Raw genomic sequence first — 72,089 nt, 5'->3', positions numbered from 1 at the left:
GAGGACTGTTTGGCTTCTGTGCCATGCAACCAGGATTGGAACGGTTACAAATCATCGTTAGTGAGGCTCTTTGCGTGTCATCAGGGTATAAGGGAATCGTGAAGAAACAGTCTTTCAAGTCTATCACAACAATTTGGCAGTTCTGAAGGATCATTGTAGCAGTTGGAAGACCAGGTTGCAATGTTCCCATCGCTAACATCTGATCATTAACCTTCCATAAATTATGTCCCAGTTACGTGCACCGAGATTATTAACCACTACTGGACAAGGTATACGAGCTTGGGACCTGCCAATCACCCTCCAAAATAGCATCACGAACACCACTGGACCAACGCTGTAGAATTGGATCTTTTCTCGAGTTCAGCATTGGAGGGGTAGTTGGGCTAACTGGAGGAACTACAGTATTGAAGTACTAGGCAGGTTCATTTCAACTCGCTTTTCCAGGTTTCTTAATTTATCTATTACCTCCTGTAAAGATTTCTCTGTATTGTTATCACAAAGCTTCTCCCCGCCTTCCCCTCAAATTCGTCTGATGATGTTTCAGGAAGAGGAGGATATGACGTCGGACGTCGGACGGCACTTTTGCCCCCCTTGATTTGATCTTCAAGCTGTAGCCACCCTCCTTTTTGGTCTTGCTCCACCCACAGCTCAAATTGGTGCAGCATGACTCATTGCTCCTCTTTTTGGGGAGGCTCAACAGCCTCTTCCGGTTTCGGCTCAGTTACAACAGACCCCCGAGGAGTAACTTTTGGTTTCTCTGCTGTCTTATCTAAAAACTCCTGTACTGTTGAACATGCAGAGGATGACATGCCCTTCATAGGACGAGTATGCCCAACTCTGAAAAATGTAGCCAAGGCTTAGGTGAATCACCCTTCTGCTCTATTGGCTTTTCTACCTCATCTCCTCCCAATGCTTCTATAGCTGCTGCCGCTACTTTTTTTTCCGCCTTCATAGTTTGCAGAGGGTTAATTATAGACCGCCACGTAGCTCCTAATGCTTTAGCTTCTTTTCCTTCTTTACCTCCCTCGATCGTAGCATCCCAGAGGCAATTTCCCACTTCATTCCGTAATACTAAACAATAATGTGGGCTCAGGAATCTTATTTTTTTTCGTGCCCAGCGAACTAAAGCCTCCACTTCTGTTTCTTTAATGCTCTCCCCTCTCTCTTAAGGAGGATGCTAGTTAATAGTTTAATTGCTGCGTCGAATTCCATCATGGTCTTCCTGAGTGCTCCCCCCTCTCTCAGAGAGGGTATCGGCAGAGAGCCCTGCCGCGTTTTATTCATTGCGGTCTTACCTCCGGCAGGGGTGCAATCTGCAGCTCTACACTGAACTCTGGACTCCTCTTTTCGCCTTCCAGGTTCTTCCCACCTCCGACCTCCAGCTACCAAATCAGACAACTTCCTTTTGGGTCCGATGCACAGAGACTTCCGCGTTTAAGCGAACAGCATTTAAGCAAACCGCATTTAAGTGAACCGCATTTAAGCAACTTAATGGGTCCCTGTTTGGGCACCAGACGAACTTCTGGTTCTTTCCAACTTCTTTCTTCCCTTACTCAGCCAATGCCCTAAATATTTCACTTCCTGTTCTATAAACTGTAATTTTGATCGAGACACCTTTAATCCCTTTTCTCCTAGAAAATTTAACAATTTAATAGTAGCTTCTCGGGTTCCTTCTTCAGTTTCTCCTGCTACTAATAGATCGTCCACATATTGCAATAATTTTACCTCCCTGGGTAATGTAAAATCTTGTAAGATTTTCTCTAAAGTTTGTCCAAATAAATTTGGTGACTCTGTAAACCCCTGTGGTAGTACAGTCCATCTTAATTGTTATTTTCGTCCCGTTTCAGGGTCCTCCCACTCAAAGGCAAAATAATGTCTCGATCCCTCATCCAGGGGGCAGGCCCAAAAGGCATCTTTCAAATCTATTACACTATACCTAGTATGTTTGGGAGATATATGACTCAGTAAAGTATAAGGATTTGCCACCACAGGGAATTTAGTGATTGTTCACTGATTTACAGCTCTCAGGTCCTGTACCATCCTGTATGACCCATCAGATTTCTTTACAGGGAGGATAGGTGTATTATGAGGTGACATACATGGTTCTAAAGTTCCTTTTTCCAGAAGCCTGTCAACTACAAGTTTTAATCCCTTTCGACCCTCCATTGGTATAGGGTATTGTTTGACTCTAATTGGACAATGCGGATCTATTATTTGAACTTTTATGGGGTCCATTTCTATCTTTCCAGTTTCCCCCTCCTTATACCATACTGAAGGGTTAATGGCTTCTTCATCCTCTTGTGTTAAAGTGTATTATTTAATCTGCAATTTGTCCCCTTGACTCTGAATGCTCAAGTTTAGTTTCAAAATCAAATCCCTTCCTAATAAGTTGTACTCCGCTTCAGGGAGCAAAAGTAAATCATTAAGACAAATTTTTTTCTCTGTTTCTACTTCTACATCTTTCAAGACAGGTACTTTAAAAGGCTCTCCTTTTGCCCCTACTACTGACATATAACTCTTCACTTTTTCTATTCCTTTTGGAAGTTTTCTAATAGTGGATTTTTCAGCCCCTGTGTCCACTAAGAATAAAACTTCCTCCTTATGGGGACCAATTAATAATTTTATCAAGGGCTCTGTTGATGTTGAATTCCCCAAAAGATATAGCCCCTGACACCTCTATTTTTCTTTGAAAATTTTCTCATCCTGTTCCCGCTTGTGACAGTTCTTCTGAATATGTCCCTTCTTATTGCAATAGTAACAAATGGGAATTGTGGATCTTTCTTGATAAGATTGTCCCCTGGGTGTTTTCTCTATTCCTTTTTCCCTTCTCTCTCCAGACGGGGTCTTATTTCTCTGGCTTTCTCTTACTGCTGCTACAAAGATTTTGGCTTTTGCTTTTTGTTTTTCCTCATCTCTCCTAACATATACTTTCTGTGCTTCCCTAAGTAACTCTTCTAATCCTCTCTCTTGCCAGTCTTCCAGCTTTTCTAATTTCCTTCTTATGTCCCCCCAGGATCTAGCCACAAATTGTGTTCTAAGGAGTGCGGTTCCGGCCACTGTATTCGGGTCAATTCCAGAATACATTTGCAGGCTTTTCCTTAATCTCTCCAACCATTCTGTTGGAGATTCATCTTTCCCTTGTTGTTCATTAAATGCTTTATTAATGTTTTGCCCTCGGGGAACCGCTTCCCTTATTCCCTGTATGATTAATGTTCTCAAGTCCCTCATATTCTGTCTTCCTTGGGGTTGTTGATGATCCCAGTGGGGATCCACATTTGGCCATTTTTGGTCTCCCGGGGGTCCTGCCTGATTCTGTCTTTCCCAAATTCTCATTCCAGCTTGCCTAATCATTCCCTTCTCCTCAGCAGTAAATAAGATCCCTAAAATGGACTGTATTTCTTCCCAAGTATAAGTATTGGGGCCTAGGAATTGGTCCAGTTTTTCAGCTACTCTGAAGGGATCATCTAATAGGGTCCCCATTTCTTTCTTGAAATTTCTTACATCTGTAGTATTTAATGGGACTGCCACAAACCCGATGCCTCCCTGATTGCCTCCGAGGGGTACCTCTCATAAGGGATATAAAGAAGCTCCCTCAGATACGGCAGTCCTACTTCTCGTACATGCAGCCGGAGGTCGATCTAATTCCGGTGCTGTTGGTGGTGGAGGCAGGGGCAACGGTGGTACTGGTGGAGATACCACAGCCACCGGAGGGGGAGCTGCCGCCGGGGGTGGATTGTTAAGATATGGAGGTGGTAGGTTATATAATGGCTCCCATTTATCATCTTTTTCTCTTTCCTGTTTTTCTTCTTCTGCTTTTACTGTAAGTATTAAGGCTGGAAAAGGACATGAAGTCCTGATCCATAATCCTGCATATAATCACTTTCCTCCTGACTAAAAGGTTCCTTGGAATTAACATGTATATTTAAGGCCTGACAAATCCAGTCTTCAAAGAAACCAAAACCAGGTCAAAAGACATGTGGTCTTATAGGCTCCTTCGGCCATTCTACCATACAATACTGGATCATTTTTAATTTAATTTTTCCTTTTCTGGGGCCCCTGTTGTTCCAATTTCTAATCATTATTCCTAATGGACTTTCTGGTGGTATGTCTGGTAATTTGCTCCCTTTCTCCTGGTCCCTGGTCTTCGATTTTGTCTGACCCATCTAGGAATTTTACTGTGGCAATTCCTACAGCCCTTGGTTACCTTAGTAGGAGTGTCTTGCAGGGGGTTTAGGAACCATCACCCACCCATGAATCCTATAGGAATTGCTTCGGTCCTTCACCGGCCAAGTTCCTCACGGGAGATTGGAACCGTGGTTAGAAGACCTCCACAATTGCTTCGGAACAAAGTTCCGTCTCAGTCACACTCTTACACACACAGGCAACTGAATCCCACCCAACCGAACGGTATACGCCTTAAATACTTACGACTCTGTCATCTTCGTTCAGATCTTCGCACGCAGAATTACGGGCAAAATATAGTGCTGCAGCCGGCAAGGGAGCTCATAAAAAAATCAAATTCTTTGCTTGCCTTTATTCAGGTTCAGGATGGCATTAGTCCCAACCTGACTCGAACAGGAGCCGCCAAATGGTGGGGTGCTCCTCCTTGATCAAGTCAGAATTCAGGAACCAAAGCCATCCCAGACGAGCCCCCAATTGTGATAAATAACTTAGTCCCAAAATAGGATTACAATCAAAGTTTGCAATTTATTAAGCAAATAGAGGCAAGAAAACAGCGCTGAGTGCGCTGGGAGTCTCCGCTCCACCAAGACGCACGCTGTACAAAATTTATTTTTGGTTTATATTTCCTAAACTAATACATATTCATAGCTATTTCTAAGAAAGGGTTGGTTTATGTAAATGGATCCTTGGAATAGGAGTGTACTTCATGGCGCATGCTCTTTCTATCTCCGAGGGTCTTCTTAACCCCTATCTGGTGGTCGATGGATGAAGTCAGCAGTCTTCCTCAGCTCACCCTTAGGATGACCCTAGATTTTACACGTGCCCTGTAAGCTTCTCTTACTTAACACTATTTGGTTAGCAGCTCAGCCTGCATATCAGGGTGTTTAACCAGATGTCCTTTGTAAGATACAGGAACTATATACATTGATCATTTTGTTTTTCTTAAGCATGTGGTTATACAAGGGTATGTAAGACAGAAGGTTACATTTCATCATGTGGTTCTAGCGTTGTTCTATATTGACACGAATCAAATGAACACGTCACAGGTATCGAGTATAAGTTGATGCAGTTGGAGAGATTTAGGGGATTTGGGGCATTGGGGAGTGGTGTCAGACAGGCACAGACTCTTCCTCTCCCCCACCCCCTCATCCTCTTGCCTGTATTCTGGAGGGGGATACAGGGGAGGTTTGAATGATACACCCCCACTCGCATCTTGCTGACTTTTTAAGCCCTTACTCGCATTTTGCTGATTTTGCAAGCCCCCACTCGCGTCTTGCTGACTTAGCAAGCTCCCACTCGCATTTTGCTGATTTTGCAAGCTCCCTACAGCATGTCTAAGCAGTCCCCATGTAAGTAAAAGCCCCAACGCCTCTTTATCCCTTTTCTCCAGAGCTTCTGACAATGCTGATCCTAAATTGTCCCAGGTCGATACACAATAACATATCTTTTAACTGGAGCCCATCTAAAGTAATTCCATGCTTTTCTAATACTAATTTCCACATTAATAGCGCCATGGTATCTTCTTTAGATAACTTACTCCCCATGTTCTCCCTGGTGGCTCACCTTACCGGTGTCAGTTCTCCCGGGATCTGGCAGCTGCTCACTGTGCTACTCCGCTTCACCAGGCTCCGCCTCCCCAGCAACCCGCTGGTCAGTCTCAGGATCTGCTCCTGACACCCCTTACCGGGGTCACATCGGCACAGTCTCAGGGTCTCTTTTTGGTACCCTTTACTGGGATCACATCGGCATGTCGGGGTCACCAAATGTGGTGATGCAGGTCGAGGCGGACTGAAAAAAACACTATGTCTGCATGGCCGGGTTCGGACAAAATGGCCTTTATTGTTTATACAAATTATTTATATATCTTAGACAATACATGTGTCAGACCCTGACAGGTTTTTGTGTTTTTATTCTTGCTTGCTATTTGCTGTTGCTGTAGGTACCCATATGCTGCGGTTCTAAGTTCCGGTTCTTCACATCCTGTTTACATACTTGACAATTTGTGGCTGTCTTAAAGGTACACGGCTAAGTCTTTGAGGTCAACTAACTTGTCTTCAGACCCGCTGCAGACCCCAACGGTACTTTAATCATTTGGCATTTTAGAGCTCAGGTCTCCAATAAGGCTGGTGTACTTCTGAAACAAAGGCTGGTAGCTGCAAAAATAGGATGTCTTTTCATCAGCATTTTTGGGTAAGTGCTGAGTGGCATAAGGCTTGGAATAAAATTAAGAGCTTGCAACACTGACTGCAGCTAGCGGAATCATGCTGGTGACTAGGGTAATAACCTTAGTTATACAAAGAAAAGATGAAAGAACTGTAGGCATTTTAAGAACATAATGTAAAAATGTAGGAAAATAGCTGTCACTTGCTGTTCAAGGATGTGCTTATGCAGATGTTCTACGTATTGTACTGTACAAGCTGTTAGCGTAAGTGCTTGCATTCATTGCTGTGTGGCTTCTTGGAGTATCTCTGACTTGTTCTTGTCTGTCTACTGGGTTAATGGGGAAACAGTTCTTGGCTGTGCAGTTACACACATGAGCAGAGGTACTTTTAAAAAGCTCTTGTTTAGTCTTTAGTTTCTTTAAAAGTCAGAGTAAAAATTCTTGTGCTCATAGCCCCTCTAAAAATCTTTAACATTTCAGAGAAGGCAAGTCCCATAATACTGTCATCCTCAAGCCAATTTCTGTAGAATCCTTAGAGGAAACCTTCCAGCAAAACTTGAGGTAGATAGCAATAAAAAAAGCAGAAGTCTACAATGTCTTCAAAAATGATAGTTTATCCTCCAGTTAGATTGAAAGTCTTTTCTTTTTTTATTGTATATCTTGTTCTCAGGGACAGCTAGTTAATAATTCACATGTACGACTGGCTGTCCTGGTTTCGGCTGAGACAGTTATTTTTCTTTCTAGTAGCTGGTACAGTGCTGTGTTTTCGATTTTGGTGGGCTTTTGGTAGAGCTGCCTTGAAGACGGAGTCCCCTACAACAAGTCGCAGAAACTGCTGAAGGAGAAGGTGAATCGAGTCAGTTTGCAGAGATGAAAGCTATCCAGCTGGCTTTTGACATTACTGAACAAGAAAAATGGCCAATACTTTACCTCTATATTGACTCATGGATGTTGGCAAACACCCTGTGGGGGTGGTTGCAGGAATGGAAGCAGAGCAACTGACAGCACAGAGGTAAACCCATCTGTGCTGCCACATTGTGGCAAGATATCGCTCCCCGGGTGGAGAACCTGGTTGTAAAGGTATGTCATGTAGATGCTCATGCCCCCAAGATTTGGGCTACTGAAGAATATCAAAACAACCAACAGGTATATCAGGCTGCTAAGATTAAAGTGGCTCAGGAGGATCTGGAATGGCAACATAGGGGTGAATTATTTATAGCTCAGTGGGCCCATGACACCTCCAGCAATCAAGGAAGAGATGCAACATATAGATGGGATCATAGCTGAGGGGTAGACTTGACCATGGACACTATAGCACAGGTTATCCATGAATGTGAAACATGCGCTGCAATTAAACAAGCCAAGCAGTTAAAGCCTCTCTGGTATGGAGGATGAGGATGATGGCTAAAATATAAATATGGGGAGGCCTGGCAGATTGACTATATCACACTCCCACAGACCCACCAAGGGAAGCACCATGTGCTTATAACGGTGGAAACAACCATTGGATGGCTGGAGATATACCCTGAGCCCCATTGCCACTGCCTGGAACACTATCCTGGGACTTGAAAGTTAAGTCTTATGGTAACATGACACCCCAGAAAGAACTGAGTCAGATAATCATACTCATTTCTGAAACAACCTCATAGACACTTGGGCCAAAGAGCATGTAATTGAGTGGGTATATCACATCCCCTATCATGCACCAGTCTCTGGGAAAAATCAAACTATACAATAGACTGTAAAAGACCACACTGAAAGCAATGGGTGGTGGGACTTTCAAACATTGGCATACTCATTTAGAAAAAGCCACCTGGTTAGTCAACACCAGGGGATCTGCCAATTGGGTGGCCGTGCACAATCAAAGCTTTTACATACTGTAGAAGGAGATAAAGTTCCTGTACTGCCCCTTAGAAATATGCTTGGGAAAACAGCCTGGATCATTCCTGCCTCAGGCAAGGGTAAACCCATTCGTGGGGTTGTTTTTGCTCAAGGACCTGAAAGAACTTGGTGGGTAATGCAGGAGGATGGGGAAGTTCAATGTGTGCCCCAAGGGGATTTGATTTTGGGTGAAAGTAGTCAATAAATCAAATTGTATGATGTTTATTGCTATACAACACACTATATTGTCACTTCCATGTGCCTATCATTGCACTGGGTGCCTTGTGGCACCTGTCTCTGTCACTTCATATTTGGAGAGCTGAATCTGACTCCCTTCCAATTACCAAATTAATGAAGAATGAAATTTGATGAAAGCAGACCCCTGAACAGGTGACAGAATCAGAACTGGCTTCAATATGCAACAGTCCAACACTTCACACCATATTTCCTGCCTTGAAAGACTGTTATGACAGACTGAGGCCAACGTCATGGACTAAATGAACTCAATGGAATTTTAGAAGGATGGTCAATAGACTAAGGGAATGACATCTGTGTGTTTATATCAAAGAACATGAAAGGTGATGATGTATTGGAAAGTGTGTCTTGATGTAAATAGTATGGAATAAGGGGTTGTCCTTGTTTCGGCTGGGATAGAATAAATGTTCTTCTTAGTATCTGGTACAGTGATGTGTTTTGAATCTAGTGTGAGAACAATGTTGATACCACACTGATGTTTTTAGTTGTTGTTAAGTAATATTTATACTACGTCAAGGACTTCTCAGCTTCTCAGGCCCTGCCAGTGAAAAGGCTGGAGGGGCACAAGGAACTGGGAGGGGACACTTCTAGGACAGCTGACCTGAACTAGCCAAAAAGGTTGACATACCACAGAATGTCATGCTGCTTATATAAACTGGAGGGAGTTGGCCGGGGTCTGCCAATCACCGCTCAGGGACTGACTAGGCATCGGTCAGCAGGTGGTGAGCAATTGCATTGTGCATCAGTTGTTTTGGTTGGGTTTTTTTCCCTTGAGTTTTATTTCTCTTTCTCTTTTTTTTTATTTCCCTTTCCATTACAATTAGTATTATAATTACTACTAGTAGTATATTTTACTTTATTTGAATTATTTTTTTTCTTATCTGAACCAAATGGTTTTACCTTTATTTTTTCTGATTCTTCTCCCCATCCCACCAGGGGAGGTAGGGATTGAGTGAGTGGCTGCGTGGTGCTTAGATGCTGGCTGAGATTAAACCACGACAACTGCAGTTACCAATTAAAGAACAATTCAATCTGAAATAGCAGTAGGTTCAATTAAATATATTTGGGAATCATTTATTTCTTCTTTTGCTCAGGAAGGGATTTTAAGTATTGGAAAAGTCCTTTGTTTATACATTTTTCTTTTACATGACAAAAAGTCCCAATGGCTAATTACCATTCCTGAGGAATTAAACATTTTCAAGCTCTAAAACCTGGGACTTCGAAACAAAAAGCAAGCCAATTCAAGATGAAATACATGTTATTTAGTTGGTTTGAGTGCATGCTTAAAGCTGATGAAAATCCTTACAAAAAAGCATTCAAACATTGTCAGAGGTAAAATCTTTAGCTTGAATATGCAGCATAGAATAGCATATTAGATTGTGTGTACAGAAAATTGAAGTAATGGGATATAAATGGAGAGAGTTGTACATTTTACTCATTTACAAAGAATGGAATGTGACTCTCATACTTCTAGAGTGCCTTGATTTTCCCACCCCACTCCAACCCCCCAGCAAGCACTCCTTACCAGTTAAACACGAAAAGTATGCATGAAGGTAAAAAAGGTCTTTAATGACATGGTATGTGTATTACTGGAGTTAATTTGTGTTACTTTTTTTTTTTTACTACTGATTCGTGTCCCATAATTGATTGCAGTAGTATGCCATATTAGTTATGTTATGGTTATTTACCATGGACTATAGGAAAAAAGATACTCTTTCTAAATGGAAACAGCAACAAACCCACAAAGTTGACTGTGTTAAAACAGCATAAGAAGAGATTGAAGTTAATCTATATCCATTCTTAGTGGGCTATAACAAGACTGAAATGATTATTGCTAGTTTTTTCTCCTAAGTTTGTCTTTCCTACTAGTAGGGACTTTTGAATTCTCCTTTCATGAATGCAGCTTGATGCCAGCCCCATCACAGGGTAACTTTTGTAGCAAGAACGATACTCTAGTGTTGCTGGTTGTACAGCAGCGCACAGAGTATAGCTGTCCAACAGCAGAAGTCTGCTTGTTAGTCATGGCTTCCTTTATTGAATAACCTTTGCTTCCAGTTGAATGTTTGCTAATTGATTCCATAGGTTGGTGAAAGCTTGAATAATTCTGCATGTATCTGGCATGTGCCCCTTTGCTATATTTGGACTATTCTGGTTTTCAATTAGCCTTTTGAACTCAAATACTATATGGCTATCTAAATGTCCTGTTAAGTTTCAGCTGGAAAGTAGCCTTCCCCTCCCATTCCCTTCCTCTCAGGTTATGGATGGTGTTAGTCTGACTCAGTATGATGTTCTATAGTATGGAATATCCCTTTGGATAGTTTGAATCGGCTGTCCTGGCTCTGCTCCCCTCCCAGCTTCTTGTGCACCTGCTCACTGGCAGAGCATGAGAAACTGAAAAGTCCTTGACTTAGGGTAATCACTACTTATTAACAACTAAAACATCAGTGTATTATCAACATTATTCTCATACTAAATCCAAAACACAACATTGTACCAGCTACTAGGAAGAAAATTAAGTCTGTCCCATCTGAAACGAGGACAATGTTCATATCCCCATGATAGCTGTCAAATTCTGTACTTCATTAAAAGCAAATGTCAGTTGAACCATGGTGTTGATTTGGGATCTCTCAACATAACTTTAAGTTTCAATTTTTGCACAATTTGTTAGAAGTTAGAGAACAGAAACTGTTCTTTTATTGTGAATATAGCTCAAGAGACCCAGGAAGCTGCATGTAATAAACTTGCATCATTTGTGTGACATTTTAATAGTAAATTCAAGGGGAAGTGTAGATTCTGCTACCCAAAGATGCAGATGAGCTGCATGGTATGTTAATGAAGTTACATGTATGCTTTATAGTGCACACAAGCTGAACTTTCGGTTGTTTAAAAAAAATAATCCATTTTAAGTTTCAATAACATGATACACTCTAAGTCTATTTTAGAATAAATTTACTTATAAAAATGCAACTGGCTTCAGATTCCTTTTATCACAGTAGATATTTTTTGGTTTAGTTGCAAACACATTATGCTTTCACCATGTGTTAGGTCTTGCTTTCTATCTTAGGTAACTTTGGTAACTAATATTGAATTTTTTTCTGGAGAAAATAGTTGTGTCTTCAAATAACTCAAATTAGCTATCATTAAACATGAAATATAATTGTCTATGCTTGCCTTCATGGAAAACTTTAAAAAATTGCATGAAAGTGTTACCAAAATCTCGGAATGAAGAACTTATCGACACTAATGTGATGTAGATAAGCAGACACTTCTTGATGGCCGGGTGCGAGAGTGAGTCCTCTCACGATCAATGCACACCAAGCTTCAAAATCATACACCATATATAGAACTTATTCATACATATTCATCAATTATTCATGCATAATCATAGTATTTCCCAAAATTCATTAACATACTCTCCTCCCATATCCGATTCTGCGCAGTAAAGTTTAGAAAGGTCCAGAAATGGGTCTGAGGTACAATTTGGGTAGGTGGTATATGAGTCGGTGGTCGCGATCTCCCCCTGCCGGAATTACCTTCTACTAAAGTTCATGGTTTCTTGGCAGGTAATTGCGAGTTGTTTCATTCGGTTGCTCCCAGTTCCCATTAATTCTACATTCTGACATCTCAATACACTTTCTACATACAGAAGACTAGTCAAATACAAATAAATCTGTAACTGACTATTATCTAAAATCTCAAATTTGTTACCCAAGTTCTAAACATTCCTATTCAATGATTCTAACCCATTCTTCTGGCCTTGGTACAGGGCTGTACAGAGGATTTCATAGCAGCTTTTACTGTGCATCTACAAGTTTCATTAAAATATATTTCTTATTCCAAATGATTTTATAAAATCAAATAAAGTCAATTAATTCTAACTTATTAGCAGATCTGTAACAAAAGGAGAAAAATGAAATTATTGAACATAGCTTATGTTGTCTTTGTACCAGCTTTGCTTACCTAGATACATTTTAGTGCTTTAGTGAGTAAAAGTCTTTTCCAAGTCCTAATGATCCAATTGATAAATGTGTTTTTCTCATCACTTATATTCTGTATCTGAGTGCTGTAAAATGAACAGGTTACCTAAGAGTATGCAGTGGGTCACTTCCTAACATCAAAAAGTATTGTTCCTTATTAAATTGAAGCAGCTTGTTTACAAGCAGTTGATATTTGAGTAAATAGTATGTAACCAAAGAGTTTTAAAAGCCTTTAGATGAAAGGTCATGGCAGTTTTTAGGGCCCTCTTTGATCAAACCAGGGTGGTTTTTCCTACTGACATGTTGACATTGTATGTTTTTTTATTCCCCTTCCTCCCCCTGTGCCCCCTTAAAAAAAAAAAAGGGGTGTGTGTGGGAGAAAAGCTGGGGTTATTGCGGGTACCACTTGGTTGACAGAAGCCTGCAGTGAGAGGTAAGTAACTTAAAGACATTGTCATATCCTTTTTAAAAGCCAACTTGGTAAGAAGTTAATAAATCAACAGTTATGAAGGAGGCGTGCTTTCAGTTTCTGACATGGCAAATGTTGACATTTTTAGTGGTTATTGCAGATTTATCATAGCTGTGTATTTAAAGAACTACTTCAAATTCTAAAACTGTCACCACAAAACAGTCAGAAATGGAGAGGCCTGCCTGAATATATGCTTGTCCATGGTGTCTCTTCTCAGCTAAGCTTCAAAACAAAATGTTTGTTACACCACAGTTTCATGGTCACCTGCATACTTTCCAGGATTTATTTGAACTTGGCCCAAGCTACTATCCTGAGCCAGGTTTCCTTAGGAAGTGTAGAATCAATGTTGATAACACACTGATGGTTTTAGTTGTTGTTAAGTAATATTTATAGTACGTCAAGGATTTTTCAGCTTCTCAAGCCCTGCCAGCGGAAAGGCTGGAGGGGCACAAGAAACTGGGAATGCTGCCAATGGCTGCTTGGGGACTGGCTGGGCATTGGTCAGCAAATTATGAGTAATTTTATTGTGCATCAGTTGTTTTTCTTTTTTCCTTTTGGATTTTATTCCTCTCTCCCTCTCATTACTATTGGCTTTGTTGTTGGTTTTTTTGTTGTTGTGTTATTATTATATTTATTTTTATTATTAAATTATTCTTATCTCAACCCAGGGGTTTTACTTTTTTCCGATTCTCCTCCCCATCCCACCAAGGCAGGGGGGGAGGAAGCAAGTGGTTGTGTGATATTCAGTTGCTAGCTGGGGTTAAACCATGACATGGGTAAATACAAGTCCAAGGTAACACTAGAGATGATTAACTTCAGTTTATTGAGCATTTGAAACAATTCTAGGAAAGATTTCTCTTTATCTGCAGCCATTTCTTATAAATAATTTTTTTGAAAAATCCTGAAAGAATACAAAGAACCCTCTGTCATCAGAATGACTTTGATTAATTTAATCAGTATTATGAAAGCTGTTAAGATATTTAAACTATTTTAAGATACTAAAGCCTTAGGGTATTCAGATTCATTTAAAGTGCATTAGGATTAAAGCAGTTTAACATCATTGCACACTTTATTCCCCAATCCTGACATGAAAACCTGCACAACATATTGCAAGCAGAAAAAAGCCATTTCCCTTTATAAAGGCCTCAAGAATAATTCAAGCATAGTGTGGGAAAATTAATTGGGGGGGGGGAGTAGAGAAAACTGGGACCTAATAGAAGCGTAGTATTACAGAAAACTTTGTAAGGTAAAATACAGCTATCACCTTCAGGATGGTTGGTATGCACGGAATCTACATCACCACAGCTCCCTAAGGGACATACCCTGCCATTCAGCACATGCTGATAGGAGTAACTGAGGGTGGAGCAGAATGGAGACACCATGGCCAGGTTCTGTTGTACTCCCTACAGGAAGGGGAGCCTGATGGTCTGATAAGCTGCATAGCAGTTGTCACATAAAGAATATACAAGATGATGTCTGCTGCTGAGCTGACCACTGTGGTGAAATTACTTTCCTCAGATGAAATAATCTCATTGTAATACTAACGCACACCTCCATCTCAAAGTTACCTTCCTCCAAGGTACTACTACACCTCACTGGGCACACAATACCAATCAGTAACAACAATATGTATGACTAGAGTCACTCAAGCTCCACCTAAATGTAAAGAAAATGGACTGGTCCTGGACTGAAATAAATCTAAAGAAGGGGGATTTATTGTCTAAAATCCTGACATACCACACTGATTTAGTGTCACAAAGTTAGATCAAGCTGACCCACCATCTAAAGTTGTAAGTTCTGGCTGACAAGCTGATAAGGTGTCACAACCCCCATACATCAATAGAAACTTAGTTGAAAGTAGGACAAAGGTAATTGTGGTAGTGGGAGATCACAACCTCCAACTCAAATAGCCCCCCTGAAAGAGGGAAAAAATCTGCTTGGTGAGCATGCATAGTTAGTGAAGAACTAGTGCTTATCTGAGGATGTATACTAATTTACATTAGAAGGGAGAAACTTGTAACCGATCCTGTGTATGATAATGAATATGCAATGTACTATGAAGTATAAAAAGTGGACAACTGAGGGGAGAAGTTAGGGAAGACTCCATCATAACTTCTGGGATCAGTTGACAGGCTGAACCTGTCTTCTCCCCCATAGAGACGCCTATTGGGTAAGAACTTTATTCTATGACTAATTCATGCTAGCTGTTATTGTGTTGTTTTAAGCTTGCTTTGCAGTCAGTGTATTATCACCAGGAATCTTCAAACCTTACTCTGTCACAAACTTGTATTTTGTATAATAAAAATCTTCAGCTGAAGTCCATTTCGTATAAGTCTCCAGAGATTTGAGTAGTTGTTATAAGGGATTTGACTCAGTGACGCTGTCAGCGGGGGTCCCTGAGTAGGTTTAATCAAATCACCCTCCGATACAGTGGGCTGTCAAAACGCAGGTAGCAGATAGGGTGGTCAGACACAAGGGTCTTGTCTTTCTTGGGAAACTGACAGGCTGATCAAATATAAAGGGTTTGAGGAAACTCCCCTTCTTAACGCGACACATAAAGACCAGAGGCTACATCAGTAGAGCACATTTGATTCATTTGGTTTTGATTAGTCTGCCTTCTCCCTCTTTATCTGGAGGGCTTATGTGGGGGAAAATTCAGTTTTTAAAGACCACCACTCTACTTGTAGGTGTTGTAGGTGATTTTAAGCTACTGGTTACAGACAAAGAGAAGTATTTCAATAGCTTCTTGGAGCTTCTTCCAGCATAAGGACAGGGAGAGGGCTGGGAAGGAAGTAAGAAAAACAAATACTTTAAAAACACTTCTCAGATGCTCATGGAGGAAGAGTCATCTCTATCTGCTGTGACACCTTTTTTCATCCCCGAGCAAAAAAACCCTGTGAACAATGTACAGATTTTAGAGAGAGAGGACAGTCCCATCTCAAGCAAACACCATTTCAGCTTTCTTTAACCTGATTTTCACCCGTCTAATTTTGATATCAATCAACACCACTTGAAGAAAAAAAACAAGATGTTGAGTCTGAAATGTATTGCTTCCAGTAAATTCACTGAAATCTATTGTCCCTCTCACCAAGTACTTAATATCCTGTTCTTCACAACAAATTGTTCAAACTTTTAGAAACTGTGCACTCCAGGAATGTATATAACTGCCAAGTTCTAGTGAATTTAAAAATTCTTTTACTTGAAATACACAAAGCGAGTGCCAGTTAACTTGTCCCAATATTTTCATTCATTTCACTCACACGCTCAAAACCAAGCACTCTTCAGTGACCACCACAGCCATACAGCTCCCAGGACACAATCACAATTTCAGCATTTGGCATCTTTCAAAGAAGCTATCAGGGCAGGGAAGGCCTGAGCCCTCCTCAAGAGTCCTGCTACCTTGGCATGGCCCCATAGAGGAGAAGTTGCAATCCACAGCCAGTGACTAGCTGGTAATGCCCCTCCTTCCCTGGGAGGACTCCATCAGGTAAATTAAGTCAAATTGTTTTTTCTTTAATGAAATCAAGTCTAAAGAGACCATCTGTGCACTTCATCTGCTTGAGGAAATAAGATGTGTGTAATCCCATGGATGAATGCATGCAAGCATGTCTCAAACAACCCTTAAGCTGCCAAACGAAGTCAGCCAGATAAATGCCATATTCCTGAAAATTTCAAGAAATAGGTCATTTTCAGACTGTGCTTGGCCACCTATCAGCACCTCATGGAGGGGGAGTCTCAAGTATGAGCTCACCCTGCTGACTACTGGGGAACCCACATGGAAGAGACTTTATGGAAACTCCAGGTGGAGCTCACACCTCCCCCAAAGAGTTCAACCACAAAGCAAACCTCAGAAGTCAAGGTGCCATCAGTTCCACAGCTGCTAAAACTTCAGGTGACATTACACACACACCAGTCATAGCTCCTCCAAGGCTTCCTCTTCTAAGCTGTCTCCCATCTTCACTCAGCTATCCCTTAAATTTAAAAGATTTTCCAGAGCCAGAAGAGACCTCAGAATTGCTGGATTCTCAATAAGGCATAGGTGGGGGAAACAGTATTGTGATCAAGCTGCAAAGAAACAGAGGAGGAAAAAAACCCAACAACTCCCCCCCAACCTTCCCCCCAACACTGCTGAAATGCTTACCTTCACTGAAAAAAAAAAAAAAAAAAGAAGTCTAGAGTGCCTTTGCCTAAAGATTATCAAAGGGTTTGGGAAAAAAAGAAAAAACGTTTACAAAGATCTTAAGGTAATTAAATTAAAAACTAAAACAAAAAAATTTGCAAGTGCCAGATGTGTGACTGACTGTAAGAAAGCCATCCCTTTCTCATACAGCTCACACTACCACCAACTACACTCTCACATGAGGAGCATTTTTCTCCAGTAGTCCCACCTCAAGGTACAAGAGATCTGATTTCAGTTTACCTGATCTTCCATAAAGCAGCCTTTCTGCAGTTGTGAACTATCTAACCTTGCAACTTATGCCATCTGCTCTTGCCAACTGTGGTGGTTTGACCTTGGCTGAAACCCAGGTGCCCACCAAAGCTGCTCTAGCATTCCCCTCCTCAACCAGACAGGGGGGAGAAAACTTAACGAAAAGCTCATGGGTCGAGCTAAGGACAGGGAGATCACTCAGCAATTACCGTCACAGGCAAAACGGGCTCAACTTGGGGAAATTAATTTAATTTATTATCATTCAAATCAGAGTAGGATAATGAGGACTAAAATAAAAACTTAAAAACACCATCCTCCTGTTACCGAAATCTTGGAATGAAGAACTTATCAACACCAATGTGATGCAGATAAGCAGACACTTCTTTATTAACAGCCGGGTGCAAGAGTGAGTCCTCTCATGATCAACGCACACCAAGTTTCAAAATCATACACCATATATAGAACTTATTCATACATATTCATTAAGTATTCATGCATAATCATAGTATTTCCCCAAAATCATTAACATACTCTCCTCCCATATCCGATTCTGTGCAGTAAAGGTTAGAAAGGTCTAGAAATGGGTCTGGGGTACGATTTGGGTAGGTGGTATATGAGTCGGTGGTCGCAATCTCCCCCTGCCGGAATTACCTTTTACTAAAGTTCACGGTTTCTTGGCAGGTAACTACAAGCTGTTCCAGTCGGCTCTCCCCAGTTCCCATTAATTCTATATTCTGACCTTTCAATACACTTTCTACATACAGAAGACTAGTCAAATGCAAAGAAATCCTCTCCCCAGTCTACCTGTAAATACTCTATCCAATTATCTTCAATCATCTTGAATCTTAAGTCTATTATCTAAGTTCTAATCATTCCTACTAGGTGATTCTGACCTATTCTTTTGGCCTTGCTACAGGGCTGTACAGAGGATTTCATAGCAGCTTTTGCTGTGCATCTACAAGTTTCATTAAAATATATTTCTTATTCCAAATGGTTTTATAAAATCAAATAAAGTAAATTAATTCTAATTTATTAGCAGATCTGTAACACTCCCACCCCCCGCTCTTCCCAGGCTCAACTTCACTCTCAAATTCTCTACCTCCTCCACCTGAGCAGTGCAGGGGGATGGGGAATGCGGATTGCGGTCAGTTCATCACACATTGTCTCTGCCACTTCTTCCTCCTCACACTCTTCCCCTGCTCCAGCATGGGGTCCCTCCCACAGGACACAGTTCTCCACAACCTTCTCCAACATGAGTCTTTCCCATGGGCTACAGTTCTTCACAAACTGCTGCAGCATGAGTCCTTTTCATGGGGTGCAGCCCTTCAGGAATGGACTGCTCCAGAGTGGGTCCTCTGCAGGGTCACAAGTTCTACCAGAAAACATGTTTCAGCGTGGGCTTCCCATGGGTCACAGCCTCCTTTGGGCATCCACTTGCTCCAGCATGGGGTCCTCCATGGGCTGCAGAAGGACAGTCTGCCTCACCATGGTCTTCACCACTGGCTGCAGGGGAATCTCTGCTCTGGTGCCTGGAGCAACTCCTCCCCCTCCTTCATTGACCTTGGTGTCTGCAGAGTTGTTGCTCTCACATAGTCTCGCTCCTCTCTCTTCCTGCTGCTGTTGTTGCCCAATTCCCCCCCCCCATCTTAAATATGTTATCACAAAGGTGCTACCATTGTCACTGATTAGCTCAGCCTTGGCCTGCGGTGGTTCTGTCTTGGAACCGGTTGGCATTGGTTACCTCAGACATAGGGGAAGCTTCTAGCATCCTCTCACAGAAGCCACCCCTATAGCCCTCCCCACTACCAAAACCACGACACAAACATTTTTCCTGGGAAATTTATCCCCAGCTTTATGTGAGCAGTCACTAGATTGCACTGTACTATCAACAACATGCAAACTACTAGGGAAACATGGAAAAAAAGATTTATCAATGCCAAATGCAAAAAAAAATATTTATTTTTAAATTATCTTGCTTATAAAACTGACATATATTTGCACTGACTTTGAAATGAGTGCAAATACAGATCCTCATTCTTCAAATTCTTTTTCTCTCATAATTCTTACACAACATTTCAGCCCTCTGGTTTAGATAATAAATTTAATGTCTCAATATTTGATTAAAATCACAAAAACAAAATAAAAAACAAGTGAGCAGATACAGGCAAAGTGAGATAGAGCAGGGATGGAAGTAAGCAAAGTAGAAATAATTTTACAAGCATCCTTCTCCTAAAACTGGTGCAGTCTCATGGTTTAACTATTTTGCAAACTACTCAAGAGTTTTTCTGTAACATTTAAAACCTTATTGTCCTGGTTTCAGCTGGGATAGAGTTAATTTTCTTCTTAGTAGCTGGTGCAGTGATGTGTTTTGGATTTGGTGTGAGAAAAATGTTGACAGCACACTGATGTTTTTAGTTGTTGCTGGGTAATGTTTATACTACGTCAAGGACTTTTTGGTTCCTTGGGCCCTGCCAGCCAGAGGGCTGGAAGGGCACAGGAAATGGAGAGAGGACACAGCCAGGGCAGGTGACCTAAACTAGCCAAAGGGATATTCTGTATCATATGATGTCATACTGAGTATATAAACTGGGGGAAGAAGAAGGAAGGGGGGAACATTCAGCATTATGGCGTTTGTGTTCCTGAGTAACCATTACATGTGATGGAGCCCTGCTTTCCTGGGGATGGCCAAACACCTGCCTGCCCATGGGAAGTGGTGAATGAATTCCTTGCTTTGCTTTGCTTGCATGGGCAGCTTTTTGCTTTACCTATTAAATTGTTCTTATCTCAACCCTTGATTTTTCTCACTTTTCTCTGTTCCAATCGTCTCGCCCATCCCACTGTGGGAGAAGTGAGTGAGCGGCTGTATGGTACTTAATTACCAGCTAGGTTTAAACCACAACACTTAGGAAAGCTTGTGTTTCCTTCTTGTTAGCTGGTGGAGACATAGTTGCTATCGTGTTGACATCCATAGGCACATGACTGCTGTGTCTGTGATTGTATTAATGCAATGTTGTATAACTTGTGTGACTGGCTTAGTAGCAAAATTACACGAAAGAACTTGGAAATAAGTTAGCTATTAAACTATTGCAGATATGCAATGACAAAAAAAAAGGAAGGAATTGTTAAAGAAAATGTATTTTCAATTAAGAAATTTAAAGTGCTGAAGCTTCTAAATGGCAGAACCAGGCCTCGGCCCTTGTACAGCCCTAATCCAAGGCTGGTTTAAAACCCAGTCAAGTTAATCAGTAGGAGAATAGATAAAAAATAGATGATCAATTTGTGTACACATCACTTAGCAATTATTGTCATGGGCAAAACAAACTCGACTTGGGGAATTATTTTAATTCATTACCAATCAAAAGTCAGAGTAGAATAATGAGCAATAAATCCAAATCTTAAAACACCTTCCCCCACCCCTTCCTTCTTCCAAAGCTCAACTTCAATCCCAGTTTCTCTACCTCCTCCTCCCCCCGAGCAACACAGGGGAACAGGGAATGGGGGTTGTGGTCAGTTCATCACATGTTGTTTCTGCTGCTCCTTCCTCCTCACACTCTTCTGTTCCAGCGTGGGGTCCTTCCCATGGGCTGCAGTCATCCAGGAACTGCTCCAGTATGGGTCCTGTCCATAGGGTGCAGTCCTTCAGGAACAGACTGTTCCAGCATGGGTCCCCCACAGGGTCACAGGTCCTGCCAGCAAACCTGCTCCAGTGTGGACTTTCCACAGGATCATAGCCTCCTTCAGGCACATGCACCTGCTCCAGCATGGGATCCTCCACAGACTGCAGGTGGATACCTGCTCCACCATGGACTTTCATGGGCTGCAGGGGTCAGCCTGCCTCACCATGGTCTTCACCACATGATGTAGGGGAATCTCTGCTCTGGTGCCTGGAGCACCTCCTCCCCCTCTTTTTTCACCGACCTTGGTGTCTACAGAGTTGTTTCACATAGTCTCACACCTCTCTCTCAGCTGCTGTTGTGCAGCAGCTTTTTATCTTTAAATATGTTATCACAGAGGTGCTACCACCATCACTGACTGGCTCAGCCTTGGCCAGCAGTGGCTCTGTCTTGGAGCTGACTGGTACTGGCTCTATCGGACATGGGGGCAGCTTCTCACAGAAATCACCCTAACAGCCCGCCCACTACCAAAACACAAACTCAATACAAAAGCATTTTCTGCTTCTCAAACTACCCTACCAGTGAGTAGACAGGGGGTCCACAAGAAGTTGAGAGGGGACACAGCAGGGTCAACTGACCCCAACTGATCAAAAGGATATCCCAGACCACATGACATCGTGTTCAGCAATAAAGGCTTAGTGAAGAAGAAGAAGAAAGGGGGAATATTCAGAGTTATGGGATTTGTCTTCGCAAGTAATCATTACATGTGATGGAACCCTGCTTTCCTGGAGATGACTGAACAACTTCCTGCCAATGGGAAGTAGAGAATGAATTCCTTGTTTTGCTTTGCTTGCACATGTAGCTTTTGCTTTACCTATTAAACTGTCTTTATCTCAAACCACAAGTTTTCTCACTTTTACCCTTCCAGTTCTCCTCCCATCCCATCCAGTGGGAGTGAGTGAGTAGCTCTGTGGTGCTTAGTTGCTGGCCAGGGTTAAACCATGAAAACCTGCATGAGTGACGCTATATCTATACACCCATCTAGGTAGTGAAAGACAGCCATTAATTCCTATCTCAGACTTCTTCGCAATGCTAAACAAACTGAGCTTGTCAGCTCTTCCCTGTACATCACAAACTCCAGTATCATTCTTCTACCAGTGGCCCAAATCTGGATGCAATAATTTAAATGTACATCTTAAGTGTCAAACAGAGGAGAATAATCACCTCCCTGTCTCATCCTGAAAGAAGTTGTTTAGAATGACCTCCCTGTTAAAGAAAACAATAGATGATCAATTTGCATACACAGGTGCTCTCAGAAATGCAGGTGTTTTTAGAAAAATTAGTATATGTGAATAGGAATTGCTTGTCCAAAGACTAAGTGGGTTTGAATGATTGTGTGAGTTAAAATAGGCAAGAAAGATGATCACGGTCTGAGGAGGACCTTGGAACCATGGCAGAGACTGGAACAGAATAGATGAATCAGCTGGGACAGGGTCAGGTGATGGATTTGCAGAACTGACAAGACCAAAGGAAACTTCTAAAAACCTCAGACATTGACTAATGATTTGATAAGTGTATATAAGCTGTGCTGTATCCCTTTGTTCTCTGCCACTCACTGAGGTGGTGGCCTAACTCTGAGTTGTGATTAAAGCAAGCCTAGTGGCACCCACATCTGTGTAATTTTTTTCCTTTAACACTCCCTGCCCTTGGGACCAATGACCAAGTTTGTGATACCCTTGGACTGAATTCAGGTGAAACACCACCAACCAAACAGTTTTATGTTTTATTAATGCAAAATACAAGACATGGTTAGATACGATAGCTCAATGGTGATTAACTGGATAAGGAAGTCCCATCCCACATGTTGTTACTTAGGTCTGGTCACTATTCATTAAAAAAGAAAGAGAGGACAGGAGAAGAGAGGGGAGGGGGAGAGAGAGATAAGAGATATCACCACCCATGGATCCAGCAGTGTCCCGCTGGTCCTCTTCACCCTAGGCATCTTGGTGGTGGGGGTCCCACCTGAGCTTTTGTTGATTTGGGTTTTATGCTCGAGAGGATGCCTCCTCATTTACATACAAAGTGAGGGTGGGCGTAGTCTGTGCAAGCTCAACATGTGAGGGGTGGTCGCAGGGTGTCCTCATCAGTGGTTGTGAGGGGTTTAGGCAACCCCTGCTGTGCACATAAGCAGTTGCCTTATGTTACCACAGCAGTTTTTTCCAGGAAGCGCTAGCTAGATCTTGTCTTTGCAAGACCTAAAGCCTTTACATCTTATACCACCTCATGGTTACCAAGTTAGGCAACAGCGGCTCACTGTGCAGCTACAGCTTATTTTAGTTCCTCTCCAGTTTGAGCAGAACAGCTTTTTTTTTTTTTTTTTTTCCAGCAACTCTGCTTAAATTTGTGGCCTAAGCAAGGTTTAAGGCAATTATCAATGTATCTGTTCCTTACACTACCTCAACCTACTGGCTAAGCTCTTTGATTTCATCTACTTTCTGCATGCACTCTGTTCACAGCAACAAATATATAAAGGTCATATATTCATAACTTCAGCAGCTGATTAGCACTAGTTAGGTATGCATACTAAACACTCCTGCTACTGCTTGTCACCGCTCATTCTGCTGTGAAATAGTCTCTTTCACCCCTTAAACATGACATGAGGCCAATCGGTACTGAATGGATGAAGCAAGTGCTGCTCCAATACCTGGAGGAAACAGAGTACTCTCTCAAGACATTTTTATTACTTCCGCTCTCAAATGTGGATATCAGTCTCTACTACTTCCCCAGATTGATCCAAACTTTTTGACAAAGACTGAAAACATGAGGTTTCACAGATGGGACTATCCTAGCAATCTAGAACCACCAACTATAGGTCCTAAAATTGAGATCCAAAGAGACAAATCTATAGAGAACAGGCTGATCATCACTGTTTGAGGCCCATCTTTCCCTGACTTGCACCAAATCAATGTAGGCTAGACACAAGCTCATAGTTGGTGGATGAGATCCACTGTGCAACAGTGAAAGTCACAGATGCACATGATCCCCATCTACAACATTACCACGATTGTTCTCAGGATACTTGCCCAAGGTTTCCCCAGCTGCAAAAAGGGTACTGAGGAATGAAAGACAGGATGTATTTCCCAAGGGCTTCTTCAGTTACATTAACTGGAGGGTTATTGTCATTCTATCGTTTCACAGAGAGCTGTTGGTCATCACAAAGAACACATGGACACTGAAGCTGACCATGCTAGCCAAGCTGACAGCACCATATCTTTATAACTCTACTATCTTTTTCCAGGACAGGCCAAGATCCTCTCCCCTCAGGAAACATTAGTCTCCACATCAGCAGTCAACACACCATGTCCCTTGTCGCTTTGGGATACCCAAATCACTAACCCAAAAATGCACGTCATCCAGGTCCAGGATGATCTGCAGAATGCATACTGAGATCTAGGTCAATCACCTGTAGTCAGCTGACCATAGGTGGAGGATCTTCTAGGCAAGTTGTACCTCAGTGTTCTCTGAATCACTGCAAATTGTTGAGCCACATACCGAATGCAGCAGCTTAACCAGTCACTACAGACAGAGAAGATAAAATGGGGTTAGGCTCTCCAGGTCACCTACAACCAGCCTGACGCTGCCACCATCAGTAAGCCCGGCTCCTGGAAAGGGGAAACAAATATCATACACCTTACACACATAGCTCAGAGCTGGCACTAAAACAAGTCTGAGCAGAACAGTAAGGCCTATGCTTTTGTCAGTACCCTCAAACATGCCCTTGTTGTCCTTGTCACAAATTATATTAGTAGCTATTCTTCAGCATAAAAAGCACTAGACATAAAACAATTCCTCCCCCAAACACAAACTGCTGCTGCTTTTATGAGAGACTACCTTGCTTCCAGGTCTCCCAAACACATTTCTCCCACACCCTTGAGGTTAGGAGCCAGATGCAAGAAAACCAGGGATCAGACATACAGAACAAAACACCCCTACAAGCCCACCAGCATGCACAAACACAGTATTCCTTTGCTGATCTTTGATGGCCTTTCCCCACCCCCAGTATCCCTGATGCAGGTGACAGTCGTGGAGTGGCTAGAAGATAATGGGCATATTATGAGCAATCCAGACCAAGTAACTTTGTTGTAATAGCAGGCCGAAGCTGTAACAACAGGCTGCAGCTGTTGTGAAGGACATATGCAAGGCCAAGAGAGACAAAGAAACTGTGTACTGACAAAGAGATAAGAAAGTTGGACTATTAAGGAACTGTACATGGGAAAGAGATGAAGGAGTTGGACTTGAAAAATAAGAAAATAGAACGTTGAAACAGCATGTAGGCAAGGAGCATGGATACCACGCCGTGACCAATCATAGAGTGCAGGAGAGTGAATAGACAAGCAGCTTTAGCCTATTAGCAATCTAGAAGCAATGTGTGTGCTTTGTGCTAGTGTATAAATTGCTGTGTATCCCTTAATAAAGGGGCACTAACTTGATCACATTGGTCGTATAAGTTGCGTCCGAACCTTCTGCATCAACAGACAGTCTCTGCAAGCTTTCAGCCTGGGCTTCCATAACATCCTGCCACATGGGCAAACAGCTGCTGCGCAGGAAAACAAAAGGAATAAAAGGGATCCTACCAGTCTTTACAGAACCAACAGACATCATACCATTTCAAAGTAATAAGTTTGCTTGGTTGGGGGGTGGTGGTGGTTTGGTTTTGTCATGTTGGGGTTTTTTTTTTGTTTTGTGGTTTGTTTTTTTTTTAACTAGAAAGAGATGAATCAACAAGCTTAATGAAAGGCATGTCAGTTTTGTTGACGGAAATTCACCATCTTCAGCCTAGAAGCAGCAAAGTAGCTTTTGCTTTAGAATGACAAGACCATGAGACTACTGGCTTCTGTGCATCTACCCGTATCACTAGAAGCAACTGGCAGCTCTTCCTGAGACAATAAATTCAGACTGGAGACTGTGATAAAACAAGCTACTGGGGAAGCTACCAGTCCTGTTGCCTTTCTACAGCTTCCTACTTCTGGAATTATCTGCAGAACTGACTCTCACCCCTGTCCTCCTAGTCTTGATCAGGAAAGCTTCCCTGGTCACCACATCCCCAAGAATAGGTCATCAGTGTCCTGCAGGCCTGAGTGTTGGAGTGGGCTGCCAAGAGGGCAAGAAGTACACAGAGTTAGCAGATTAAGTCTTTGGTAGGGCTTGGAGACAGGTTGCACTGCTGTTGCCTTTTGAGATGACTGGAGTCCAACTTTGACAGCTGGAGTCACAACTTGTTAGAGAATGTCATGGGCTTTCTTCATCAACTGCATTACAAATGGATTCCTTCACGTAGAGTGCTGGTCAGGCTGTCACAGCAACTATTGGTAGGGGTTCCTATTAGGAACAGGACAGGAAGAAGGAAGGGTGACAGGACTCCTACTGACTTGCAGCAGTCTGCAGGTGAGTCTCTAGTAAAACAGCAGTTCAGGGAGTGCAAGCAGGAGTACAAGGAAAAGACAGAGTTTGTCTCTCACAGGCTCTGTGCTAAGAGCACTTCCCTACTCTGCTTTCATAGTGATCTGAATGGCAAATATCAAGAATCTCACAGTGCCTGAAGTATGCCCTTGGAACATAGATGTACCTCTGAAGAACATAATATATTATCTTTGCTTGTTATGTAGCACCATGTGCCACACTGCTTCCCAACCAAATCTGTACACGAAGCATTACAACATACAGCTAGGACTGCTCAGATAACCTTGAGCTACTCCTCCCACCAGCACACAACTAGTTGTAGCACCTGCTGCAGGACAGGCTGGTCTTCACTCCTTGAGTAGTCTCAATCAATGAAATAGTAGTCCAGTACAGCCCCAACAGTTCTGAGCAAAGGTGTTGACTGCAGTCCTCACTGCTCTCATGTTCGCTTCCAGGGCCTGTCCCATGCAAAGCACCAAACTATGTCCCCCTTGTCCCAGAATCAGGAGCCAATATCCCTACTCCAAAACTTCCGGCTGAAGGGCAGCTGTTGAGCTGCCAAGGCCTATTCCAGATCTTAACTTCCATCAGCTGGGTCAGGTTGAGAGTGGTCTGATTGTGGGTGAACATTACATTCCTCAGACTTGAGACCTAGAGAAGTATGAGGCAAAAGCACAGAATCCCTTGCCCTTGAGTTTGATCCAGGCACAAAAGAAGAGAAAGGCATATAGGAGGGAGTGGGAAACATGCAGAAATTATTACCTCAAGTGTGAGAGACTGCACCGGTGAGGCCCACCATTACCACAGCAGATGTGTTGTCTCAACATTGCTAAACTCATGCCATCACCACAGTGAATACATTGTTAAGGCAAGAAGATAACACCACTGCCACCGCAGAGATTTATCTATACCTTGTTAAAGGAGGAAACCAACTGATGCCATGGAGCAATGGGGGAGGCTGATCCTGCAAAACTTAACTAAACCCCTGTGCATGCGCCCAGACTTGGGGTCAGGGGGTCAAGGTGCCTGGAGGCCCCTGAGGACCACGTTGGGCACACACACCATTGTTGGGTGGGGGGTGTGGTTAAGCAGAACAGCTTGTAACAACTCCATAAAAAACAGAACCAACTAACATGGGACAGACAGTTTTCCCCACCGGACTTGAAAACAAATGCTCTTACAACAAAGTTACTTGGTCTGGATTGCTCATAATATGTCCGTTGTCTTCCAGCCATTCCACAAATCCCCCTTTTTATTTTTGAGCGATCCAGACCCTATTTATCATTCGGTTCATAATTCTCATACAGCAATTCCACACACAGCCCAATATCATTAAGAAGATTACAATGGCAATTAATACCATTGTCCCGTGCAGAAAAAAAAATCTTTTTAACCATCCAGTAATTCCCAAACTCTGTAGCCAGTCCGTTAACCCGATCTCAATCTTTATGGCCTGTGCATGTTTTCTTTAACTCAGCAAGCTGCTTATGAATAGAGTTTGAGTGATCAGTCAAAATCAGACAACACTTTCCTTAGCACTGTTCATTATAGGCTACTCTTTACTGTTCATGCTGTTTCCTTATCTTCTAGAGGTGAGATCACATTCCTCCTTTGTTTCTTTCTCATCCTAGTTTCTTCTCATACTCCCTTAAAGTTATTTAACTCTTTGCTGCAGGATCTCAGCTGCACATCGTCAATGTCAAAACAACCCACTGTCTCTGTTCTGTACAATTCTACATTTACCCCTTTTTGTTTTTCAACAGCTAGTACCAGGTTTGCCATGTTCTGCAGGGCCCTTGCGAACATGACAGCAACCAAGGCAATAGCAAACAAACAATACTGCCAATTGAGTGAATGGATGCCAAAAAGACTGAAATTTTCTCAGATTTCGATAACATGTTGCTGCAATGGGGTGGCTAAAATCCATGCAGCACATACCATCAAAATCCTCACAGCCACGTCCTTGAGCCAACAACAAAAAGCCAATAGTTGCTCTGTTTTGTATGTAATAATGGCAAATTTGACTCACATTCTTAACTGCCTAACAAATAAGGTGATTTAACTCTTGAATGCTTTCCCTGCTGCTGCTCCGGATAAGAGAAGAACCACTGCAATACGTTCCCATCAGTTCCATAAATCAACTACATCATTACATGCTTCATCCAAAGTTATACTGCTTTTAAGCACATTATGTTTATCAACATGTTCACGTGTTGATTTATGCGGGTGTCATGGTCCCATCATAGCCTCCTACTACATTAGCATCTACATAAAGACAACTATCGACATTCAAAGTGCAAACAATATCAACTTCTTTTAGCTTAACATTATACAGAGGTAATCAATTATCCCAAATACCAAGACTTTCAGTAAGATTCTTCTTTCCCCACATACATTCACTTTTTTGCAACAATGTCTGCAAGTCAGCTTCAAGGAAGGGCACACCAAACAAGGACTGGTTCAGTAAGGAGACCCACACACCAGTTGTGGGGTTGAGTGGCAGCAACAGTGCTCCCACAGTCTGGCACGCTAAGCTCAGGCCGCACACAGCGAGCAGGTATCCTTCGCGGACCTTCATCTGTAGAAACACAAGCATAAGCTTTTCCCCAAGTTAACAATTCATGCGGTCCTGACCAATGCCTGGTACAAGGGTCTTTCAGGCATACTAAGACGCCTTCGTGCTTTTGCTGCTTGTCACCAATTGACACAAAATGCCGCACAATGGGAGGCACCGCATGGTCGGCAGAGCTTTTCAGAAAGTTCAAAACATAGCATGCTTTCTCTAATCGTGCCTTTGGGGTCATTCCCTTCATCCCCCCCCCCCCCCCCCCCCTTTATTTTTTATATGCAACCAGAGACACTTTATTGTACAGAGAAGCCCATATTTACATCTCTGAGCCCGGACACAAACCGCAGCTGCATGCGCCACCAGGCTCAGGGCAGAAATCATTCATGCAGTTACATAGCTACATATCACTACAAGCACACAGACACCTATTAAACACTAGATAACCATGTTCATCTTTCCTAGTCTCCTTCACAATACCCAGCTGTTCTCTCATCTCTTGTTAGGTCAAATATTCTCTATCTTCCTCTCCTATATCTCTCTTCAGACATTCTCTATCTCCCTCTTTTTTGCTTGTTAATTGCGATGAGGCAAAGGTGGTGTGTAGCTGGGTGACCATGACCTGATTTATGTTACAATCAGCTAAACGCTGAATACAGGATAAAAGGCATGGGAGATATGGCAAACATTAATAAGGTGGTTAAAGATAATTATAATAAACCCTATAATACTTTTGAGTCATGGCCAAAAGTTTCCCAGCCGTGAGAAGAGACCAAGGGCATCCCACCCCTGGCTCTGCTGCAGATTTTTTTTTAAGGCTTTTAAGTTTTGTATGCTTTTGTAAATTAATTCACAGTGGTCACTCAGATTCACGTAAGACTTTGATAGGATGTGTTCACACGCATGTCCCTGTGCTAATAATAAAAATCAATAGCAACTCGGATCTGTAGCAAGATATGACGGACACAATCAACATCTGTTAATAAGCCACAAAAAAAAAAAAGTATTTGTAGTATTATTTCCTTTAACAAGCTAGCAGCCTAATTTACTAAGTAAGTTAAGAGCGTGTACTATTCTTACAGAAAAGATTAGAGAAGCAAAAAAAATGTGTTATGCTGCATTCCAGAACTCAGCCTGAGAGTTACAGTCTGCTGTGAGTTCTGCGCTATAATCACTTGACATATGTTGAGGTTGTGATTGTGAAAGTTGCCCGTTTACAATTTTCATTGGCATTATCATAGCTAGTTGTTTTAAAAGCAACCCCTGAGCTTCCTCATACTTGACTTGTTGCAAAATATTCTGAAGCTGATCAATAAAATTAGTATATGACTCTTTAGGACCCCGCAAGACTGTGGCAAGACTCCCACATCCTGACTACCTTAAGAGCCATCTCTTTCATTTGCAAATAATTGTCCCTGGGACACCTTGCCTGAGTCACAGCATCAGCACAATTATTTTCTCCAGCCAACTGCTTATAGTTAACAGCAACTCCCCAATTAAGGTTTCCAATCGAGGCCCCTACACATAGCTCACAAAAATCAGATAACCACATCACATACTGTGTTGGAGTTAATACCATATCACAGCACAAACAAACTAGCTAGCTAGCTACAACAAAGTCTTTTACCATCTCATACCAGCATACTCTTCATGTCAGTCCCTCTACCACCCTCTTCTCATCAAAAGCATGTGTCCACTCTTCTCTGCTTCTTCCTCGGCTGCTCTCTCTTCATTGCCTGCCCAACCACTTAACAGAATCAGCCACAGCTGCACCTTGTCTACATTGGCCAACCCACCACCCCTGAAGCTAACCCACAGCTGTCTGCTATCAATGCTAATTAACTCAACTTTAATCTTTTACAGTGCCATACAAAGTAATGACTTCCAATCATGCAGTGTGAGTGTATAAGGCTCTACCATCACTTCAAGAAGGGGTGTAGCAAATGTACTATGAATCCTCCCTTCCTGCACTGCTTTGCTTTACTCTTTAACAGCCTCATATTGCACAGGCTGCCACTTTCAAAGTTGATTTGTCTGACAAAATACTGAACATGCCATAGCGACTCCCAAATCCCCTGGCTTAAGCACTTCCCACTTGCATTCCTGCCACCGATCCCTCAGACCCCCTTTCACCCTCCCCAAAAATAGTCAATGCATTGGGGAGGGAGAGGAAAAAGGTCTAGCTCCTTTTCCAGATCTATAGGACCTGGATCAAAAGGTTTATCAGTGTCAGTGGAATCATTGTCCGAGTTGTCCTGTTCCTGCACTTGGTCCTGTGTTGTGAGGTGTAGAGGAATGAAGGCAGTGAGTTGATTGGCATTGATGGTATGCAGCTGTGGTCTTGCCTCAGAGGCAGTGGGTTGATTGACATGGAGGATATGCAGCTGTAATTCGTTCCTGCTAAGTGGTTAAATAGCCCTGAGGATTGTAGGAGAGAGGATTACAGAGAGAAGGAGTGTCCTGTGGAGAAAGGAGAGATAACACAGACAGTAGACTTTAGCTAATGCTGAAGTCTTGTTGTAGTCTGCTAGTTTCTTTGTGCTGCAATAGTTTGTGTTCTGTGTGAGGTTGATTAAGTTGGACTCTGACAACAACAACTGGTGTCCACCATAGCTGAGGCAAGTGGGAGAGCCTGTGACCTATAACAGACACTATGAGAGGTGAGCCGTTTTAACTAATCTATTTGGGTGTATTGTAATATTTGTTGATAATCTTAACTCAAATTGCAATTTTTGGTACTTAACATAGATGGGGACTAATTGATATGGGTACAGAAGAAGAAAATTCTACATTAACAATGTTTATAAATATATGTCAAAAAAGAAGTGTGAAGTATAACAAGAAGGTAATAAGAGTTTTGCTGGGATGGTGTTAAGTAAATAATGTGCTAGTTATGCTGAAAAATGTCTCTGATATTCAGACATGGTAAAACACTAGAAAAATACTTTTGGAGATTGCCTCAAGAGGTGGTAAAATTAATATGCTATTGCTAACAATGTGGTGATTAGTCTTAGATCTACTAGAACAATTAAATGTGGACAGGGAGACAAACTCCATTTGCAATGCTTACGGATATATCTGAAAAAAGTGTAAAATATGATAAAACATCAATAAGAGTTCTGCTAGTGTGGTATGAAAAGTATGATTTGTCAGTTACAGTAAAAAAGGTTCTCAGCATTCAGACATGGCAAAGTATTGGAAAGATACTTTTTGAGGCTGTCTTGAGGGGAGACAAAATTGCCACAGCTTCATTAACAACATGGAGATTGATCGTAGATTCACTAGAACTAATTATAGACAGAGAAATAAACCTTATATTAACAATGCAAATGAATGTGTTTGAAAATAAAGGTATAAAGTATGATGGCAATAAGAACTCTGCTAGGATAGTGTAAAAGGAATAATTTGCCTGTTACAGTAAAAAGTCTCCAGCATTCAGGTATGGCAAAGTACTGGATTGTTACTTTTGGGGGTTGCCATGAGAGGGGACAAAATTGCTACAGCCTCATTGACAGCATGGAGAGTTGTCTTTGATTTTACCAGAACAAGCAGAAGCAGACAAAGGCTGCGGTTGAAATAGCCACATCCCCGGTTGCAGAGATGATGCCCAATAAGGTACCTTTGGTGCCCTCAGATTCTCTGCCATCACCTGATCCATTCAGTCAAGGCTGGCAGGAGGAGCAGAGTGGCGCCGGGTCAAGTGGGCAGAGTTGGTTCCCTTTGGGGTGACAGGGAGATCCAGTCATTGTCCTGTTGCCTGTCTGTGATCCTGAGCCACCTGTGATAGGCTTATCAGAGGAGACCTTAGGTCATGTTCAACAACCAGTCCAAATTACAACATTAGAATTAGATCCTGTCAAATTCTGGAAAAAAGATGTGGGAGCAAGCACTAGTGGAAGGGGATATCAATGCTGCAGGAGCCACAGGGGGCAGGGTGTTAGCCTGTCCAGTGCTTTGAAAGGATGGTAAGGCTCCCCCTGAGTGGGAATCTATCAACTGGGGAGTGATAAGAGTTAAGGTCAACCTGTCTACAGTACAGAATAGGCTCAGTCTATGCTCAATCGTTGTTACATATCTTTTCACAGCAGAGCTTACTGCTCATGATTGACATTCAGTTGTGCAAACTATATTGACCCCTATGCAAATGTGACTTTTTGAGTCAAATTGGAGGTGCTTGGCAAATGAGCAATCACTGATGAATTTAGAATACCCCCAGGATGACCCATGTTTTGGGGCAGGGATTCCCCAATTGATGGGGGAGGCTCTGGTTAACTCTCCTCAGTTACAAGCTCACCTACATCCTTCAGTTCTGCAGCAAGGAAAAGGTAGTTCTCCAAGCTTTATTGCAGGTCCTGGATCATGGCGTGCCACAACAGTCACAGACCACAATAAAGCAAGGCCCAAATGAGGGATAAGTGCCATTCCTGGATAGGTTGAGAGATGCCTTGGAAAGCCAAATACAGAATGGGGCAGCTAAGGAAGCATTGTTACTTCAATTAGCTAAGGACAATGCAAATGAGGATTGTAGAAAAGTGATTGCAGGCATGGTGAATTGTAATCCCACTTTAATAGAATTAATGGATGTATGTGGGAAGGTAGGAACAGCTGCCTTCCAAACTGAGTGTCTGGCAAAGACCTTTGCTGATGCAGTCAGGGTTGTCCATTGCTGTTACACATGTGGGCAAGAAGGTCACCTAAAGAAGGACTGTCCAAAGAGATTGAGTCCAGGAAGGGCTGATGGCTCTGGTTTGGTATGCCGTTGATGTAACAAACCAGGGCGTTTTGCAAAATACTGTAGATCTAAATTTAACGCTCAAGGATGGTTACTTGCAGGTGATAACAGAAAGCAAGGAAACGGTGGGAGGAACTGTGTGATGATACAAATGAATCCTCCACAACAATTTCAGGCTTATGCAGCCAACTCGCAGCCTGAACTTCAGGGAGTGCTGGATTGGATGTTACCACAGCAGCAGTGTCACAGTCCGCTCGGTGGACATGTGATGGCTTGTTTACTATGATCTTGAAGCACAAAAATCAAGGTGATCATGCCAAGGGGTTATGTTTCAATTAAACAGCACAATTTTTTTGCTCAAAGCGGCTTGTGATAGGTAGAAAGACAGAAAGTGAATAAAAGGTAAAGTAAAAAGAAAAGAGGATTATAGCTACCACCACGGGTCCAAGGTGTCCCTATAGTCCCAGGTCCAGGCAGTGTCCTGCCAGTCCTTCCGTTTGTCATGATCCTTGGTGGGGAAGATCTCCAAAGTTCAGTTGTGAAGGAGCCATCTTTTATGCCAAGCAACACACCTTGCTGCTCCTCTGTTCCATGGACTGTTGCCAGTCTCTGCCTTCTTGAGCAAGGTTATCACACGTGTGCAAAGAAGAGTGCCTGAGGTGTGGTTTGACTTAGAGGCAGGTAGCTTCAGGCTAGGAGGTGTGTTTTTGTATTATAATGAAGAAAGTTCACCTGAAGTTTTTCTGGTTTGCTGTTACAACCATGGTTGTAACAAATCTTCTGGACAGCTGTTAGATGGCCTTATTGTAGTTATTCCTTTCAGTCCCAGGTGGCAGGGAGCGGCATAGTACTCCTCGTACCATGCAGTTCTCTTTCCAGGGTCTTTGTGCCTTGGTGTCCATGAGGACCACATTCCATCTCCAGGTCTCAGTTGACAATGTTGAGACAATAGTGTTCTCTTTAGACACACTCTTACAAGCTGCCATCACAATAGAGGATGATAAAGTACATAAGGTCCCACTGAATGCCATGGGACCCATTGGCAATAAAATGAGTGTGCTGTTGTTTGGACATTCTAGTGTAATATTACAAGGTTTGTTTGCCTTACCAGGAGTCATTGATGCTGATTATATGGGTCAGATTCAAGCAATGGTATAGTCCCCACCCCCCATGTCAATTCCTGAAGGTAGCTGGATTGCACAATTAATTCCTTTCTGGGTGCAAGATGATTATGCCCATGACAAAGTCTGGGGCAAAGAAGGGTTTGGTTTGACAGGAACACCTCAACTTTTCTGGACTCAGTGTACAAAATGCTCGACCAACTCTAACCTGTAAAATCGCCTTTGCCAAAGGGACCCTTCCCACAATATGGATGACTGGAATGATTGACATGGGAGAAGATGTAACTAAATATCTACACATATCTGGCCTCACTCCTTGTTTGTCTTTTTGGCAGGTTCCATATTGGTGGGAGTGGGTGGTGTGAAACAGTGTCCAGAGTCAGTATATGGTGCAAGTTCAAAACCCTGAGGGCCAGACAGCAACAATCCATCCCTATGTGCTTGATGTCCCTCTGAAGTTGTGGGGATGGGATGTTTTGGGACAATGGGGAGTTATTATCGGTACCCAGAAGGATTTTTAATAGGGGCTGCTGTGATGGAGGGCATACAGAGACCTACTCTGCCTTTGCCTTGGAAGACAGATACCCCTGTTTGGGTGGAACAGTGGCCCCTTCCTGAGGAAAAATGTGTAGCCCTCCAACAATTAGTCGAAGAACAACTAGTGCAGGGTCACCTAGAACCTTCCCATAGTCCTTGGAATACCCCTGTGTTTGACAAAAAAGAAATCAGGCAAATGGTGCCTGTTACAAGATTTAAGGAAGGTAAATGGTGTAATGGAGGGAATGGGAGCCCTGCAATTGGGCATGCCTTCCCCGATGATGATCCTGTGAACCTGGGATATTTTGGTAAATGATTTAAAAGATTGGTTTTTTTGCTATTCCTTTACATGAAGCTGATAAATGTAAATTTGCTTTTTTTTCAATACCTAGCAGGAACAATGACTCCTTGTAAGCGATACTGATGGATGGTGTTGCCGCAGGGTATGAAAACCAGTCCTACTATGTCAATGGTATGTAGCAAAGGCATTGTCACCTGTATGGGAACAATTTCAGCAAGTGTATTGCTATCATTATATGGATGATATTCTTGTATCAGCTGCAAATAAGGCTGAACTTCAGCAAGTGTATTCAGTTTTGCAGCAGTCGTTGGCCACCTTTGGGCTATGTATAGCACCAGAAAAGATTCAACAAGCAGCCCCATGGAAATACTTGGGAGTTAAGGTGCTAGATCTGTGGCTCAAGCACTTGTCTATCCAGCTCTGAGTAAATGTCAGAACCCTAAATGATTTGCAGCAATTATTAGGGACCATAAATTGGGTAAGGCCATACTTGGGCCTCACAACAGACCAGTTGAAACAACCCTTTGATCTGTTGAAGGGTGACACTAATTTGATGTCTCCCCAATCACTAACTAAAGAAGCCAGCTTAGCCCTAGAGAGGGTGGCCGATGGTCTGCAACAAAAAAAGGGTACACCGTGTAGACTTAGAAACTCAAATATGTTTATATGTTGTCATTGCTAACTGTCATCCCATGGGATTGTTGGGCCAGTGGAATGAGTGTTGACAGGATCTGTTACATGTCTTGGAATGGTTATTTTTGTCTGTACAACCATGGAAGGTAGTGAGCACTCAGATTGGACTAGTAGTGAAAATCATCACCAAGGGATGTACATGGTGCATTCAGCTCATGGGCCAAGATCCCAATTGCTTGATAATTCACATTGAATGTGATTATGTAAGCTGGTGCTTGGCAAACAGGTTTACAGTTTCCCTTGAATCCTTCTAGAGCCAACTGACAAATATCCTATCATCTTCCCAGTCATAAATTGTTACCAACTTAGACATACAGATACTTCAAAAGCTGCTGGTAGCAGATAGCCCAGTGTAAGGCCCTATGGTCTTTACAGATGGTTCTGGGAAACGGGGGAAGGCAGTGGTCGCTTGGTATGATGGGAAGCAATGGCAAGAATTGATACACTTGACACAGGGATCACCTCAGTTGTTTGAACTTCATGCTGTCATTGTTGCCTTCAAAAGGTTTCCTTGATGTGCTGTAAACATTGTTACAGACTCTGCTTATGTTGCAGATGTAGTGTGACACATTGACCATGTGCTGCTTAAGGAGGTAAATTCAGAACAATTTTTTTCTTATTAAAAACATTATGGGTGATGGTGAGCCAGCATAGATATTACATCCTGTATGTCTGCAGTCACACTAGATTGCCAGGACTTGTCGGTGAAGGAAATGCCTGTGCTGATGCTCTTGCAGCTCCCGCTTGGACTCCTCCAGTGCCAGATCTGATATGACAGGCCTTCATGTCTCAATTTTTTCAGTGGGGGGGCTTGGGCACTGGTCTGTCAATTTAGAATCTCTTGCGGATGCAAAATCCATCATTGCCCCTTGCCCAGAGTGTCAGCAATTGGGTCCTGGACAGATGTTTCCATGAGGGGTCAATCCACATGGATATCAGTCCTTGGATCTGTGGCAAACTGATGTCACGCATGTGCCTTCTTTCAGTTGTTTACAGTATGTTCATGTCTCCATTGATACCTTCTCAAAAGTCATGTGGGCATCGGCCCATACTGGGGAGAAGGCTCTGGATGCCCTTTCACATCTTTGACAGGCTTGGGCTGCTCTGGGGGTTCCAAAGTGTCTGGAGACAGACAATGGACCAGCATATTCATCTGCACGCATGGCCAAGTTCCTTGCCTCTTGGGGGGTGGAATATGTTACTCATATCCCACATTCCCTGACTGGCCAAGCCATTGTGGAACATGTTCATCATACATTAAAACTACTTCTTGAAAAACAAAGGGGGAATGTGTTCTGAGACTCTGTGCTTGTCTATGGAAAGCTGTGTATACATTGAGTTATTTGACTGTGCCGGCTGGGAAAGTGTCCTGTGATTATCTCTCATTTCTTGTCTTTGCAGGGAGGATCTCCTCCCATCTGAGCAAAGGTCTTAAACCTACAAATGGGAAAGTGGACAGGCCTGTGGGATTTAATTACCTGGGGATGTGGGTATGCTTGTGTCTCCACAGATGCAGGGCCATGGTGGCTTCCCACTAGGTGTGTTAAGCCTGTTTTGGATCCTAGAATTGACAAGAGGACATCGGATACCAGCTGTTCCGCAGACCCCTTGAGAGGAGAGTCACAACATCTGGGTGATGCTGATGCAGAGCCTGAATCGGATGTAGCTTTGTGCCTTCTTAACTCAATCTGAACAGCCTTTCCACACCTCCTGCCAAGGGCCCTACAATGGATGATAGACACAGCCTTTTTAGTTAAAAACAAAAAGGGGGAGTTGTAGAGGAATGAAGGCAGTGGGTTGATTAGCATTGATAATATGCAGCTGTGGCCTTGCCTAGAAGGCAGTGGGTTGATTGACATGGATGATGTGTAGCTGTAGCTCATTCCTGCTAAGTAGTTAAATAGCCCTGAGGATTGTGGGAAAGGGGTTGGAATGACAGGGAGCAGTGTGGTTTGACCTCTGGAGGAAGGAGATAGAGCACAGACAGTAGAATCTGACTGATGGTAAAGCCTTGTTGCAGCCTACTAGTGTTTGTGCTGCAGTAGTGAGGGTTGCTGCAATCAGTGACAGGAGCTTTGGGGGCAGAGGTGTGGATGGAGTCACAATCATTGACAGTGTGTTGAGAAGAGTCATGCTGTTGGAGTTTACAGCTTCACCTGGTTTAGCACTGTTAGTAGAATTAGTTGACACTTGGTGGCAAATTCTGGCTACTCTTCACCAAGGTCCTAAATGCATTGCTGACATGGAGTCCCCCTGTGCGGCAGTGTCACACAATAGTCTGCTGACCTCTTGGCAGGCAGGAATTTGCAAAGTGCCATCAGGTGGAAAGTCCAGCACTTTGTCACAAATCCACTCTAACAGAGTCACTACCTGTGGACCCATCATCACATTCTCTAATAAAGTTTGTGTAAAAGGAGACTATAGTCCATTTTGCACTACATTTTTCTGTAGTTCCTTAATCATTTCCCAGTGAAATGCCTGATACTGACCTGGGTGTCTATCTTGTAATAGCATGGGAGATGTGTGCACTCCTCCACTCTTCAATCTATCTCCTGATATCACTGTGTTCCTTATTACTGCTCTGCTACACTACTTGCTTTTTCCTTACTTTTGATTGTTCATTTTTTAACTGCTAACCCTCTGATCTTAAATTTATTTTAATCTTGTCTGTCCTAATCAGAGTCCTTGACTGCTCCTTCTAGTTCATCAGAAACATGCTCAGTTTCAGCTTTGCTCTCACTTTGCTCTGTCTGCTGAGCAACATCTTGTTTTGTTGTTACATTAGCTTCCTGCCCCTTCTCAGTCTCTGACCAGGCCTCCTTAGCGATACCTGCAAGCTGTTTTTCTGCATGCATCTCTTTTAATGTCTCAACATTAATTTCCAAGTAGTTGTTACTTGGGTAGCATTCAAGTCTCCTTGAGATTACTTTTCCCAAATTTACTCTCCTGCTGATTCCCACATTTTAACATCAAATATTTTTGTAGAGGTAGCTGGGGTGCCTTGGCTCTTTAACCAGGCTAGCAGCAGTCTCAAATTACTTTTTTCATATAAAATTTCTCTGTTGTGCAAAATATGCTGAAACTTTTTAATTTACTTTTGCTTCTGCAGACATACTTGAACTCACTTTTTAAAGTTTCTTGGCTGCTCATCTGTCTCTAAGCATACAGCTGTTGTCTGCCTGGTCCAGTTGGCCAGATGATTTTTTCAGCCAAGGAGTCTCTGCTGGAACACAGCACTCTTCCACAAGCTGTCATCTTTTTTTTTTTTTTTTTTTGCCCAGTTCTGTCCTTATCCTTTCAATGTCTCAGAACTCCACCATAGAGTTCACCATTTCAGGAGACTGTGCCTCAGACTCTTTAATCTGACCAGAAGACCCTTTATTAGTTCAAAACCCATGCTTATATATCCTCATTCACTGTTCATGCACAACATACTAAAATATTTTTGGTTAATTAATACTGTTTACACACTTCCTGGCTACATATAATTGGTTAATTACTAAGCTACACATGCACTGAACTTGCATTTTTTTTCTCTTCTTTCTTATCTTTGTGAGTTTTATGTTCTCAGCCAGCTGTTAAGAGGTGGCAGTGCGCATCCACTCTAGTCTTGCTTCATATCCTGTTTTTCTTCCAGGCGTTCAGCCAACCTTATCTTACTTTCTTCTTTAGCCTTCAAGGTCCTTCACAGGCATTGTGGCCTCCAGCACTTGCCATAAAGCTCTCTACAATGAGGTGACAATACCCAGAGCACTTTGAGCACTCTGTCTTTTAGAGCTACTATACCAGTGCCTTTCACAAAATAGCACTTCATTAAGACCCAGGCTGGGTGACAATCATTGTACCTATTATTGTAGCTTTTTATATTACTGCAGAACAAACAGATAGTCACAGTTCCTTTTAAATAATATTGTTCATTCCTACTATTTATCCAATGTCTTCCCTCATTCAAATATTCCCAGGGTTTCAACCTATAGCACTGGAGGAGTGATTACCTTTGTCTTGTCCTGTTAACAACATAAAGAGACATACATAATGAATGTATTCATTCATACACTGTTAAAACATGGTACACTTGTACAAAACAAAGACTATTAACAAAATTCCCGGGTATTCAAACCATACAGTTAACATCCATCTAGCAACTGCAAATATAACATGTAAAGTGATTTTATCGCAATTTTGAGAGGTCTGCTTACCCTTCTCCTGCTTCTTATATACCAGTCATTAGCAGGTCCCTCCTGGCTCCCAACACTGGGATGCAGTGGCAACCTCTGATTTGCTCGATCTGCCCTCAAGATAGCTAGTGGCTGCCCTATCTGTCAGCAAATCCCTTCATTACCATGCAGGGTACACCCCTTCCATATGGGGACTATGCTGCACACCAGATGTCCCTGTGCGATTTACCAGCTGCCCTGGCCACATGTACAATTTACAGGCCCCTTCTACTAAAACATACTGTTTTCTTCCATGGCTTCAGGAGGTTGTCTGCCCCTGCAGTGAGCAGCTGGTAGCAGAGGCTTCTCCAAGGAAAGTGCTCGGGGTGTGCCCAGGCATGTCCGTTCCACAGTGGATCCCATGGCTGAGCAGAGATCTTCCTGCCTGGCTCGCCAAAACTGACATGCGGATTCAGACTCCCCAGTCTTATCAGATTATAAAGTAGGTATGTTTATTCAGTGCTGAGGGGGTGGGTGTGCACCTGGGGCAACAGCTTGCCTCAATTTATACAATCAAGTGTTGCATATACATAAGGTTTCCAAATATGCCTATATATATTCATAACCTAGTCCTGCTTCATATTAAAATTAGTTCCAAGAAGTCATTTCCATAAGTCCCTCCCAACTGCACTTGCGTAGTGCCTCTTGGTGGTGGTTGTGGGGATGAAGGCTTGGTAGTCTCCCTCGCTCTGAAGTTTTTACCTTCTCTCTTTGCGAAGACTCAGTTGTTCCTTGGTCTTTGTCCAAACTATAGATTTGGTTTTAGCTAGTTCTCATCAAGAACTGTCCTTCAGGAGGAACTGTAGGCTCCTTGCTTCAGTTAAAAACAAAGCATTATTTATCAACAATAATCTAGGTAATTGTTAAGCAATTAGATCTACTAAAATTTCTTTAATCCCTTCCCTCACAACAGTGCCTAGAATTACAAGTAAAGTTTTTCATTAGATATAGAACACAATGGCGTTGTAATTATTAAAGAAAAAAAACATATAAAGGCATGTATGTGGGTTCTAAATTGCAATCACATTTTGTTTGTGAATGAATGTGACATTTTCAGTTTAGGGGAATTACACAGCTTCATAATGCAATATTGTATGCAGGTATAACTTCTTTGTATGTAAGCACTTTATGTGAAAAGATGTTGTTTTAAATTGCAAATTCTGAAGAGCTTCTGGAACTTCTAGGAAGAGCCAGAATTTGTTGCTAAGGCCCCTAATTCTGCTTTCTTATACCTATGCGTTATGATCTCTAATTACATTGTTTCATACTTTTTTTCCCTGTCTCATTCACTGAACAGGATGGATGGTGCTCACGAATTGAGCACCTACTTGATACTTTAATCCTTATCATTCAGTTAGCAACCCCTGCCTTATTTACTGCACATCATTTAAAAGTCTCCAAAGAATACATATTATTCATTCCCTTATGGCCTTTTCTAAGGTGCCTGGCCAAACTATTTTTATCCATTCAATTGTTTTTTCATGTGTGTTTTCTGGTCAATGCCTATAACTTAATTTTATGTACTATGTGAAATAAATACATGTGTGCACATATACACTGCATGCATATATATATATTTAATTACTTTTTAAAGATAATTTTGCAATTATTCCCTTTGATAACTTTTAGAATGGAAACTATTGCATGCTTTAAAACAGTCTTTCATGGGGATATTGAAAGTAAACATAAAATAATGCAAAATGAGTGACTACAGGCATCCATTCACATAACTTCAAACATTCTCATATGCAACACTGTCTTTCATGATTCTCTTCAACTTTAAATGTATCTGTCTGTGTATCCTCTAGGTCAGATAAGTTGTCCCTTTGCTTAAAGGCAGGCAGTACTCCTTGCTGGCTATTTCTTGTTCATTAGTCCCTGTGTGGCCATACTTGTGGTCGTGGACATATTTGTGGTTGTGGCCATTTTAGCCTATACCACCATCTCTATCTCTTCCTAAAACTTTTTGGCCCTGTTGACTTCTGTCCATCCTAGTATCTGCCTCCCTCTCCCCATGGGAGTTATGGGTCATGTTTAATCTCTTAAGAAGTAAAGTTTTGTTGGCTGAATGCAGTTCTTGACACACTTAGGTTTTGCTGGAGGTTTTCCTTCTGGTTGTATTTCTGGCCTTTGCCTAAATCTTCCTTGTTAGGGGTGTGTTCCCTGGGATAGGGCAGGGAAGAGCTGGGATGTGTATCCTGAGTCAGGTTTAGGCTTGCAGGACTTGCTCTGTACTTGCTCTATGAATGTAGTTTTCATATGGGTATAGGCATGTTGAGAACCTGGTTGCAGAGTGCTGCGTGTATGGGAGGATGGGTCACAGCTCCTGGGACTAAAATGAAGGGCAGAGAGCATGAGCAGTGCTTGAGGGGGGGTTGATGGGTCATTGTGAGACTGGAGGTTGCAAAAACTGAATAGAATGCTTCAGCCGGAAGCCTGGGCAGTGGGCAGGTGGGTGACTTCTGTGAAGGGTTGAAAATTAGAGGGTGATGGACACGTAAGACACGAACAAACAGATACTGGCTTTTCGCTAAGTGCTGTGCTGGACAGATAACAAGTTGTCCTCCTTGGGTCAAAAGTTCACTACGAGGAAGACATCTGACTTCATCCCTGCAAGACCACTGGAGGACCCCAACGACCGAAAGGTGCAAGCGCAACAGGGGTGGAGTTATTTAAATAATTTCAAGGAATACTGTAAATAGTTATGAGAAAATAATGAATATGTATATAGCTGATTCAGCCTTGATGGTATATATAAATCATATTTGAACTCATTTGGCGCGCCTCTGACTAGAGTCATGCGCTCAGCGCTGCGGTTTTTGCTCTTTGACTTTGCCTCACAATAAAGATTTCTGAACCGGCCTTAGTGGGTCAGGTATTTATAACAAGTTTGGGGGGTCGTCCGGGATACTAGCTCGCCCAGCCCCAGGATCTTTGGCGACCATCAGATAGGATACGCACCCCACTGATTTTGGTGAACTCTCTGATGGCACGCCTCTGACCACTGGGACTGTTGGCCGAACGCCCAGGAGAGAGGGAGGTTCTTAGAGCAAAAACTACTCGGAGCTCCCTGGGAGATAAAGTCGCGGTTGCCTGTAATTGACGTGCACGAAGACCCGAGTAAGAAAGACTGTAAGTATTAATCGGTTGGGCGGGAAGTGGGGGCTTGACTGCATGACTGAGTGAGACCTGATGGGGTAGCCCCATTCCAGGAAGCGAGCGTGGAGTCTTTCTAACCATGGTTCCAATATCCCGTGAGGGACTTGGCTGGTGAAGAGATGAAGCGAGTGAAAAGCTGTGTGGAAGACAGCCCCAGGGAAAATATGGGACAGAGAAGTAGTAAAATGAGTCCCAGGAAAAAGGGGAGCCAGAGAATACCAAACGAAATACCCCCAGACAGTCCACTGGGGTTGATGTTAGCCAATTGGGAAAGTACTGAGAAAACTAAGGATAAATATAAAACAAAAATGATAAAATATTGTATGTTAGAGTGGACCAAGGAAGAGATTAGACCAGATCATTTGTATTGGCCCTGTTATGGGTCATTTGAGGGTTGGCTTTGTCAAGCATTAAACCTCTACATGAATGCCCGAGAATCCCCTAATCCAGAGGAGAGCGAATACACTGCTTGTTGGAAAGGGGAAATTTGGCCAGGATCAGTGGGAGTGTTCAGAGCAAAGGAGGTAGAAGAATTACCTCGTAAATGGGACCCCCTTGAGTCCTTGCCCCCTCCATACGGTAGTTCCTAATGCCCCTCCATGTGAGGGCACCGGAGGGCCTGATGAAAGAGGAAGTATACCCTGGCCTGACAGGACCCCCAGAACAAGACAGAGACAAACTGTTAAAGCAATGGTGCTAGGCGAAGAACAGGGAGTCGGAGTTTTTCCACTTAGAGAAGTACCATTGGGAGGGGCACAGGGAGGTATTTGGTTTGTGAATGCACCTTTAACTTCTACCAAAGTGAGGAACTTTAAGAAGGAGATCAAGGGCTTATTAGAGGATCCTCTGGGGCTTGCCGAACAATTTGATCAGTTTCTGGGGCCCAGTATCTACACATGGGAAGAAATGCAGTCCATACTGAGCATTATCTTTTCCCCAGAAGAAAGGCAAATGATTAGGGTAGCAGGCATGAGAATTTGGGAGAGGGAAAATCAGCAGGAACCACACGGAGATCAGAAGATGCCCCTAGCAAATCCCAACTGGGCTCATAATAATATGGCTGACAGAAGAAATATGTCAGATTACCGTAGCCTGATTGTTAAAGGTATTAAGGAGGCTACTCCCCTGGGACAGAACGTTGCAAAGGCTTTCAATGGGTGACAGGACAAGGACAAAATGCCCACCAAATGGTTAGCCAGGCTCCGGAAAAACATGCAACAATATTTGGGAGTAGATCCTGAGGGTGCAGCAGGGCAGACCCTTTTGAAGGTACACTTTGTTACTCATGCCTGGCCAGACATCTGCAGTTGGAAAAGTTAGAAGATTGGCAAGAAAAAGGACTAAATGAGCTACTAAGGGAAGCAGAAAAAGTGTATATGAGACAGGATGAGGAAAAAGCTAAATCTAAAGCAAAGATAATGATTGCCACCATGAGGAATGGGGATATTCAGAGAAATAGAGGGATTCCCAAAAAGGGAGGAGAAGAGTGGATGCTTTTACTGTGGGAAGGGAGGACATTTTCAAAGAGAATGTCCAAACCAAAATAAAGATCTTAAGGTCTTAAAAATAACACAGGAAGACAATGCGGAGGATTAGGGGTGTCAGGGGCTCTTCCTCCTGGGGGAAGGATCTCACCTAGAGCCCTTGATAAATCTGCAAGTAGGACTCCAGGAGGAAACATTAGAATTTCTAGTGGACACTGGAGCGGAACGAATATGTGTGTGTCAAGTACCTCTGGGATGTGAAGTAGGCAAAGATACCATAAAAATAATCAGAGCAAAAGGGGAGGGGGTTTAGAGCTCCAATAATTAGACAAATAGAGATGAAAGGGAATAACAGAAGGGGGAAAGGAGACATTTTATTTGTCCCAGGGGCAGGATGCAATTTACTGGGAAGAGACCCGCAAGTTCAACTAGGGATAGGAGTTGTTCCTGATGAAGGAAGGATGGTGGTAAAAATTTTGAGGTTGACTCAGGAGGATGAGTTGAGAATAGACCCTAAAGTGTGGGCTGGGGATGGAAACCGAGGAAGCCTGGGTATAGAACCCATTGTCATTTCTATCCAGGATGAAGGGTGTCTGATAAGGGTTCGGCAATATCCCATATCACTAGAAGGATGAAAAGGGCTCCAATCAATAATTGATGCTCTGGTAAAAGAGGGCACTCTGGAACCCTGTATGTCTCCTCACAATACTCCCATTCTGCCTGTTAAGAAATCCGATGGGACATATCAGCTGGTCCAGGACATTCGAGAAGTAAATAAAAGAACCATAACTTGATATCCTGTAGTACCCAACCCATATACCCTTTTAAGCAAAGTATCACCCCAACATAAGTGCTTTAGTGTAATTGATCTCAAGGATGCATTTTGGGCTTGCCCACTGGATGAGCGGAGCAGAGATGTCTTCACCTTTGAATGGGAAAATCCCTACAATGGATGTAGACAACAATATAGATGGACAAAATTACCGCAGGGGTTTACTGAATCCCTGAACTTATTTGGACAAGCTTTGGAGCAAGTCCTCCAACAGTTCTGAACCCCCAAGGGAACACAGCTAATACAATATGTGGATGACCTATTAGTTTCAGGGGTGGAAGAGGATAAAGTACGGGAAACGACCATACGACTGTTGAACTTTTTAGGATAGGAGGGACTGAGAGTATCCAAGCAGAAACTTCAGTTTGTGGAACCTGAGGTCAAATTTTAGGGCACATCATTAGCCAGGGAAGCTGTAGGCTGAACCCGGAAAGAAGAAATGGCATACTTTCCCTGCCCCCTCCTCGAAATAAGACTGAGGTAAGGAAGCTTTGGGGGCTATTGAGATATTGTAGATTGTGGATTGAGGGTTACACACAGGTAGTAAGATTCTTGTATGACAAACTCGTTGAGGAAAATCTCGCATGGACAAAGGAAGACAAGGCTAGTTTGGAACAACTAAAGACCAAATTGACACAAATACCCAAGTTGAGCCTCCCTTCCTTGGATAAGCCTTTCTATTTATATGTAAATGTGGAAGGTGGTGTAGCACATGGGGTACTGGCTCAGGACTGGGGAGGGATTAAAAAGCCTGTGGCCTTCTTATCCAAAATGTTGGATCCCGTCAGTAGAGGTTGGCTGATATGCATTCAAGCAGTAGCTGCCACCTCAATTTTAGTAGAGGAAAGTCGAAAACTTACATTCACAGGAAAATTGATGGTTCATACCCCACATTCTATCAGAAATATACTTAATCAAAAGGTGGAGTAATGGCTTACTGATAGTAGAATGTTAAAATATGAAGCCATCTTGCTCAGTCAGGAGGATTTGACATTAGTGACCAGCAAGATTTTAAACCCTGCTCAGTTCTTATATGGGGAACCAAAGGAGGAGTTAATACATGATTGTATGGAACTGATTAACTATCAGACTAAAGTCCGAGAGGACCTAGTAGATTATGCTGTGGTGATGCAAGTCAAGACGGACTAAAAAACACTATATCAGCATGGCTGGGTTCAGACAAAATGGCTCTTTATTGTTTTATCATATTGCTTATATATCTTAGATAGTACAGGTGTCAGACGCTGATGGGCTTTCTGTCGTCTTCTTCTTGCTTGCTATTTGCTGTTGCTGTACGTGCCTGTATGCTGCGGTTTTAAGTTCTGGGTTTTCACATCCTGTTTACATGCTTGACATTTTTGTGGCTGTCTTAAGAGTACACAACTAAGTCTTCAAGGTCAACTAACTCGTCTGCAGACCTGCTGCAGATCCCTACATTATGCACTCCCTGAGGGAGAGCAAATATACATAGATGGATCTTCTCAATGTATCCAGGGAAAAAGGATATTGGGGTATGCAGTAATCGACAGGAAATTGATGAGAACAATGGAAAAAGGGAAGCTCCCGGGATCCTGGTCCGCCCAGTGTTGTGAACTTTATGCTCTAAACCGAGCACTTAGGGTCTTGACCAGGAAAATAGGAACAATATATACTGATTCTCACTATGCTTACGGAGTGGTACACACATTTGGGAAAATTTGGGAAAAAAGAGGATTATTAAATGCAAAGGGAAAAGGGTTTATACACGAGAGCCTGATTTTAGAAGTATTAAAAGCTCTAAAGTTACCTGCTGAAATTTCAGTAGTCCACATTAAGGGACACCAAAAGGGAAATACTCCTGAGATAAAGGGGAGTAATCTAGCTGACCAGGAAGCTAGAGATGCTGCTGAGCACGGAAACATCAAAGTGCTTGCAATAACACATGAACCTAATCAACTCGCCCAAATTCCTGGTTTCAAACAGGAGGAAGAAAAGGAGTTGATAAAAACTGGAGGAGCAAAGGACCCCTGCAGAAAGTGGTTCCTTCCCGATGGAAGACAGATATTAAACAAAGAAATAACACGGGAAATAAGGGAATTACACCAACAAACTCACTGGGGAACTCAAGCCTTATATGTGATCACTTTCTAAGACATTTTGGGTGTATAGGGGTGTGATACATGGAGTAATAATTTGTGTCAATTAGATGATTGGTATAGAACAATGGAAAAACACTGAGTAGACTAAGCAGGGGGCCAGAGTGACAGACGGGAAACAGGTGCAGGAAACGGTTGCTTGCATTAGGAGCAGCCATGCGGATATGGTATTGTGAAATATTTAGCTGAGCTTTGTTGTATTGAACAAATCACCTTATATGGTAAAAGAAGGAAGTCAGCTCTTCAGGGTGAGAAAGAGGACAAGTGAGGAAGACGTCTAACTTCATCCCCGATGACTACCAAAGGGACCCTCAACATTAAGCACACAGGCATAAGGAAAGGAACGCCTATGTTAAGGACTAATCTGAATAGCCATGCCATTTCCCGGTATAGCAATGAATATGTATTAGCACACCAAGCATAAAAGGGAACATGTTGTTGTATAGGGTGTGCGTGTTGGTGGAGCACAGACTCCCCACACACCCAGTGCTGTTTACTTGCCTTTTATCATTTATAATAAATACTGCTAAATTCAGATTGAGTTGTATCCTCATTTATAACAGGGGTTTTCACAATAGCCAAACAAATAATTGAAGGATGCATAACCTGCCAGAAAATCAATAAGGCGGCCGTGAGGAGAACCCCAACAGGGGGAAGAAGTTTGGCATTACGTCCCTTTCAAAGTATGCAAGTAGATTTTACTGAGCTTCCCCAAGTCCAGAGGTGGAGGCATTTGTTAGTGATAGTGGACCATTTAACCCATTGGGTGGAAGTGGTTCCAAGTGTAAGGGCTACTGCAAATGCAGCATTAAAGATTTTATTAGAACAAATAGTTCCTAGATATGGGATAATACAACAAATTGATTCAGACAGGGGAACACGCTTCCAAGATAATATTACAAGTGACTGAGGCCTTAGGCATCAAGTGGGAACTGCACACCCCATGGCATCCTCAAAGTTCAGGACAAGTGGAGAGAATGAACCAGACATTAAAATGAGCACTCACTAAATTAATGGTGGAAACACAACTGTCTTGGGTGAAATGTTTACCCTTGGCCTTGTTGAGGGTCAGAAAGCAACCCGAGACTGATTTAGGGGTATCCCCTTATGAAATGATGTTTGGGCTTCCCTTCCTGATCTCACAGCAAGAGATGGCCAGTTATGAAGGAGGAAGTTTAGAAATTCACAAATATATTGAAAGCATATCGAAGAGTCTGGAAAACTTGAGGGAAAAGGGGCTGATATTGCAATCCACGCCATTAGATTTTAAAATCCACAAAATAAATTTTGGGGACTGGGTATTGGTCAAAATTTGGAAAGAACTTTCATTAACACCTCAATGGGAGGGTCCTTTCCAGGTTCTACTGACCACTGAAGTTGCAGTGCGAATGAGAGAGAAAGGATGGACACACATTAGCCGGATAAAAGGACTGGTGGCTGCACCCAATCATTGGGTTGTGACTTCCCCGCCTGGTGACATCAAGGTGACCCTCAAACGAAAGATCAATTGATGAATCAAAACAATCCGGGAAATTTATGGATTGAAGAACCTAAGGAATTAGAGTTTTGAATTTGCCACTGGTTTCAAAAAGAAGTGGGACAGCTTTTCAGGCTGCGGCATTCCTCGTGGGGGAGGATACCTTTACAGTTTGGGGTGTGTGTCTGGACTATATGCAGTAGGAAATCAAACATTTGCACTTGCTTGTGACTTGTATAAGGTGCATAACCCACTGTATCCTGATTTGCGGGAGGAACTGGCCCCTTTTTCGCATCCTGCTTTTATACCCTGCCTATTACATCCAAACGCTGGGCATGGGGCATGGACGAGATGTATCTGTATAGATTGTAGTCAATGCTGGTATTGCCACACTACCAAAAGAAGTTGGTTTTGCCCTAAGTGTCGGCGCTTTAACCACTGACTCGAACTAGGAGGAGTGAGGTGGGACGAGTGTAGAATAGAGACTCTCCTCTGTGGGTGGGAATTGCTGGTTCCTCAGTTATGGGAAGTGCCTGAGGAAAACTGGAACACAGTAATAAGCAAATGCCACCAGCATTTTGCTTGGAAACCACAAGACCTAAACAAGTGAAAAATAGAAATTTAAGTGATCACTATATTTGCTGCCACGAAGATACTGCATACCGGCTGTGAGAAGCAACCTCACAGGCCAGGGAAAGTGGGCAGAGGTATGTTTCACTTCAGATTTCTAATAGTGATTCTTCTCCCGAATATGCTTGTGCTTGGAGAAAGTTCATGTAGTCGATGTATACAAAATGTGTTTCTCCGCGGGAGGAGACAGCTGGTTCTTGCGACTCATACCTTCATAAATGCTGTGTGTTACAAGTTGAACCAGGCCAACACCTGTCCTGTAGGGAACCAGCAATATTGGGTAGCTAAGAATTTTGGAAGATCAGGATACAAAAATGGGTTAACATGCCCCAAAGGGGAAGAATGGATATGTTTTTCCAAGGCTGGACATTTGGACATATCAGATGGAGGAGGGCTTCAAGACCAGGTAAAGAGGGAGTTAGTGCAGAACAGAATTAAGACGCTAATGAAACCTGCCCCGGTATCAAAGTTTCAGCCGGGGCAATTGTATGAGAATCTGATGAAGCAACTAAAGAATGTAATAGAGTTACCAAAATTTGGAAAGAACTTATTTGTAGACCTAGGGGAGAGGATAAGTTGGGAACTGAATGTAACCAATTGTTGGGTTTGTGGAGGGCCGTTAACAACAGAGGAGTGGCCATGGAAAGGGAGTTTCTTAGGACCCAAGGTATTGTTATTCTGGAATCGTACTAAAGTAACCAAGGCAGATAGACCGGAAGGATGGATATTAAGTGCCGAGACCATCGGGGATGAATGTTTGTGGCAAAAAGGAAAACAGTGGAAGACACGAGTGGGTGATTCACCTTGCACAAGATATAAGGTCCATAATGGAACTCATGAATGGTGGTTCCCAGATAAGCCTATGTGATACTGGAATAAAACAGGTGACTCGTGAATATAATAATCTCACCAGATTGTATAATTGCATGGGAGAGGAAGGGCCCTACAAAGGGGTACCAGAGATCTCCCGATATTGGGAAAACTTAAATAATACAGCTCAGGAGTTCTAGAAGGTTCCTGAAGGATTATTTTGGATATGTGGAAAAAGGGCATATTCAGGATTGCCTCCTGACTAGAAGGGTAGCTGTTCGTTGAGAATAATACAACCTGGGTTCTTTCTTCTTCCTGATAAAAAGGGAGAGGAACTGGGAGTCCCGGTATATGATGAACTGAGACGACAAAAAAAGAAATTAAATAGGGGAACCCAACAGTGGGGTAAGGATGAATGGCCCCCTGAAAGGATTATACAGGTCTATGGACCAGCCACTTGGGCACAAAATGGAAGTTGAGCATATCAAACCCCTATTTATATGTCAAACCAGATTATCAGACTGCAGGTTATAGTAGAAGTAATAACTAACAAAACTTCAGCCGCTTTAGAATTGATCGTTAGACAACAGAAACAAACCAGGGCCGCTGTATACCAAAATAGATTGGCCCTGGATTATCTATTAGCTGAAGAAGGAGGAGTATGTGGAAAATGGAATACATCAAATTGCTGTCTAAAAATTGATGATAACAGAGAGGCAGTCCTGGACATGCCCGAGAGATAAGGAAAATAGCTCATGTCCCTGTACAGAAATGGAAATCCATGTTAGATGCAAACTGGTGGGACAACTTGATAGGAATGGCTTGGTGGAAGAAGGTGGGTTTCTGTCGCGACGGAGGGAAGACACAGACACTCAATATGAGTGATCAGCAGACTTCGATTTATTCTGTCTTACAGTCATCTTTTATGCCTTGTTATAATTAGCTCATACATATTACAAAAGTTAAGCTCATTATTGGTTAGTTGCCTAAATACCAAGCCCGCCCCTAGTTTCTCTTCTGTAGTTATCTGTTCCCACCTGCAACATTCTTTTCCCACCGCGATCTTCCTGTTATTGTGTAACAAGAACAGCCAAGGACAGTGTATTTTTGCTTTACTTCAGATAAGCTGAAAGCGATGTGCATTTTTGTCCAGCCAGCTGGACTATGTCTATGTGACCCTTTTCAGCTAGTCAGTTATCCACAATTCCTCCGTTTTTATTTTGGGCGACATAGGCTTGGTTGACCATTTTCAATAACAGCATTTTAACACAGGAAAATACACAGCCAACTTATAAAATCTCAGTTCAGAAGTATAATTCCTGAAATACTTGAAAAATAAAGTTAGCTTGAAGCTTTAATTTAGATGCTCTTTCTGTTCCAGTGATATAAAAAGTTTAAAAAATTCAAAGGTAATTTTAAAGTTCTGAACATGGACTAATGCAAGCTCAAAACCCAAAAAGAAACCAAACTGATGTTTGACTAGGAATATTTGCAAATATTTTAGTGGAAAATCCCTGACCATTAACAATTTTCTGTCCAAATAACAACTGCCCTTATGCAACCAAGCAGTCCATACCTTTTCTGAAGAATACCTCATTGATATCAAAGAATTAACAAAGGGGGAAAATTAGTTCTAAGCTATATACATTCATAAGTGTTTTTTTCAATAGTTACATACAGATTTACACACTAAGCCATAATGGCTTGTAGGTGATACACACAAGAAGAGTACGTTGCTTATCTGTCTGAATGTCTATGCTAAATTTGACAACTATGCCACAAGCCAAGCCTACATGGGTGCTGTATGTTATGCACGTTCCTTAACAAACAGAAGTATAATAGACAAATTCCCAAGATCTAGTCCCCAACCTAATTATATTATTTTGTAGCCAATTAAGGAAAATAACACAAATGTGCATATCTACATGTGCACACACCTTTTAGTTCAGAACCAATCTGTGATAAAAGGCCTTAGCCTTATGGCATCATCGAATCTTAACGAGTACAGTAATTAAAAATGCAGTCTTACTGTAAGTACGATTTACGCTGACATTCCCTCAAATGCTACATGTGAGTATTTCTCACTCAACTGCCTCAAGGTAAAATAGTAGTATTTGTTAATATGTATCGAAAAATCATTAATTCTCTACAATAGCAGTTGACTTCCATAACACTATGTAAGCAAAAGAGGCTTAAGATGGGTTTTCTGAATACTAACAATTTATTTTAGACTGTCTAAACTCAGGGCTTGAAAGATTTCACTCTGCCAGACGTAGAAACACTGTTGCACTCCAGTTGTGATATCCCTTTTCCCAAGTTGTCACATGCACATCTCGCTCAAGCAACATTATTGTCAAAGTTTCTCTCTGCTACATAAAAGCATATTGCACTTGTAGATATAAAAGACAGCACCCTTACTTAGATTATTACCTTATTACCTCATAACTCTTAGTATCTCTGATTTCATCACTTCAAAAATTCACCAGAAGCAGATAAAACCACAGCATCAGACTAAACTACACCTTAACTGCTGATTCAAATAAAGGCATTCTCTTCAGATATGCCTAATGCTCACAAATAATTTTGGCTGGTTTTGATCAAGAAACTATTATTACAATAATGATCAAAAATAATAATCCCGTTTGCAAAATGCCTTTAAGCCAGCCTCCTAGTCCCAACCAATTTCCACATTCAGAATACAGCATAAATACAGAATACAGAATAAATTATCTCCATCAAGGCAAAAAGGCTTCTTTTTAAGCACAGAGATGTTTGCTAGGTCAAGGCAGAAACCCATTTCTTGTAGGGGACATCTGAAGCACTTTTTTTGGTGGGTTTGTAATGAATTCTGTATTTTTCCTTGAGAAGCTTAAGCTGTTCCTCTTGTTTCAGGAGTGTTTCCAACTCTGAGTTGTCGAATAGGTCCGTATTTCCCAAACATATCATACATTTCCTCCGCTGTGATTTTATACGGCAGGTTCCGAATATAAAGGGTCCGACTGACCTCTGGGGGCAGCCAGATGTTAGCTCGCTTGGCCGCTTGCATCGCCATGGCGCCGATCGGGAGGGGGGGGGGGGGTGCCGCCTCGGAGAGAAACCGCGGCCGGGAAGGGGCCTGCCGGGCTGCGCCGCCGCTCGCCGCTGCCGCGGGGGTCCCAGATGCTATCCCATACGCTAATAACCCGGGTAATGCCTTTTTACAATCTATGTCCTGAACGCTCCGCTTTTCTAAAAAGCATATGAGCGAATCGTACGTCGCTTGTCTCTCCATACCTTCGTCAGCGCTGTTGCAGCCTTTGCGAGACTTCGGCGACGCGTGGCCGGCGGGACCCTCTGTAGGTGCTCCCGGGCGCGGGGACTGTGCCCTTCCGCCTCCTGCGCTGCTTTCAGGACCGGTACCCGAATCTCCGTCGAACCGTGGCTCGCAGGTTCAGCCCTCTCTAGGGTCCCTGTTCGGGCGCCATTTGTCGCGACGGAGGGAAGACACAGTCACTCAATATGAGTGATCAGCAGACTTCGTTTATTGTACCTTACAGTCACCTTTTATGCCTTGTTATAATTAGCTCATACATATTACAAAAGTTAAGCTCATTATTGGTTAGTTACCTAAATACCAAGCCCGCCCCTAGTTTCTGTTCTGTAGTTATCTGTTTCCACCTGCAACATTCTTTTCCCACCGCAGTCTTCCTGTTATTTTGTAACTTTTGCTTTACTTCAGATAAGCTGAGAGCGATGTGCATTTTTGTCCAGCCAGCTGGACTATGTCTATGTGACCCTTTTCAGCTAGCCAGTTATCCACAATTCCCTTTCGCCTCCTGTGCTGCTTTCAGGACCGGTACCCGATCTCCCTCGACTCGTGGCTCGCAGGTTCAGCCCTCTCTAGGGTCCCTGTTCGGGCGCCATTTGTCGCGACGGAGGGAAGACTCAATATGAGTGATCAGCAGACTTCGATTTATTCTGTCTTACAGTCATCTTTTATGCCTTGTTATAATTAGCTCATACATAATACAAAAGTTAAGCTCCTTATTGGTTAGTTGCCTAAATACCAAGCCCACCCCTAGTTTCTCTTCTGTAGTTATCTGTTCCCACCTGCAACATTCTTTACCGACCGCAATCTTCCTGTTATTGTGTAACAAGAACAGCCAAGGACAGTGTATTTTTGCTTTACTTCAGATAAGCTGAGAGCGATGTGCATTTTTGTCCAGCCAGCTGGACTATGTCTATGTGACCTTTTTCAGCTAGCCAGTTATCCACAGGTTTCTTCTTGTTGTGTGCAGTTACTGGGCTGCTCTTTCTCCCTTGTCTAATACCTTGTTTTATCCGACTAATAACCAGTGTTGTGCAAGGCATGCACATAGTAGCCATGCCTATGGTTCCAAAACCAGCAATATCCAGAACTGCCTCTATGGTGATGGTATTGAGAAAAATGATTAAAGATGAGAATCTGGAGAAAGCAAAGCTTTGTTCATCTATGAACAAAACAACGAACTGTATAGAGTAGCTCAAGCCAAATAAACTATAAAAATTAAAGGGGGAGGTATTGTAAGAAACGAACGAACAGATATTGGCTTTTCGCTAAGTGCTGTGCTGGACAGATAACAAGCTGTCCTCCTTGGGTCAAAAGTTCACCACGAGGAAGACATCTGACTTCATCCCTGCAAGACCACCAGAGGACCCCAACGACTGAAAGGCGCAAGCGCAACAGGGGTGGAGTTATTTAAATAATTTCAAGGAATACTGTAAATAATTATGAGAAAATAATGAATATGTATATGGCTGATTCAACCTTGATGGTATAAGTAGGTCATATTTGAACTGTTTGGCACGCCTCTGACTAGAGTCACGTGCCCAGCGCTGCGGTTTTTGCTCTTTGACTTTGCCTCGCAATAAAGATTTCTGAACGGACCTTTAGTGGGTCAGAAATTTATGACAGATCGGAGCAGGACAGAGCTCTTCTCTTGCAGGTTTGGAAAAGTAAATGTTTCTTCAGCACAATACATTTCTAATCTGCAAGGGGTAACTAGCCAACTTTGCCTCTTTAGTCCTTAACAAGTCTTTTCTCCCTGAGTTGTGGCAGCAGCTAACCTAACATTAGCATACTTTCCTACCATCCATGTGCTTTTCTTCTCTGTCATCTCTGTCTTCTTGTTCTTTCTCCCACATGTTGTAGTACTTTTACTTCTCTGTCACATTTTTTCCTAGCAAACCAGTCAAGTGAGGGATTAGACTGGGCTGCTGACAGCTCAGGCTTCAACGATGGGATAGAGCTGTGTCTTTAAAGAGAGTGAGCCGCCACTTTGATCGAGTGAACTAAGAGATAAGAAGGAAGAAAGAGAGAAAACAGGATATGAAGCAAGGCTAGAGCCCTATGCAGGGTGCCACATAGGCAGCTGGCTGAGAACTTGAAACCCACACATCTTAGCCAATCAATAGTTGTTGCTGGGTAGGTTAGCTGTAAAGGATAACCAATCAGAGAAGCTGGGGGAAAGGGTATATACACCGGGAGATTCGCATAAACAAGGCCCTTGCCTTTGCTTTTGGCCGCTTGCTAGTTTGTTTGTGTTGTGTTATTTCCTGACCACTGTAACTCAAATTGCAACAGTCAAGCTTAGACCTGTGAGGTTTACTGAGGTGTGTTGTGACAGCTCTTACAGGCATGTGAAAAGGTCAGAAAGAGTACTGGGATAAGTGGATCCATAATATTGCCATGCTTGCCTGAAAGGGATGGCAGATCAATTGCCACAGGGGGAGCAAGTGACAGTCTAAAAGACTGACATAGGTTTTCTGAGTCTCTTGCTTTGTATTTATTGTGTTGTCCTGGTTTCAGCTGGGATAGAGTTAACTTTCTTCTTAGTAGCTAGTACAGTGCTGTGTTTTGGCTCTGATGTGAGAACAATGTTGATAATGCGCTGAGTTTTTTAGTTGTTGCTGGGTGGTGTTTATACTAAATCAAGGACTTTTCAGTTTCCTGGGCCCTGTCAGAAAGAGGGCTGGAGGGGCATGGAAAACTGGGAGGGGACACAGCCAGGACTGGTGACCCAAACTAGCCAAAGAGGTATTCCATGCCATATGACGTCATGCTCAGTATATAAACTGGGGGAAGAAGAAGGAAGAGGGGGACACCCGGCATTATGGCGTTTGTCTTCCCTAGTAACCATTACGCATGATGAAGCCCTGCTGCCCTGGGGATGGCCGAATACCTGCCTGCTGAGGGAAAGTAGTGAATGAATTCCTTGCTTTGCTTTGCTTGCACATGTGGCTTTTGCTTTACCTATTAAATTGTTCTTATCTCAACCCTCAAGTTGTACATTCCTTTCCGATTCTTCTCCCCATCCCTCTGGGTGAGGGGGAGTGAGCAAGCAGCTGCGTGGTGCTTGGTTGCTGGCTGGGGTTAAACCACTTGGTTGCCACAGTGCAAAAGACAATATAATTGGATATAATCACATTTACTCGTGTCCCAGTGGCTTCACTCATGAATGTTTAGTGTAGACATGCCCCTAGGAAGTGAAGGCAAGCATAGCATTTGAGACAAACATGCTATTCCAGGTGTCCCTAACATGGGGCTAAGCATGCAGCTGCAAAGAAACAAGTTCTTGCTGTTCTAGCCTGAATGGAAAAGCTCACCTGTACCTTTGTAAAGGTGCAGGGAACATAGGCATTGGGAATGCTTTTTTCCCTTCTGTTACATGGTACTATTTTGCAGTCAGATGACTAGACACACATCCCACTTCAACACAGCATGTGATGAAAATGGGATTAAACCAGGCATGTTCTGCATCCATGTGTGAGTATGGCCTTGAGAACCAGCAGCACGGAGGTGAGAGGAGTGCATATGCTGTAAATCATCCTGCTTATAAGGGAAAGAAGGTGCCAGTGACACCTTTGAACCTGAGGTCGGAATTAATTACTTGTGAAGCTTACTGAGGAAATTCTTAAATCTCCTCTGGCAGCCTGGAAGGACCTTTAGGCCAACTGAATTGGAATGGTAGTTTTGTGCTGTGCAGTGTGCAGCATTGTAACTGTCCTGGGATAGATGATGAATTGGAATATAGAATCCCACCAGTGGCTCCCACACAGTTCTCAAACTTGTGGAGAACAAAGGCCCTGGGTGTATTGGTGATGTCTCCAACAGCTATCCAGAGGTAAGAGAATGTGGAAAATTGCCTTGGAGATCTCAGTCATAAATTTTGTCTATGGTGTACTTGTCTGTTCTAAGCTGTTCAGCCTTTGGTAGGAATAGAGGGTTACCATTCTCTTCTGGGCAATATCCACTCATTTGAATGCAAATATGGGGCTCCTTATCTTTTATCTAATGATGGTGAATCCATGGCACCAGTTTATGGCAGAAGGCTTTGAGTCTAACCTTCTCTATCCAAAAGTCCTTTGTCTAGCGCTGGTTGCCCCACAGACTGCACGGTCCCATCAGTCCAAGCTTGTTTTTCAGGCATGGTGCACGTGGTTGGCCAAGGATGAAGCAGATGCAACAGCAAAAATTCTGAAAAAGTCTTCATCCTTATCATCCTCTTCAGACAAACAGATGACCACTAGTGTGGGAGGTGATTCACTTGGGAGGTCCTCCAACAGTAGCTGCTGCAGCTGTGGAGTCCTCCCTGTAGCATTTTGAGGAACTGATGCTGTGCTTCACATGTGAGGCCTTTACTGGTGTAGGTGCTAGTGAGACAGATGAAGGGGAGCTGGCTGATGTCATTGCGGCACCTTTCATAATTATCTTTGAAAGATCATGGTACCTGGGAGAGGTTCCTGAAGACTGGAAGAGAGCAGATGTCACTCCTATCTTCAAAAAAGGAAGTTCTAGGGAACTACAGGCTGGTCAGCCTCACCTCAGTCCCTGGGAAGATGATGGAGCAACTGATCCTGGAAGCCATTTCCAAACACATGAAGGACAGGAAGGTGATTGGGAGCAGCCAGCATGAATTTATGAAGGGGAAATTATGCTTAATTAACCTGATACCCTTCTACGAGGTCACTACCTTGGTGGATGAGGGGTGAGCAGTGGATGTTGTTTACCTCAACTTCAGTAAGACTTTTGACATTGCTTCCCATAACATCCTCATAGGCTGACAATGTATGAGTTAGATAAGTGGACAATGAGGTTCATTGAAAAATGATTGTATGGCTGGGCCCAGAGCATTGTGATAACAGCTTAAAGTCCAGGTAGAGGCAAGTTATTAGTGGTGTACCCCAGGGTTCAACACTGTGGTCAATACTGTTTAACCTCTTCATTAATGTTGCAACAGAGCAGAAACTCAGCAAGTTTGTTGAGGATATAAAACAGGGAGGAGCAGCTGATACACCAGATGATTGCGCTGCCATTCAGAGGGACAATAATTTGCCCTGGACTTCTGCTTATTTTGAGAATGTAATATTTTTTTTTCCTCCCTACAACATTTTTTTGTCCTTTGTTGGAATAGGAGGTTCTACAGTCCTTACTTACTGAATAATGGTAATGTATTATGTGGAAACAAAGTATTTAAAAACTTTGGTTTCCAAACTGTCTCAAACTTTACAGCTCATACTTTCATGAGCCAAACAATGGAGTCATAACTAGTATGTCATTAATTTTATATAGATGAGATGTTATTTCTGAGAGTGGACAGTAGTCTGAAACCAAAGATCAAAGGAGGTTCACGCCATGGGAACCAAAATCTCATTGACAAAAGAGGCAGATATCAGAGACCTTTTCAGCTAACAAAAACTGAAAGTTTGCCACCTAGATTCAGTGTGCAAAACTCAAAATGGAAAGTCTGAGAACTGGAATCCAAGGGGAAAACCTAAGCTAAAATACTGCATAGCTACTGAATCACCAGCTTTACTCAGCTGTTGGTTTTGAATGATGTCCAGGATTTGGTTTGGCTCATTTATGATTGTATAACAATGAAGCAATGTAATATGAATGAAGTTAGGGAATTGTGTGAGTAAGGTGGATTGACCTTGGCTGGATACCAGGTGTCCACCAAGCTGCTCTATCACTCACCCTCATCAGCTGGACAAGGGGCAAAAAAATATGATGAAAGGCTCATGGGTTGAGATAAGGACAAGATCACTCAGCAGTTACCATCACAGGCAAAACAGACTCAACTTGGGGAAATTAATTTAATTAATCACCAATCAAATCAGAGCAAGACACTGAGAAATAAAAACAAAATCTTAAAATACCTTCCCCCCACCCCTCCCTTCTTCCAAGGCTCAACTTCATTCCCAGTTTCTCTACCTCCTCCCCCACCAAGCAGTGCAGGGGGACAGGGAATGAGGGTTGCAGTCAGTTCATCACACATTGTCTCTGCCACTCCTTCCTCCTCACACTCTTCCCTTGCTCTAGTGTGGGGTCCCTCCCACAGGTGACTGTCCTCCACAAACTTCTCCAATGTGGGTCCTTCCCATGGGGTGCAGTCCTTCAGGAATGAACTGCTCCAATGTGGGTCCCCCACAGGGTCACAAGTCCTGCTAGCAAACCTGCTCCAGCCTGGGTTCCTCTCCATGGGGACCCAGGTCCTGCCAGGTGCCTGCTCCAGCGCGGGCTCTGCACGGGGTCACAGCTTCCTTAGGGCATCCACCTGCTCTGGCACGGGGTCCTCCATGGGCTGCAGAGTGAATATCTGCTTGTGGAGGTTTGACCCCGGCTGGACACCAGGTGCCCACCAAAGCCACTCTATCACTCCCCTCCTTCTCAACCAAACAGGGGAGGGAAAACATAATGAAAGACTTGTGGGTCAAGATAAGGACAGGGACATCACTCAGAAATTATTGTCATGGGCAAAACAAACTGTACTTGGGTAAATTAGTTTAATTTATTACCGTTCATATCAGAGTGGGATAATAAGAATTAAGAATAAAAACTTAAAAACACCTTCCGCCCACCCCTGCCTTCTTCCCAGGCTCAACTTCACTCCTGATTTCTCTACTTCCTTCCCCCAAGTGGTGCAGGGGAATGGGGGTTGCAGCCAGTTCATCACATATTGTTTCTGTGATTCCTTCCTCCTCACACTCTTCCCCTGATCTTCACAGGATCCCTCCCATGGAAGACAGTCCTCCATGAACTTCTCCAATGTGGGTCCTTTCCATGGGCTGCAGTTCTTCATGAACTGCTCCAGCATGGGTCCCTTCCACAGGGTGCAGTCCTTCAGGAGCAGATTTCTCCAGTGGGTTCCCCACGGGGTCACAAGTCCTGCCAGCAAACCTAGCCACACAAACCCAATACAGTGATAATGAGAGAAGGGGTGTCCTAGTTTCAGCTGGGAGACAGTTAATTTTCTTCTTAGTAGCTGGTACAATGCTGTGTTTTGGATTTGCTGTGAGAACAATGCTGATAGGACACTGATATTTTTAGTTGTTGCTGGGTAATGTTTATACTAAGTCAAGGACTTTTCAGTTTCTCAGGCCTTGCCACAAAGAAGTCTGGAGGGGCAGAAGAAATTGGGAGGGGACACACCCAGGACAGCTGACCCAAACTAGCCAAAGAGGTATTCCACACCATGGGATGCCATGCTTGGTATATAAACTGGCAGGAGTTGGCTGGGGCCTGCTGATCATTGCTTGGGGACTGGCTGGGCATTGTTCAGCAGGTGGTGAGCAGTTGTATTGTGCATCACTTGTTTTCTTTCCTCCCTTCCCTTTGGATTTCATCCATCCCCCCTCTCCCTCCTTTTCATAACTGTTATTGTTATTATTTTTATTGTTCTTTCATATTTATTTTATTTAAATTATTAAATTGTTCTTATCTAAACCCTTGAGTTTTGCATGCCTTTCCGATTCTCCTCCCCACCCCTCTGGGTGAGGGGGGAATGAATGCTAAAGACAATGTATTTTGAATTAAGAAATTTAAAGTGCTGAAGCTGCTAAATGGCAGAACCAGGCCTCGACCCTTGTATAGCCCTAATTCAAGGCTGGTTTAAAACTCAGTCAAGTTAATCAGTAGAAGAACGGAGAAAAAATAGATGATCAATTTGCATACACAGGTGCTCTCAGAAATGCAGGGTTTTTTTAAAAAATTAGTATGTGTGAATAGGAATTGCTTGTTCAAAGACTAAGTGGGCTTGAAGGATTGTGTGAGTTAAAGCAGGCAAGAAAGATGATCATGGTCCGAGGAGGACCTTGGAACTGAGGCAGAGACTGGAACCGAATAGATGAATCAGCTGGGACAGTCTCAGGTGATGGATTCGCAGAACTGACAAGACCAAAGGAAACTTCTAAAAACTTCAGATGTTGACTAATGATTTGATAAGTGTATATAAGCTGTGCTGTATCCCTTTGTTCTCTGCCACTCACTGAGGTGGTGGCCCAACTCTGAGTTGTGATTAAAGCAAGCCTAGTGGCACCCACATCTGTGTAAATTTCTCCTTTAACAGTGAGTGAGTGGCTGCGTGGTACTTAATTACCAGCTAGGGTTAAACCACTACAGTCCTTTTTGGTGCCCAACGTGGGGCACGTAGGGTTGAGATAACAACAAATCCAGCCATACTGTGTTAGAACGAAATTATTGTTGGTATTCATTGGATTGGATTAATAATAATTGGCTACAATGCTGATTTCTCTGCTCTTGAAATTGCTGCCCATGGTCTCAGGGTTGTGTTATGTACTTTACTTGTAGTATGTGTTCTCTGTTGTGTTGTTTGTTTTCCTTTGGACCTGGGCTGAAGTTATCATACTGTTGTACTATATAGTACTGGTTTATGATATGATGGGCTTGCTGGTTAAAAACTAATCCAGTCTCTGTACTGGGTGTTGTTGTCACCCCTGTGGGTCAGGGGGCCCCTGGGGTGGGAATTCTCCTTTAACAGTGGGCGCATGACACTTCAGGTCATCAAGGAAGAGATGAACATATTGATGGGCTTGTTAATAAGGGGTAGACTAGACCACATACCCTATTGCATGGTTCATCCATGAATGTGAAACGTGCCATAATCAAACAAGCCAAGCGGTTAAAGCCTCTCTGGTATGGAGGATGATGGCTAAAATATAAATATGGAGAAGCCTGGCAGATTGACCATATCACATTCCCACAAACCCACCAAGGCAAGCAACATGTGCTTACAATGATGGAAGCAACCACCTGGAAACATACCCTGCGCCACATGCCAAAGCCCAGAACACTATCCTAGGCCTTGAAAGACAAGTCTTGTGGCGACATGGCACCCCAGAAAAAGTTGAACCAAACAACGGCACTCTTTTCGAAACAATCCCATAGACACCTGGGCCAATGAGCATGGCATTGACTGAGTATATCACATTTCCTATCATGCACCAGCCTCTGGGAAAACTGAATGATGTAACGGACTGTTAAAGACTACACTGAAAGCAATGGGTGGTGGAATGTTCAAACACTGGGATACACATATACCAAAGGGCACCTGGTTAGTCAACTCCAGAGGACCTGCCAGCTGAGCTGGACCTGCCCAATCAAAGCTTTTAGGTACTGTAGAAGGGAATAAAGTTCCTGTAGCGCACCTTAAAAATATGCTTGGGAAAACAGTCTGGGTCATTCCTGCTTCATACAAACGTAAACCCACTTGTAGGATTACTTTTGCTCAAGGACCTGGGTGCACTTGGTGGGCAATACAGGAAGATGGGGAAGTTCGATGTGTGCCTTGAGGGGATTTGATTTTGTGTGAAAATAGCCAATGAATTGAGTTGTGTGATGTTAATTGTTACATAATATTGTATATTGTCACTTCTGTATGCCTATTAGTACACTGGGCATTATGTGGCACCCATTTCTGCCACTTTGGATTTGAAGATGTGAACCTGACTGTAGAGAGCTTTATGGCAAGTGCTGGAGGCCATGATGCCTGTGAAGGACCTTGAAGGCTAAAGAAGAAAAAAAGTAAGATAAGGTTGGCAGAACGCCTGGAAGAAAAACAGGATATGAAGTGAGGCCGGAGCGGATGCGCGCTGCCACCTCTTATCAGCTGGCTGAGAACATGAAACTCGCAGAGATAAGAAAGAAGAGAGAAAAAAAAATGCAAGAAGTTCAGTGCATTTGTAGCTTAGTAATTAACCAATTATTTGTAGCCAGGAAGTGTGTGAACAGTATTGATTAACCAATGATATTTTAGTATGTTGCGCGTGAACAGTGAACGAGGATACATAAGCATGGGTTTTGGACTAATAAAAGGTCTTTTGGTCAGATTCAGGAGTCTGTGTCTTAATTTCCTCACCTGACTCCTTTTGAACTGCCACACCAATGAGGAATGACTGGTGAAACCAGGTCAGTGCAGCCGTAATAGAATCAGAACTGGCTTCAACATGCAACAACCCAACACCTTGTACCATCTTCCCTGCCCAGAAAGACTGTTATAACAGATGGAGCCCAAAGTCATGGACTAAACATACTCAACGGACTTTAGAGGGATGGTCCATAGACTAAGGGAATGATATCTGTGTATTTATGTTAAAGGACAGGAGAAGTGATTATGTATTGGAAAATGCATCATGGCATAAATGGTATGGAATAAGGGGTGGATACTGTCCTGGTTTCAGCTGGGAGTTAATTTTCTTCTTAGTAGCTGGTACAATGCTGTGTTTTGGATTTGCTGTGAGAACAATGCTGATAGGACACTGATATTTTTAGTTGTTGCTGGGTAGTGTTTATACTAAGTCAAGGACTTTTCAGTTTCTTGGGCCCTGCCAGCGAGGAGGCTGGAGTGGCAGAAGAAATTTTAAGGGGAAACACCCAGGACAGCTGGCCCAAACTAGCCAAAGAGGTATTCCACACCATGGGATGCCATGCTTGGTATATAAACTGGCGGGAGTTGGCTGGGGCCTGCCGATCATTGCTTGGGGACTGGCTGGGCATTGTTCAGCAGGTGGTGAACAGTTGTATTGTGCATCACTTGTTTTCTTTCCTCCCTTCCCTTTGGATTTCATCCGTCCCCCCTCTCCCTCCTTTTCATAACTGTTATTGTTATTATTTTTATTGTTCTTTCATATTTATTTTATGTAAATTGTTCTTATCTAAACCCTTGAGTTTTGCATGCCTTTCCCCCACCCCTCTGGGTGAGGGGGGAATGAGTGAGTGGCTACATGGCATTTAATTACCAGCCAGGGTTAAATCACAAGTTCACATTTCTTCATTGCTACAAAAGATGAATAAAGGTGATAGGGGTTGAAGAAAGGCTATGTGGAACTAGGAGGTGAGGAGAAAGGAATACCAGGAGGTGAGTGCCCAAGAGGCTTTGGAGCAGCGCTACTGGGAATTTCTCTAGTAAGTTCTGTGTTTGCAACTCCCTCATTCTTGTTTAAAGTTCTTGGTTGTAGTATCCAGACAGAAAAGAAAAATCAAAGAAGCCAGTGTTATTACTAAAGAAGCCTCGATTTCAGGTTGAAGTCATTTTGGTCCGATGAATAGTCTGTGGGTAGTTAGTGCCACATGGACTCTGAATAGAGCTAGGTGGGAATGAAGAAATGAGAATGAAGAGCATCACCAGCATTTGCTGCTGAGTAGGCGAGAAAGCAGAGATGAAATTTTCCTTTATGAGAAAGTAGCTGTTCAGATCTGTGAGGATAGTCACAAACCCTAAGATCTCATCTTGGTCATTCCTGTCAGACTTATTGTGATATTGTGTACTTGCTTCCCACCTCAAATTGTTGCAGAGCCATCTCCCTTTTCCTCTCAGTTGCAGTAGTGCTAGTGACGTACGGAATTAAACTCTATAACTCGAAAGTTATAAAGTAGGTATGTTTATTGCGCGCAGATGCACGGGGGATCGCTCCACCACAAGCGTGCATGCCCGAAGTGACCAACCATCTCACATTTATGCAATAAAACAAATGAATATTCAATTAATGCCTATACATATTTGTTACCTAAACCCGCTTACTCTCGCTTCGTATGTTAATTAGCTTATCAGTCCTTTGCCTGGAATGTGGTGGTCTTGCAGGTTTGTAGGCGATTCATGTCCTTGTGACCATCTGATCTTCTCCAGCAAGGAGACTTAGCACTCCCTCTAGATAACATTGGAATGTATCTCATCCTTTTCTCATCCTTTTTATAAATAGCCCCTTTGTTAGAGGAAGAAGGGTAGTCTCCTCCAAGCTGTGTGGCTATGTGACCAGACACCACACCCATGACCAGTCACCATACCCACATTCCTTGAGCAGACATATACAATCACAATCGATGTCCATTGTCCCTATTTCACACTATTTCTCCATATCACCAGTAAAGTGGAGGCAACAGGGCACTTGTCTTTGCTTCAGTTTTATCTGATGGGGCAATGCATTCCCCTCAACGGCAATGCTTGTTCCTCCAGACCAGAAGGGCAGTTCTCCTCTCTGAGATATTTTTGCATGCTGACTGCAGGCAGAGGCAGATGATACCATGCTCTCTATACTTGAATGCAGTTCACTGTTTTTCTTCACTGTGAAGTCTGAAGACTTATTACAAAAAAAAAAAAAAAAAAAAAAGGAAAAAAAAGAGAGAAGTGGCAGCTTCAATTCACTTGTAGTTGCACAGATCTATCAGGGCTACTCCTCTAGGTGTTTCCAGATGAAACCATGACCATTTTTAGCAGTCATCCTATTTTCATGTGTTCTGAAGCTGGTAAGGTAAGGTAGAGTCAGTCTTCTGTTAGGCTGATGTATATGGTTAATGAACAAACAAATAAAAAAGAGTTTTTTCTGAGCTTTCTGTCATCATGCCTTTGGTGCTTGATTGATCATGCCTCAAAATTTTAAAATTTCAAATTTAGATTCTGAGCCTTCCAGGGCTTGCCTGTCTCAGAAATAACTAAGTCTGGCCCCTACACAACTGTAATGCTTGATTTGCAATAATTAAGCAAAAAATCTTTAAAATCAGTGACCAATTAAACAGTTTTTGTAGCATTAGTAACCATTCAGGTGAGTATCAAAAGTATCTAATGTGGAAGTACTATGATTTGGAGTTATAGCTTGGATTTTTACCCTTGTGAGTGCATCTTTTCCTAAATGGGAATGAATTAAATACACTAATGATACTTTTATCTTCTTTGTGATCGTATGTGGTCTTCTTATTCCTTTAGTAAGGTGTAAGCTTTTAACTATTGCTGAACTTGCTAACTTTTTCTAGTGAGGTAAAAGGACCTTTTAGAAGAAAATACTAGCCTTGAGAACAGGATTTCTTTATTGGAGCTGAATTGCAGTTAGTCTAACTTGACTTAATATTGTACCTTTTATCAGATTTATTGAACAGTGAATAAGAGCATAAAAGAAATCTTTGAATCTGTCTATATGAGCTGGTACTGCTTAAATGTGCGGTGGGTTGTTGACCTTTTCAAAGAGATAGCCCTTGGCACACTCTGCTTTCAGTACAGTATATGTATGCCCTTGGGTTAACAAAATGCATGTAGAAAAAAGCCACTTTTGTAGTAATGGACATGAAAGTATGAAATACTATACATTTTAATCTGAAGTTAGTGCTGTGTAAAATCTTTATAATAACTTAGATCTCTAAGTGTTTTTGGAGTGACTAAAGAAGATCATAAAAAGGTGTACTTCAGAAATCTTTTTGTTTGTTTATTAGATATGAGAGATTGTTGTGGTTTATCCTGGCTGATAATTAAGTGCTATGCAGCCACTAGCTCACTCCCCCCTCACCCAGAGGGATAAGGAGGAGAATTGGAAAGGAATGTAAAATTCTAGGGTTGAGATAAGAACAATTTAATAGTTAAAAAAAATAAATGAACAACAATAATAATAACAATAATAGTTATAATGAAAAGGGGGGTGTGGGAAAATTACTCTTTTGGGGGGGAATTAGAGAAAACTGGGACCAGACACTGCTGACTGCAGGCAGAGGCAGATGATACCATGCTCTCTGTACTTGAATGCAGTTCACTGCAGACCAGACACTGCACCCATGACTAGTCACCATACCCACATTCCTTGAGCAGACATATACAATCACAGTCGGTGTCTATTGTCCCTATTTCACACTATTTCTCCATATCAACAGCACTGTACCAGCTACTAAGAAGAAAATTAACTCTATTCCAGCTGAAATCAGGACAGTGATTAACACAGAAAACATTCCAATTCTTGCTTAAAATGGTCCTCTGAGGATTTTGTAGCTGTGCAACAGTATGCATAAAAGCATCCCTGACAATGACCTTTTTTCCATACCTGCTATCAGTGAATATTTACAAGGTTCAGAATTCTTGAATATCAGTCAACTGTTTCAAAATCTAACTTGAAAAAAGATTTCTGTGTGGATTAGATGTGGTATCATAGATACTAAACATGACAATGATTTTTGAAAGATGAGGTTTTCTTTCACTAGATCACAGATTCATTTTCCATAAGTAAATGAATGTCCTTTGTTATAACAGAAAATTCACTTAATCTGCTCTTATGTTACAGATTCTGTGTTGTCTTTGACACCAGTTGCAGAGCCTCCATCCTTGGAAATATTCTAAATCCAACTGGATACAGTCTTGTGCAGCCTGCCGTGTAGAATCAAACTCTACAACTGGAGGAGAGTTATAAAGCAGGTATGTATATTGTGGCGCCGGGTGCAAGGGGTATCGCTCCTCCTAACTTGCACAGAGTTTTACTCACAATACATATTTATACAGTGAAGTTGGTTAGTTCTGCCTAAAGTCTACACCTACTAACTAATTATTGGTTAGTTGCTTTCTCACTTCAATTTAAAGCTACAGTCCATTTTAAATTCACTATGCATGCTCCCGGAGCAGGGGATCCATCCTCTTCAGGGGGGCCATTTGAGTAGAAGGTCGTGATCTCTCACTACCACAATTATTTTACCTTAGTATCCTTGAGTCTTATCACTTCAGTAGTTTGTTTTCTTTTAGCAGTTAGCACATCCTTGTCAGAAGGCTCCTTATTTACATTCTTGTTGAGCTCATCTACATCTGTACTAACTGTCCCTTCTTGAAGTGCTGAGTGGGCGGAGCTCCAGACCTTCTCTTGCAGACAGTGAGGCTCCTGCTTTCCTGTTGATGGTTCCTGTTATCTATGCAACTCCTGCTTGCAGCAGAGTTTTCGGTTTCTCGCTATATTTTCTTGCATCAAACCTGCTTTAGATGAACCTGCCTTGAGCAGAAGGTTGGACTAGATGATCTCCAGAGGTCCATTCCGGCCTCAACTATTTTGTGATTCTTCTTCATACCATTGAGATTCTGCTGGAGATGGGTTTTTGTAGACCATTGCCACGCTTTGTAAATGCTTCTCTCCTAGATTCTGCTAGGAGAAACTTTAAATGTTTTCATTTAAATTTAAAAAACCAGCTATTGTTACAGTTGAAATGAGTCTGTCAGAAGTACAAAGAAAATATATATATATATCTAAATTCAGAAAGCTTTTAGATTACTGAATCTGAACTTTGTTTTGTTTTGTTGGGGTTTTTTTCTATGTGGGTTTGGTGGTTTTTTTGATGCTTATTGGTGTTGTTTTCTTTGTTTTGTTTTGTTTTGTGAGGTTTTTTTTGTTTGTATGGGTTTGGGTTTTTTTAAGACAAGTTTTACCAATAAGCCATACTGGCAAATCTCTTTTTTGTCACTGTTGTGGTTTATCCCCAGCCAGCAATTAAGCATATTGTCACTTTTGAGTGGCATTGTCACTCAATATTGTCACTTTTGAGAACCTTTTGATATACTTGTCATGGATGATGCACTTCACTCATAAAGAGAGAAGTAGTAATATGTTTATTGGTATAAAACAGCAATTTAACAAAGTTTAATAGTAAATGCGACAGTGGTTTAACAAGATTCAATGGCAAGGTACATGAGTATTTACTGCACAGAGGACAGGATCAGACAAAACTGTCAGGGAGACTCTCCCGCTGAGTCATGAGGTTCAGAAAGAACTTCCTTGCATTCTAAACTCCTTCTCAGAGTGGAGTTTAGGTGTGGCTAGATCCAGACTTAGTCCCAGACTTGGTCAACATTTTATATCTAAAGGATTATATATATATGTGCACAAGCAATCCTTTATACCACTTAGCTAAGATTTCAAAGTTTAGTATGCTATTAATTGTAGAGGAATGCAGCTGGGTTAATTAACATTGATAATATACAGCTGTGGGCTGACTTCAGGGTTGGCACGTTGGCTGATGTGGATAAGGTGCAGCTGTGGCTGGTTCCTGGGAAGTAGTTAAATAGCTCATAGGGGGATGGAAGAGGAGCAATCCATAAAGAGAGTTTAGGAAGGGGTAAAGGGAGGAAAGAAAGTACCTTGGATGAGGAGAGACAAGGAGAAGGTAGTAGAAGGACTGGCCTGAAGAGTATGAAGAAACAGCATGAACAGTAGATGGACCTTTCAGACCTTGTGGGGGATTGGTGGCCATGCTGGGGCAAGGTGTGCTAACTCTTTATTGATATTAACTTGGTATGTGATGGTAAAAGACCTTGTTGCAGCTGGTTAGTTTTGAGAGTGCTGTGATAATTAATGACTTACTGAAAACCTGTTGTGGTAAGGAATCTCAACCTCAAGGAGTAACCTTGGGAGGTGTCCCTACTCAAGGGGAGATCCTGGCATGCAGCCCACTGCTGTGCAGGAGAGCTCAGTGGGCCCTTGGCTGCCCACTATTTATAGAATAAGATAATTGACTCATGTTTGCATACTGACTAAAGAAGTTAGGTTTTTAGTTTTTTTGTTTTTTTTCAAACTTAGCCTGTGTGGGACCTTGACAAGCACTGTTAGGTGGGTGCGTTGTTCAGATTAGCCCTTGGGCATCATGTTGTTATCTGTCTTCCCTGAATTCACTTTGAGTCAGATACAGATGTCATGACCAGGATACATCCATCCTGACTGCCACAGATGGTTATCATTTGAGCATTGTCACAGAAACAAAGATCAGGATGGGTGGGCAGGGGGGAGCACTCCCCTACTATAGTCAATACATCTTACCCTCACAGTGTGGTGGTATAGTAACCTCTTGCCTCTGTGCTGTAAATAGCATATTGATAGTTTATATGCTTACAGGTCCACAGTAAGTAGGTAGTCAAGCACTGCTACTTGTTATGTGCTAATTTGTATGGTTATTTGCTTCATGATGTACCAAATATTTATAAAGTAATAGATACATTAAAGTTAGTTAGTAATATCACAACTGGGGAAACATTAAATTATAAAGTCCCGTTGCTGTCGGTGACCATCCAAGAAGTTTCCCACCGACTGTGTTCTCCATCCTTCTTCGCTCTTTGAGACATGGTATATCTCTGATGTATCATGATGAACAGTGATTAGAGTTTTCTGTCCATTGTTTCAGATGTGCTCTAGCAGTTGACACAGATCATCGTGTTGCAGTAGTTTCTTCACCAATGTCAGATTCATTCCAATGGTGGTAGGCAATAAATCTTGACTCAATGTATAATTAGTTTGTAATAATTGACAAGATGTAACAGGCTGAATAATTAGTCGTGTGTGGAATCAGACTCCACGGTCTTATCAGATTGTAAAGTAGGTATGTTTCTTCAGCACTGGGCAGCAAGCATGGGGGGTGGGGTAGTCCCACCAAAGCTGTGTGTGCACCTGGGGCAGCAGCTTGCCTCAATTTATACAATCAAGTGTTGCATATACATAAGGTTTCCAAATATGCCTATATATATTCATAACCTAGTCCTGCTTCATATTAAAATTAGTTCCAAGAAGTCATTTCCATAAGTCCCTCCCAACTGCGCTTGCGTAGTGCCTCTTGATGGTGGTTGTGGGGATGAAGGCTTGGTAGTCTCCCTCGCTCTGAAGTTTTTACCTTCTCTCTTTGCGAAGACTCAGTTGTTCCTTGGTCTTTGTCCAAACTATAGATCTGGTTTTAGCTAGTTCTCATCAGGAACTGTCCTTCAGGAAGAACTGTAGACTCCTTGTTTCAGTTAATTTACACAATGGTTAATAAAACAAAGCATTATTTATCAACAATAATCTAGGTAATTGTTAAGCAATTAGATCTACTAAAATTTCTTTAACCCCTTCACTCAGCATCCTGTAATTTTAGTAATGTTACAAACAAAAATATTT

At 42.5% G+C, this 72,089-nt stretch overlaps 1 long non-coding RNA gene across 1 annotated transcript; it reads left to right on the top strand.

The window, feature by feature from the left end:
- The first annotated feature begins 31,449 nt into the window (after positions 1 to 31,449).
- LOC129734585 (uncharacterized) lies at positions 31,450 to 38,459 on the top strand. The gene is made up of 3 exons (XR_008730119.1): positions 31,450 to 31,654; positions 35,777 to 35,856; positions 37,889 to 38,459. It is a non-coding gene; the product is annotated as an uncharacterized LOC129734585 (long non-coding RNA).
- Positions 38,460 to 72,089: the final 33,630 nt, after the last annotated feature.

The sequence above is a fragment of the Falco cherrug genome, chromosome W (assembly GCF_023634085.1).
Source record: "Falco cherrug isolate bFalChe1 chromosome W, bFalChe1.pri, whole genome shotgun sequence".
NCBI lineage: Eukaryota > Metazoa > Chordata > Aves > Falconiformes > Falconidae > Falco > Falco cherrug.
Note: the sequence above shows the minus strand (reverse complement) of the source record. Positions and strands in the feature narration are given on the sequence as shown.